At 45.0% G+C, this 71,094-nt stretch overlaps 4 protein-coding genes across 10 annotated transcripts in view; 1 reads left to right on the forward strand and 3 right to left on the reverse strand.

Moving 5' to 3' along the window:
- Window positions 1-2,499: 2,499 nt before the first annotated feature.
- Window positions 2,500-34,230, reverse strand: LOC117643258. Of its 4 annotated transcripts, XM_034382030.1 has the most exons (7): window positions 34,075-34,230; window positions 15,732-15,829; window positions 14,712-14,838; window positions 7,338-7,496; window positions 6,912-7,152; window positions 5,915-6,135; window positions 2,500-2,904 (listed from the first exon to the last, which is right to left on the reverse strand). In XM_034382030.1, exons 4-7 carry the CDS (start codon window positions 7,479-7,481, stop codon window positions 2,683-2,685), a joined length of 828 nt encoding a protein of 275 aa, XP_034237921.1. In that variant the 5' UTR covers window positions 7,482-7,496; window positions 14,712-14,838; window positions 15,732-15,829; window positions 34,075-34,230; the 3' UTR covers window positions 2,500-2,682. The 4 variants fall into 4 exon arrangements, with proteins under 4 accessions (XP_034237921.1, XP_034237918.1, XP_034237919.1 ...); XM_034382027.1 differs by lacking the exon at window positions 14,712-14,838; XM_034382028.1 differs by lacking the exons at window positions 14,712-14,838; window positions 34,075-34,230 and adding an exon at window positions 31,929-32,048.
- On the forward strand, window positions 17,822-19,018 carry LOC117643261. The gene is made up of 2 exons (XM_034382033.1): window positions 17,822-18,091; window positions 18,441-19,018. The coding sequence occupies exons 1-2, from the start codon at window positions 18,026-18,028 to the stop codon at window positions 18,747-18,749; spliced, it is 375 nt and encodes a 124-aa protein (XP_034237924.1). The 5' UTR covers window positions 17,822-18,025; the 3' UTR covers window positions 18,750-19,018.
- LOC117643257 lies at window positions 22,325-34,058 on the reverse strand. 4 transcript variants are annotated; one of them, XM_034382025.1, is made up of 12 exons: window positions 31,976-32,028; window positions 31,732-31,893; window positions 26,606-26,689; window positions 26,134-26,258; window positions 25,833-26,057; window positions 25,616-25,752; window positions 25,468-25,534; window positions 25,210-25,381; window positions 24,944-25,127; window positions 24,683-24,848; window positions 24,360-24,512; window positions 23,849-24,274 (listed from the first exon to the last, which is right to left on the reverse strand). In XM_034382025.1, the coding sequence occupies exons 3-9, from the start codon at window positions 26,664-26,666 to the stop codon at window positions 24,985-24,987; spliced, it is 930 nt and encodes a 309-aa protein (XP_034237916.1). In that variant the 5' UTR covers window positions 26,667-26,689; window positions 31,732-31,893; window positions 31,976-32,028; the 3' UTR covers window positions 23,849-24,274; window positions 24,360-24,512; window positions 24,683-24,848; window positions 24,944-24,984. The 4 variants fall into 4 exon arrangements, with proteins under 4 accessions (XP_034237913.1, XP_034237917.1, XP_034237914.1 ...); XM_034382026.1 differs by lacking the exons at window positions 31,732-31,893; window positions 31,976-32,028 and adding an exon at window positions 34,002-34,058 and having other exon boundaries at window positions 23,838-24,274; XM_034382023.1 differs by lacking the exon at window positions 31,976-32,028 and having other exon boundaries at window positions 23,838-24,274; window positions 31,732-31,918.
- Window positions 34,231-62,262: 28,032 nt separating the features above from the next.
- LOC117643349 (juvenile hormone esterase-like) overlaps window positions 62,263-71,094 on the reverse strand; it is a 17,487-nt gene continuing 8,655 nt past the window's right edge. Inside the window, exons 6-8 of the mRNA XM_034382193.1 lie at window positions 64,295-64,494; window positions 63,021-63,195; window positions 62,263-62,281 (exon numbers count right to left, since the gene is read on the reverse strand). Coding sequence (XP_034238084.1) covers window positions 62,277-62,281; window positions 63,021-63,195; window positions 64,295-64,494 — 380 coding nt within the window. The 3' untranslated portion in view covers window positions 62,263-62,276. The remainder of the gene's footprint in view (window positions 62,282-63,020; window positions 63,196-64,294; window positions 64,495-71,094) is intronic.

Here is a 71,094-nt window from a genome sequence, read left to right on the forward strand (position 1 = left end):
CAACCACGACAGCCCTTGCCATTGCTTCCGCGTGGAGGAGATTCCCGACGCGCGGGACGTGGCAAGAGAGGCCGCGGCGGCAGAGCACGCCGCCACAACCTACGACAGCTATGCTGCTGAGCAGCTAGCCCTTCATGCCGCCCAGGCATTGCAATTGCGACTGTTATTGCTGAGATTGATCCATGTTGTAACCGCTATCCTATCTGTCTAGTTTTCTAAATGTAAGGCCCTACCGTCTACTTGTTATTTTTGCTTATCGCTCACCTGGCCAATAAACCTTTACTTTACTTCTGCATTCACTTATCCTTATTTCCTCTCCTTTGACTCCACCTGCTCCGTCCCCGCTCCTCTGGGTTGGGCCTTGGGGTCCTCGCTGCGCCTCGTCCTCCCTCCCTGCTGTGGTGGACCTTCACCAGGGTTGCCACGCCGGATTTCCCTGACATTTCTAGGTTTTTCAGAGACAATTTTTGTCATTTTCCCTGACATTTTGGGCAATTTTTCAAGGGAGTTGTCGCGCTTGGAAAGGATATCCCATCTGGCGGATGGGCACTTTTTGACTTTTTGGCAAGAAAGTTGAGATTTTGACCTGTCTTCCACAAATTTCCCTGACATTTCCAGATTTTCCCGGTTCTCCCTGACACGGTTTCAGTTTCCCTGACAATTCCAGGTTTTCCCTGTTTTCCAGGTGCGTGGCAACCCTGTCCAGGCTGATTGGATTCTCCGTTGTCACACTCAAGCCATGCAACAAGATAACCAGCATTATACCATGTTCACTTCCTTAGTTCGCCTGCGATTTGTTCGCGTTCGGCGCTTAGCAGGGGTGCAGGCAGTCATGCAACAAGCATTCAAGCGTAAGCTGGAAGCCCTCAATCTAGTTAACTTATTTGCCGCACCCTCCCAGGAGAGATCGCGTGGAGATTCCGCCACGATCCTGGAAGGCTAGTCCTACCACGACCGCCTCTCCCGTGCTTGTTTCAAGTAGTCACAGAAAAAATTAAGTAAGTTCTCCCTTACGTTGTGTTCATAGGATGTATTGATACTTTTCTTGGCGGTGACCAAGTCAACTCATTCATTGCAGCACTCAACATTCCCAATGTTTGGGAGTCCCTGCGGAAGCGCCATAATAGATCTGTGGGGAAGGCTGTGGAGCAAGTAGCCAAGGAGTTGTGTGCAGAGGCGATTTCTCACGATGGCACATCAAAGCAATCAGTAAGAAAGTTTGTGTGCTGTCACGTGTCAGCGGGTGGATGGTGGACTGTGGTGTATGTGTCATTATTGTAGCAAGGACAAATTTGTTGGGTGAGCGATAGCGAAGCCTGTTACTCCATTGGGGTTGAAAAGTTTTTTCTGTCTGTCCGTCTGTCTGTGTGTGTGTGTGTGTCCGCACTACTCCTCCTGAACGGCTCAGCCGATCTCGGTGAGATTTTGCACACTTTTCGGGCATGTCCTTGGCTCGACACACGCGAAATTTTACTATCCTAGCTCAACTGGTTCAGTTTTTATAGCCGGAAAACACCTAAAAAACGGCGAAAAATCGAGTTTTCTGCAGGCAGATCACTTCTGTCTCGAAGAAGGGGGGTCTGGGGGGCGGAGCCCCGCAGCCCTGACAAGTTAGAAAGTTACAAGGGATCTAGAATGAAGGGGGGTCTGGGGGGCGGAGCCCCCCAGCATGCATCAAGTTAGAAGTAACCGACGATGGACAAGCCATTGCCTGCCGAAGGCAGGCTAGCGCCGCAGGCCAAGGTAGGTACGCCAGGCGCGGATTGGAGGAACAGGCAGCGAGACATCGCGAAGCCTGTTACGACAAGACGCGGTCTGGCGTAAACCTACCTTGTTAGTGTTAAACTTAGTTTTACCAGTGCCGATGCATACTTGGCTGAGTACACATCTACAGATGTATACTTGAGAGGTATGCATCTGTAGATGTGTACTCAGCCAAGTGTGCATCTGAAAATGTGTACTTGATACTGGGCATTTACATGGTGACAAGTGCACACCTTCTACTTGCCAAGTATGCACCTACAGATGCATACTTATCAGGTATGCATTTGTTCATGTGTACTCAGCTAGGTATGCATCTGAAGGTGTGTACTTTTAAGTATGCATGTGTAGATGTATACTGAGTACACTCTTCAGTTTGTAGAGTACCACGACCTTTCCAGCGAGAGGGGTCAGAAGAGGAGTCCAGGGGCCCGACCAATTGAGTTGTGGCAATCGGTGCCACGAACTCGTTTTTGGCGCTTATGCAGGGCCTCGGATGAAACGCAAATGTGGGTATTTGCCATCATGAAGCCTTTTTCAAATTCTTCAACACGGAGTGCTCTACTCATTGTTTCAACATAAGTTTCTGAGAGGGCTTGCCGAAGTCAAGCAGGGAGCGCCGCAGGCGAAGGTAGGTACGCCAGGAGTAGGTCGTAACAGGCGCAGCATCGCATCGCGAAGCCTGTTACGACGAGACACGGTGTGGCGTACACCCACCTTGTAGAAAGAAAGACGCAGTTTCTTTTTTGCACTGGATATGTAATTTCATATTTAGACCATATTTCCGCTCACAAGATATACGATAGCGGATCAAATACACTTCTGGAACCAATCTGCCGATGGCTGAAAACTTTTGTCCGTTTCGAACCACCATCACGAACTGCTGGGAACCCCAGTTCCAGCCGCCGGCCGTGGCTCTGGTCACGCCTTGTCGTACAGCACGCGGTTGAGGGCGGCGTGCAGCTCGAGGTGGAGCGGCTCGCCCTGCAGCACGGGCGCCGTGACCACCAGGTTGGGGCGCGCCTCGAGCCACACGGCCATCTCGGCCGGCCGGCGCTCCACCACGAAGACGTGCTCGCCGTCCGGCAGGCGGGGCGTCAACTGCGGCTGGCCGAAGGGGTCTCGGTAACTGGGCAGGTACGCCTGCGGAGGAAAGGGCGCTCTCTCAGTAAAAACTCTACGAAGAATCGCTTCGTGCACTGCGATAAAAGATGACGGTAAATCCTGTACTGATTACTCCAGACTTCACCGTACTTTTTTTAACAGGCAACACCGTCGTTTTTTTACAGGCAATACCGTACTTTTTTTACAGGCAACGCCGTACTTTTTTTACAGGGAATCCCGTACTTTTTTACCCGGCAGTCCCGTACTTTTAATACCTATCAAAAACTGCTATAATTTTTATTGTCGGTCGACCCTTGTTTTTCAATATCCTGATGTACGTAACTGCTGAAATCGGACTCCTGGACCCCCCTTCCGACCACTCGTTGAAAAGGTCTTGACGAGACCTATCGAAAGGTGCAATAAAATTTTTCAGTCGGTCGACCCCCTTTTTTCGAGATCCTGATGTGGACAATTCTTGGGAGCGGCCTTTGATGGGACCAGATCTGATCCTTCCTACGGCATGGACTGTACGAAAGAACGGTAACTCCTGTTAAAAAACTACGGAATATTTTGTAAAACAAGTACGGTAAAAACTGTAGACAGTACGGTGGATACTGGGTTTTGAAGTACGGTAAAGTTTGGCAAAAAAAATTATCCAGGATTTACCGTCATTTTTTCTCAGAGTGTAAAACGGAGAAAATGAAGGCATTGAAAAATCTTTCGAAGAAATGGCAAAATCCTTTGTAATGCAAGCATCTCTTCATGATAGAAGCAATTCCACAATGCCTTCAGTTTCTTTGTGGTTATGAATCAAATGCTTCGTAGCTTTCAAGAGTGCTGTCGAAAGCTTTCAAAGCTTGGGAAAATATTTCACAGTAGCAAGTTTCCTCCGGCTTTGCATTACGAACACTCCTGCTCACTTTTTTCTTCGCATCGCAAAGAAAAAGTTAGTGAGTTGCGAAGTCCAGAACGTTGCAAAGCATTTTCCGTTCAAGTTACAAAGTAATAATCCACAATGCGGAAAAAATATTTTGGGAGTTCGTAACAAAATGCCGGAGAATACTTCGCAAGGATGTCATGAAGCCACCATGCAATAGATTAACAAACAAAAAAAAATCCAATGCTGACGCATTGCACGGTGTTCCGGTTGTGGAAATCAATTTGAAGTCTGTCGTCTAAACGTTAACTACGTTAATTTTACCGTTATTTGCGTAACTTTGAATCCTACCGGTATTTTTACATCCTTAAACCTGGTTCAGTTAACACAATGACCATCTCAGTCCATCTCGCGATCTACAGTGCTAATGTTCGTCAAACGAAAATCATCTGCGTTCCGAAACCACCCCTGCCGAGTTTATAAAGTTTGTCAAACCAACCGTCGTGCTGGTTACAGAATTGAGGAAAACATCACAAGAGAATCACAACCTTTAAAAGCAAGCCAAACAATCCAACCTCAGCAACAATGGAGGGGCAGTTTCAATGCGCGACTACTCGTTTTCTCAGCCTCGCGATTTTCGAAAGGGCGCAGACGCCGAGAAAATTGTTGCCAACCCCCGAAAATTAATTTATTGCGTCTTTTCTGCTACGAACTTTTTACTGACAGACTTCAAAGATGTTCCAACGTTGGGACACCGTGCAATGCGTTAGCATTGGCATTTTCGAATTTCACGGCGTTTTGATTTCGTTTTATCAGCGACTTTAAATTTTGACAGTTGGTACGATGGTACCGTGTCGTTGCCATGGAGACTTTTTTTTCATGTTTTAACCATTTTCTCAGAACACAGATGATTTCTTGTCACTTTGATGAGGCAGGAGGTTCAGTTATGAGGAGTGGCACATTTTCTTTTTGAAACGTTTCTGAAAAATGTGAACGGATAAGGGTGCTTGATTGTTGCAAATTTATGTTTTAGTCGTTAACGTTAAATTCTCACGATAAATTTTCGAAATTTTCAGGAATTTTTATTTGATTATGATAACGAGTAATTTGGCGGGAACCATTTTTCGATTTGCGTTGGCGGAAGGAAAAGAATCTGAGCCGTCCAAAACAATAGGGGTCCTCCTTCGTCGGAACCCCTGAAAAAAGAGAGAGAGGGGGAGAGAGAGAGAGAGAGAGAGAATAGGAGAAACGTTAGGACGCATTCGTCGTAATAAACTCATTCTAACGAACGTGAATCGATTTCGCCACGTCGCAACTTTAAAAAACGTGGTTTTCACTGAAGGTACACTTTGACATACACGGTAAAAAAGATCAGGAAAATTCTGTGAACAACTTGTGATGATGTCCCGTAGCCCTCTTGTCAATATTCTCCGTATGACCTTACAGTATTCTCCGCCGCAGGACTTCACAGTATTCTCCGGAGGACCGTACAGTGTTCTCCGCAGGGCTCAATAGTCTTTCAGAAAACTGTTAGGTCCTACCGAGAAGACTGTACGGTCCCACCAGGGGGTGGCAACGGCGTAGGGAGCGCGTGACGCGATGCTCGCGCCGTCAGTGCAGAGGTTAAGCACTTGTTCGAGATTATGAAAACTAGACTGTGTTTTTCAAAACGCTTTGCACCGATGGAAAGGGCTTGAAATTTAGGGTGCATTAGGCTTATTGCTCTTCTCGAAACTCCCCTTTTACCTAATATTAAGGTGCAGTGAAAACAACGAAAAAAACCAGGAATCATAAAATGTAGGAAAAAGACTCGCATGCGCCATGTTTATGTAAATGATTCCGCGCCTGTGTTCGGTTGAATTGGAAGTATCGAGCAGTCTACTAGGCCTAATGCATCCCAAATTTTGTGCTCTTTTGATCTGTGCAAAGCGCGTTTTGCAATCAACGGCCTAGATCTTGCAATCGAAGCAAAATAAGTAACCCCTGCACCTCGCTCGCGCATGGCTTCACGCGCTTCCTAGGCCGTTGCCGCCCCCTGGTCCCACGGAGCATACTGACAAAAGGGCTACGGAGAATCTTCGCAAAAAGATTAACAGAATCCTTAGCTTCTTGCCATTGATGACGCCGACGGTTGGCCCAACGCTACCAAAGCCTCGAGCCAACTTAACTTACGCTGCTGACGACTTGGCCGTCCGGCCCCCTGGCCAAGTAGCCCCACGCGCGGCGGTCATCCGCGATGCCCGTTACGGCGACCGCGCTGCTCGCCTCGGCGGCGTCCTGGGGGCGCCGCATCACCAGCTGGAAGCCCAGGTCGGTACTCTGCACGTCCACGCCGACGCGCACCTTGCTGCCGGGGGGCAGCACCATGCCCTGGTGCCCGCAGACCCCTCCCGCTGGAAAAAACGACACGATGCTTCAGGGCTACTCTAGACACTGATGAGAGTGCATGGCATGCTCCCTCAAGGAGTCAACCACAAAGCACGCTCTTCCCAAGAGCATGCTTGCAAGCACACTCGCGGCAAGAGTGTGTGCTTGCAAGCATGCCAAATCGCGGATCCACAGGGTGGGGGGGGGGGGCAAAAGGACAATCGTCCCACCCCCACCCCTAGAAAGCCGCCTGAAAGGTAGGCAAAAAGCGCCACTTTGCCCTTGTAAGTAGGCAAAAAGTGCTACTTTGCCGCCCCGCCCCCTCAAAAAAGAAAGAAAGGGCACTGCGTCACACTAAAAAAGTTCCGCCAAGGCAAGCTTAGCAAAGCGGTCTTGCCGTGGACCGGCAGGGGAGGCCGGGCAGAGAGGGGGCAAGGAGGGAGGGGGTGGCTGTGAGGAGTGGGGACTGGCGCGGCGAGGCGGCGTGGCGGCGCAGGCGACGACGACTGACGACGACCGACGACGACGAACCACGACCGTGCAGTCCCCTCCGAGCGCGCTGAATGGATGGATGGGATGGGATGAGTGGGATCGGATGCAGAGCTAGAAGCGGTAGCAAGACCGCTTAAAAAGTACGAAACGTCCGTTTTTGTCCCATAAGAACTTACGTAACAAGGTGCAGAAAAATAGTACAGGTACAGGGAAGTTCCGTAGTAGGTCAGGTACAGACGGTCCGCCGGGCAAATTATTGACCAGACATGTTCCGTAATTTTTCCGAACTTTATTCTCGCAGTGTACTCACAGTTGTAGAACTTCGGGGAGATGGAGCCGATGAAGGTGGTGGTCCTGAGGCGGTCGCAGCCCTCCTGCACGCGCACCCTGGCCACGCGGTCGGGCCGCTCCTGCAGCCACAGCGCCATGTGGTCCGGCACGCCCCCAGCGGCCGGCCGCCGCTCCACCACGAACGTGTGCTCGCCGCCGGGGAACTCCTGCTCCGGGTAAGGCCCGCCGCCATCCTCGCTCGGCAGGTTGGGGTCGCTCGGCTGGAGCGGAGATCGAAGTCAAGTCTGACAGCCTCGAAGCAACGTCCGTTGTTAGGAGTTAACATGCGCACGGTAAAAACGGTTCCTGATTTTCCCGAGGAACTCCCTAGAAATCACTATTGGCTTCCTGGGACAACCAGGTTCCGTTTTAACCGTGTACGAGAAGGGTTTCAGTAAATGCTCACCGGTGCGTTGCCGTCCCAGAAGGCGCTCCAGCGGATTGTCTTGTCGGTGGGCGACAGTCGCCAAATCATGATGGAGGAACTCTTTCTGCTGTCAGTTGGACACGTCAGCTCAAAACCGAGGTGCGTGAAAAGGCGCGTCCCCATGACAGTGACGTTCACCTACAATGCAGTGAGAGCGCACAGAGAAACACGAAAGACGTAAGAGAATGTCGCTGGGGTCTGAGCCACCAAAATACAAAATAGTACAGTGCGCAGGCGCGTAATTGATCCAGGAAGCGGAAGAAGGGAGTAACTTGACTTATCCCCAAAATGAGTTTTTATTTTATTATTGTGCCTTAGAATGGTTTACATCATTACACCAAATTATTTGACTGAATTCCAAGCAGTTTAGGAGAAAATCCACTTGGAAAAAGGGTATAACTCAACTTAACCCCTTTTACAGTCCAAATTTCATTGGAAAATGGAGATAACTCAACCTTGGCCTACATGAGTCCGTTTGACAAACTGGGAAAAGGATATAACTCAACTTGTGTTTTTATGAATTTAGTGTAAAAAGAATCAACTCAACTTAACCCCCCCTAAATTTTAAATTTCAATTTGGAAAAAAGAGCTAAGTCCAAAAAATACACTAGAGTAACATACACTTTATGCAGACTATTGTTCCACTTGACTTGTCTCCAAATTCCTCTTTGTTTAGGAAATATAAGGTGAGCTGACTCTGTTTTCCATTTCAACGGAAAGTGATAAGTCGCAGAAATCCTCTACGGAGTGGCCTTACACTTTTGATTTTTTTTTCCAAAATTTTACTAATGCTTTTTGAAATTATTAACATGTGCAACATTCATTTGTTTTGTTTTAGTTTTCCCTGCTAACAGTTTTTTGTTTCTCCTGAAAAATGGCCAAAATTGAGTTATCCCCTTCTTCCGCTTCCTGGATCAATTGGAGGGGGGGTAAAGGAGCGACTGCGGGTGAATTTTCCGGTATTTTGCTTGATTCGGGAATTACATTTAGCAACCGCGTACGCGGCAAAACGGTTTAGGCGGGACACAGTTCATGAGTAAATATGACGTTTGCACAAAAAAAATTTCCAAGTGATAAAATGCTAATACGAGGCTGAGTGTGTAAGTTTTGGGCCGATTACTCGGAAACCAAATATGGTATCAATATGAGCAGGGTCTCAAAAGATGCAAAATTTTATCATCCTTTGATCGAGCATAAGGTGAGCCCAGTACAAGGGGGAAACAACTAGCCAAAAAAATGTACACTAAAAATTTAAATTTCAAAAAATTTAAAAAATTTCAAAAAATTTAGGAAATTTATAAAAAATTTACAAAATTCCAAGAAATTTAGACAAAAAATTACAAAAATTTCCGAGTAATTTGGTCTGATAACCAATATGAATTTTCAAAAAATTCAAAAAATGTAAAAAAATTTGAAAAATTTCAAAAATTTCAAAAAATTTTGAGAAAATTTCAAAACTTTGAAAAAAATTTCAAAAATTTTCGAAATTTTTGGGAAAGCTTCACAAATTTCTTTTAGTTTCTCTCATAAATTTAGAAAAATTTGCCAAAAATTTGCAAAAATTGACAAAAAATTTGGGGTATCCCCAACTGTCCACCAATCCAACTTCCCCCCAAGACAAACTATTCACCAATAAATCTGTCCCCCATTTAAAACGGATTATTTGACAATTTATCTAATTTTTGGTTCCTCCATTTAAAACTAAATAATATGAATGAAAAATGCAAAATAAATGAGCTGAGCTCACTACTTCCCATATAAGTTGCCCTAAATAATTTTTAAAAATTATCAAATAACTATAAATAATTTCTAAAAATTATTTTAAAAACGTGGGGGCAGAAATATACTGCCTTGACGTCACTGTGGACACTATGAAAAATTTCGACGGCTTAAAACCAGGTGACAGGCAGCCTCTAAGCTAGAGAGCCATCTAGGCTCTGTACTCTTGCTTGGCCAAAAGGTTCCGTCACTATGAAAAAGTGCGCAACCAGTCCCAGGCAGACCGCGCAGTCACGGTTGCGGTGAGCTTGGCGTACTCCAGGTTGTGAGGCCCTTGAGTCGTTCAAGCACGCCGAATAGGCCGCGCCGCAGGTAGCGTACGGTTGAGGCGTGCTTGGCGTCCTCCAGGTTGTGAGGCCTTTGAGTCACGCAAGCACGCCGCCTAGGCCGCGCCGCAGCCAGCGTGTCCTCCAGGCGCGCCGCCACCACCGTTGAGGCGTGCTCTTGTCCTCTGCCAGGATGTTCAGCCTTTGAGTCAGCACGCTGCCTTGGGTGGCTCCGGGCCGGGCACTGAAAGCGGTGGAAGGGTCGATTGTCGTCGCAGGGCCGTCACAAGGTCCCTGAAGAGCAGAAGACAGCGTGTCGGACTTCCCCGTGCCGGCTCCATCTCCGCTAGGGAGATCGGTCATGGTGCGACGCCGAGGGGGAAACGACTGAGAAATTTTGTGTACATCGAATAGGGATAACCCCAGATAACCCGCGGCTTACCTCCGGACTACATCGAAAAATTTCCAGGATAACTATTGGATTGCGCCAGATTACCCCGGAGTACCTCAGAATTTCCCCGGATTACTTCAAAATTTCTGGTTATCTGGATAACGGATTACCAATTTGCTGTACACCGGATAACTGAAGTCGTTTCCGCCTCGTGCGACGCAGGGGCGCGACCGAGGGCGCGACCACAATTCTCGGTACGATTTTCTGAGTTCAGCACCATCGCCACCCCGCCACCCTCGCGGCCTTGGCACCTGGCGGCCTCGGCCGAGATGCGCGCGACGACGCGCAGCAGCAGCCGGGGCCGGCTGCACCCGCTAGTGCCTATCGGCACTCGGTCTCTCTCGCACTCGCGGGACATTCCATGTGAGGGGGATGGAGTGACGACGGACGCACAGGGGGTGCAGGGTAGGGTGGTCCACTTTTTTAAAAAGTTTCAAAAATTGAGGAGCGCCGTCCAGATTCTGAAAGTAGGTGTAAAATCATGAATTTTGATACAAATATGATAAGATTTGGACCATTCTTAGGGGTCCATCAACGCGCCTGAACTTTAAGGAAAAGTTGAAAATGTAGCGGCATACTAAAATCGATGCTGTTTCGAGAGTCTTTATCCGATTTTCGATTGCAAAACGGCTATCTTTTCAAAAAAGTGCGCTCTACTTGATGATGTACATAAAATGACGATCCGACGCATTGCCTTTTTCCAGGGGCGTACAATCCCGTTTTTAGCCTCTAAATCCAACATGTTCTTGCGTTTTGAAGGTGTTTGAGTCGTCCGATCGGATTTTTTGGGTCACCATTCGACGCGCCTGATCAAAACCTTTCGAAAAATGTCTCAGGCGTCAAAATCGGTTGGTTTGCCTACTGTACAGGAGCAAAAAACCACTGGAATTCGCTTAAAAATTGCTTTTTCGGGATACGAAATATCCTGTTTAGCATTGGGTCGGATTTCTTGTGGTGCCATTTGACGTACCTGGTCAAAAACTTTCGATTACTGTTTCGAGCGCCTGAATCCAGAGGGTCGCGTATCCCACAGACGAATTTTTCGACATTCGACATTTTTTGCTTGTAGGGTCGGCAATCCCCCGGATTTGTACAGCCAGGACGGTAATTGGAAGTTTTTGACCAGGCGCGACAAATGGCACCACAAGAAATCCGACCCAATGCCAAACAGGATATTTCGTATCCCGAAAAAGCAATTTTTAAGCGAATTTCAGTGGTTTTTTGCTCCTGTACAGTAGGCAAACCAACCGATTTTGACGCCTGAGACATTTTTCGAAAGGTTTTGATCAGGCGCGTCGAATGGTGACCCAAAAAATCTGATCGGACGACTTAAACACCTTCAAAACGCAAGAACATGTTGGATTTAGAGGCTAAAAACGGGATTGTACGCCCCTGGAAAATAGGCAATGCGTCGGATCGTCATTTTATGTACATCATCAAGTAGAGCGCACTTTTCTGAAAAGATCGCCGTTTTGCAATCGAAAATCGGACAAAGACTCTCGTAACAGCATCGATTTTAGTATACCGCTACATTTTCAACTTTTCCTTAAAGTTCAGGCGCGTTGATGGACCCCTAAGAATGGTCCAAATCTTATCATATTTGTATCAAAATTCATGATTTTACACCTACTTTCAGAATCTGGACGGCGCTCCTCAATTTTTGAAACTTTTAAAAAAAGTGGACCACCCTAGTGCAGGGGTTCCCGACGAGTTGCAAGTTCTTTTGAAAACATTTATTGCTGAGTCTTCTTCCTTTTCCCCTGCTCACTGTTGAAGACCCAATAAAATATTCTATCTTTTCTGTTTTAAAATTCATGTTTCATTTTCATTTCTTCTAGTTGTGACACTCTTTCTGTACTACCCTAAAGGCAGGAACGTGGACTCACGTACGTACATCGAGGGGTCGACAACTCTCATATTACCTCGTACGCAGAGCTTATATTACCTCTATATTACCTTATATTACCGTATATTACCGTATATTACCCTGTATTACCGTATATTACCTCTATATTACCACTATATTACCACATATTTCTGTGATTTGCTTGTTTCTAACCTAAACTAACGTTAAACTTGCCGTACTGAACCTTGGTATCAAGGTGTTAAAGCTATTAGGCTTCTCCTTGCGACAGGAAGAAATTCGGATTTGATGTCCGTGTTCAATCTGACATGAAGCTACGCGCCATACTTTTGTCAGATAGGTTGCATCGGGTTGCATACCTTTTATCTGACAGGGGGCGCTGTCATGAAACGAGGGTAAGGTCTGCATAATACCAAAATTCTAGCCAGAACTCCTGATTTTAGCCTGAGTCAAGGATACTGTGTCACGTTCTCATCTTCTTTTATCATATATTACCGTTGTTTTATTTCCGTATATTACCTTATATTACCCTATATTACTTATATTACCGGTAATATATACTACCTCGTACACGGCTCGAGGTAGTTGTCGACCCCTCGACGTACATCCCATGGATGCATTTTTAATATCACAAAACATTCCAGTTTCGGTAGAAACTAGGCAATAAGAAAACACGCCTCAACAGTGGTGGCGTAGCGCATGGAGGACAGGCTAGGCTGGCTGCGGCGCGTCCGCGGCGGCGTGCTGCGCGACTGAAGGTTATGCATGCCGGCGGAGCCCAAGAACGCCGTCACCCAGGTGGTGAGGCTGAATTACGCACGAATGACAGGGGCGCTTGGAGGACACGCTGGCTGCGGCGCGGCCTAGGCGGCGTGCTTGCGTGACTCAAAGGCCCAACAACCTGGAGGACGCCAAGCACGCCTCAACCGTACGCTACCTGCGGCGCGGCCTATTCGGCGTGCTTGAACGACTCAAGGGCCTCACAACCTGGAGTACGCCAAGCTCACCGCAACCGTGACTGCGCGGTCTGCCTGGGACTGGTTGCGCACTTTTTCATAGTGACGGAACCTTTTGGCCAAGAGTAGAGAGCCTAGATGGCTCTCTAGCTTAGAGGCAGCCTGTCACCTGGTTTTAAGCATGCGAAATTTTTCATAGTGTCCACAATGACGTCAAGGCAGCATATTTCTGCCCCTATGTTTTTAAGATAATTTAAAAAAAAATATATAATTTTTTGATAATTTTTAAGAATTATTTAGGTCAACTTCTATCAAAACTTTACTCCTCTGACAGTATTTTCTATTTCTTTGCTTATAATTTATTAAAAATTAGGTGATACTATATATATTTTATATATAATATATGTTTTATAATTTTATCTTAGGGGGGACACAATAATAGGGATGGCTTTACTGTATCCCCGCACGCCTGAACCAAATTATTCTTAATCAATTTGCAAATTAAACATAAAATAATCATCAAAATTCCAAAATTATCTGAAATTACTCCAAAATATTGCTAATTAATTGAAATTTATCAGTATTATTTCAATTAAATTATTATTTTATCACATATGTTTGCAGTAAGGTGAGGCTTGTGGTTGACTGCTCCCAGGCGGGTGACAGCGTGCTATCAATTACCCAACTAAATCCGAATCTGCAGATCGTGATTGCGTCTGATATTTGAATTGGAACCGAGCCGTCAGACGAGAGGCATATACACCTGAAACTAAAAGGTCCAACCTATCCTAACCAAACCTAATGGATTTGTGACAGACCTTACCCTACTCGCGACAAATCATACTCTAACGCAACACTGAGAATCCAAACGCTATGTGTATAGCGTCAATTGGTGCAATGCAAAAGCATTGCACATGAAGTGCAATGCCTTCTTATTCCCATGCATTAGCTTAGGGCATTTTTGGGACGTATTGCACGTAAGGTGCAATATGGCTGTCGTATTGCACGTGTGGTGCGATATCTCAGCTGCATTGCACCATACGTGCTATACTCATAGCGTTTGGAATCTCAGTGAATATATCTTACTCTAACGTGGCAGATCTCACGCTACTCGTAAGAGATCATTCTCCAACGCAGCAGATCTTACGGTACTCGTTTCAGATCTTACTCTAAAGCGGCCGATCCTATGCTGCTCGTGACAGACCATCCTCTTAGGTGGCAGATCTTACTTCACATGACAAGTTCTTAGTCTTACGCGGCTGATCAGACGTTTCTCGTGACAGATCTTACTCTAACGCCGCAGATCCTACGCTACTCGAGACAGATCCTACTCTAACGGGGCAGATCTTGCACTCTCGTGACGAGTTCTTAAGTACTCTAGCGCAGCTGATATTACGCTACTCGTGCCAGATCATAGCCTGACCCAACAGATCTCCACCGCCAATCTCGCAATGTCAATTCACCCACCTGGAAGTAGTCCACTCAAAACATCACCTCACTCCAAACGTTTGAGATAAAATGATAATAAATTATTTACTTGTATTAATACTGATTAATTTCAATTAATTAGCAATATTTTGTAATAATCTCAGATAATTTTGTAATTTTGATGATTATTTTATGTTTAGTGAGAAAATTGATAAAGAATGATTTGGTTCAGGCGTGCGGGGATACAGTGAGCCACTCCCCAATAATACGGGGGACGGAAAAAATGGTGGACAGATATAGCCATCCCAAAAATTTCAACAATTTTCAACAATTTGTAAAAAATATCTCAAAAATTTGTGAAATTTACAAAAAATTCCAAAAATAATGAGAAATTTACATAATTTTGACAAATTTTGAAAAATTTCAAAAATTTTAAAAAATTTGAAAAATTTGAAAAAATTTCGAAAAATTTGGAAAATTTTGAAAAATTTTGGAAAGTGTACACAAAAATTTTGAGTTGTTTCCCCCTCGGCCCAGTAGGACGATTTCTTGTATAGGAAACATGGCAAAGACGGCGAGAAAACATGTGCTCTTATGATGAGTCCTCACCAGCGTCAGGGCAGGACTCGTAGTCGCCAACAGAGCTCATCTTATGCCCAATCGATGTTAGTATCTTTTATCTTTTCCGACCCCGGATCAGATGAGATGCATATATTTCATGCAATGCCTGTACACACTGTTAAAAAATGGTTGTACAGAAACAATCAGATGAGTGAAAATTTAGTCGTTCCAAAACATAGAATTTCATCATGAACCAAAGCGAAACAACTGTCGTTGACTCAAGTCAGCGACAATTTGTCGTTGAAGAACAATATTCTTTTTATCACCCTTAACGATACATTTTGTGTGGAAACAACATCTTTTGCAATTATCTGCTCAATTAAAGCGAATTATGAAAATTCATTTAATTTGTTCGCCAAGTCATAGTGAAATAACTATTGATAAAAAAAAGAACCAGGCCAAATAAATTTAGCGACAAAATTTCTCCATGAGTACTTGTCGCAGACATAACAAAATCTTTTTCGACTTACAATACTTGTCGTTGACTTACAACATTTGTTGTTGGTCAACGACTTGTTTTTGAAAGGGGACTGTAGATGTGACAAGTTAGTCGTTGTGAAATTATCCTTTAGTTCCTGTACGACTATGGTTTAACAAGCTATTCGTTCCACAACAAATCTTGTCGTTAAAAAAATTAGCGACAGATGTGTCGCTAAGTTACAACAAAATTTTTATCAGTGCACGTACACTCTAAATGTCTTACGAAGAAATTTCCCATAATACGAAGGAAATGGCGCAAGCATAGTACGGAGGTGCTTTTTCTTCGTATTACGAAGGTTTTTCTTTGAATCTTACAATGGAAAAGGTTAAAAGATTCGTGTACTACGAAGAAATATTGCTTCGTGCTTGCGCCGAATGAACTGTAACATACGGACAACATACGTCAAATTTCATTGTAAGACATTTAGAGTGAAGCTGTCCGCATTATTCAAGCGCACCATCTACCCTTGGTGACTTAAGGCATTGCGGCGTAACAGTGCGCTTCAGTTCCTAGGAGTGTGGGTATACCTTCACTCTTTCTCCCGGTGCCAGCGAGTCGCCCTGGCCACGTGTTCCGGCGGCCGCTGAACATTGTGAGGACATGGCACTTCCCGACTTATCGGGACCTGGAACAAATTAAAACATTGTTTTTTTTTTAATCTGTGTCATATTTTTGTTATGATCGGCATATTTCCCGTGGTGTTGATTGTTTTCTACCCTATCTATTGCCTGATTTTTGGCGCGTTAGAGGGGAATACTCCAAGGGCTGACCTTAGATTTTGGCCCAATTTACCGAAGAGTTTTCGTGAAAAGCGAATCGAAGATCCAGCAAAGGAAAGACACACTCTCGAATCAAAAACAGGAGGATAACGGAATTGCAAGATGCAACTCAAGGAGGTATGATTTTTGAAGAAAGCTGCACATTAGGGGGCAATACACTGGAAATGGCCAAAAACTGACTTGTGCGATTGCTTCCATACGCGTTGTGGAACGTTGTTGAAACTTTTTATGTGTCAAGACCTTACAAAAAGAAGCATTTTAAGCCTAGAATGGCGTCGATCGGACGTCAGGGAGCGGAGCAGCGCTCAATCAAATTTTCGTCAAAAGTCGAACTGGCGGGCGTCCCTCAGTCCGCAAAAATGAAGATATCTCGACCCCGTTTGCGCCAAAATGTAGGTAATTGAAGCGGCTATAGCGTGAACGAGGATTATGAACATAGAACAATCAAAAGTACAAAATTTTACGAAAGAACCTGTTTTGATCATTTTTGCAAAATCCTCAAAAAGTGTTTTTGGATGAAAGTTTGTACTTTGGGTTGCTCGATGTTCCTAATCCTAGTTCAAGCTATAGCCGCTTCAATTACCTACATTTAGGCGCAAACGGGGTCGAGATATCTTCATTTTTGCGGACTGAGGGACGCCCGCCAGTTCGACTTTTGACGAAAATTTGATTGGGCACTGCTCCGCTCCCGGACGTCCGATCGACGCCATTCTGGGCTTGAAATGCTTCTTATTGTAAGATCTTGACACATGTAAAGTTTGAATTACGCTTAACATCGCGTATGGAAGCAATCGCACAAGTCAGTTTTTGGCCATTTTCAGTGTATTGCCCCCTTAAATACACTTCTGATGAACATTAAGATGATAGAACAAATTATGACTAAATGAGGTAGGAAAAAGGGGGGGGGGGTCTACGAGCCCGCCTCCTCCGGCAGTTGCACTGTTAAAAATTGTTGTTTTAAAACAACAACACAATTACCAACCTCGACAACGCTGTTGTTTGTGAACAAGATTGCTTGTTTTAAAACGACGAATTCGTTGCTAATTATTTTTATGACTTATGCTGTTTCAAATCAATATTTTGCTGCGTACAAACAACCCGGACAATCTAAGAAGTGGTTACTGCGGGGTAACCGGGACTCTACTAGGTCTGTGACCTAATCGGCAATAAAAATTGATGCAAATAAGGCTGTCTACCGGTTTACAAACATCTTGTGGACGAACGACGCAACTCGTGAGTAAACAACGAAAGTCATTTGAAAACAACTTTGATCGCTAAGAAAATTAGCAACATATTTACTGCTAAATTACAACATAATTTTTTACAGTGTGGCCCGATCAGTATCTTCGAAAAAGGGGGTCGACCGACTGAAACATTTTATTGCCATTTTCGATAGGTCTACTCAGATACATTCTACTTGGAACCTTCACAACAAAACCTGGTCAGACTGTATACCTGCTGACATCACCTCACCTTATCTCGTAATTTTACAAGCAATTTATGCAACAATATTACCCAAAGATTTGCTGTAATTTTAGGAAACATTTCATAATCTTGTGACCTTGTAGAATTATCGTCACCTTTGAGATGCATTTCGTTCGTACCATCTCAAAAGTCGGTTTTCACAGACAAATTTCTTAAAATTTTGAAGATTTCTGTAATGAATAATTCATAAAACGGCCACTTAAAAAACATCATAAAATAACGAAACACTTTCGTAACCTGACAAAGAATTTGTAACAAAACTTTTCGTAAATTTACATTAATTTTTTACAGTGGCACGCGCGGCGGCCGTTTGGGGCTCGGCTCCCTGGCGGGGCCGGCTGGCTGTCTGAAGGCCGACTCCGTGACGGCGCTCTGTCTCACTCGCACCCACGGGAGGCCCCACGTGTGCGAGAGAGACGGAGAGGCAGGGCAGCGTTTCGGAATCAGGCCGCTGGCCGAGTATAAGTCACGCCGCTCGGCGTATCGACGCCACTCGAGAAACCGCCGCCCCCGAGGTGCGTGCAAACCTTCTCTTCTCTCCTCTTCCCCTCCGCCCAATGGCCGGCCGTCTGCTCCTGTGCGGCGCCTTGCTCGCCGTGCTCGCCGTGCCGGCGTCCACCTTGGTACGTGACGCCACGCTGCGCCAGACTTCGTAGAAGGTGGCGCACTGTGGGCCAGAAGAGCGGTGGAGGCGGCCAAAATTCCAGACGCGTTTTGAGCTCTAGAGTCACCAAATGGGTCTAGAACCGAACGTGTGACCCCACCAATGGACTCCTCGTTCGAAGAGCAATCCAGGTTCTAGACACATTTAGTGACTCTGGAGCTCAAAAAGGCGTCTGGAGTTTTGGCCGCCTCCTCCGGTCTTCTGGCTCTGGCCCACTGTGTGGCGGCTGGCCGCGCGCGGCTCAAATAGGGCTCAACACCCGGCACCTGCGACGTCCACTGTAAACGAGTACCGGTTTCGACTGACAGGTAGACGCGGGGCAGCCACTGTCCAATAGTACAGCGGAGCCCAAGGAGGCAACGCCGCCCCAGAAGGAGGGGCATCACTGGCACCTGCCGCACCCGCACCTGTCCCCGGCGGCACACGCCAAGCTGAAGAAGATCAAGGACTGCCTGAAGACGCAGCTCAAGGCGTTTCCGGGCGGCGCGGCCAAGGTGCTGGGCGTGTGTGTGCCCACCGTGACCATGGGGCCGCCGGCCTTCGGCTCGTGCGTGGCGGGCAAGGGCATCATGTCGGCCGCGCGCGCCACCAGCCACTTCGCCGCTTGTGTCGGCTGACGCGCCGCCAGGCCGCCTAGCAGCCGCCCGCCACACACTAAATGTTTTGGTACAAATTTTGTACGAGACATCACAGTTTATTGTGCACGAGAACTTTTCGTACAAATTTGTACAAAATTTTGCACAATTTTGTACAAAAATGTCGAAAAACGAGCAGTTTTTCGCACGAAAATTGTACGAAAATTTCGTGTGCACAAAAACCCATGATGTCTCGTACAAAATTGTACATAGCATTTAGTGTGCAGCTCCCCCCCCCCCCAAATACCAGCTCTACAGCATTAATCCCATTTCTGGTTCTTGATTTATTTATTTTTTTCGCGAGAATGTTTTGATGTATGTTGCTGCACGGGTCATTAAGCTCAACACAAAACAAATCGTTACTTAAATAATCTGACAATAAAAAAGTGAAAAATGAAATTGTGCATTGTTACCATTAAGTCGCGTGCACTCTTCGAAAAAGAAAAATTACATAGCTTCAAGAGTGGCAAAGAATATCGCTTCGACGTTTGAGACAGCGTTAGAGAACTCGCCTTTGTTTAGACAGGGGTGGGATGTTGGTGACCCAATTGAAATGATCTAGAGAAAACGACCGTATGCAGTTGACTGTCAGCTCAATCTCAGAGGTCGTCTTGGAATGGCCTGAAGGGTTGAGACGAGATGCCTGTCTTCTTATCGGTCTTGAAAACCCTCCGTGGACACCATGACTGGCGTGTTGCTGTAACCGTCCCTATCTCCGCTGCACTGGTAGCCAACGAATGTGACGTCACGGTCGTTTTCACGTGAAAACTGCGATGTTAGTGTGAGCGTGGCAAACGGTGAAAATTTAGTCAAACGAATGTGACACACCGCACCGCTTTGTGACATTACTTCGGGTGGGACACGCAATCAGCCGGCGAACCGTAACATTAAAACGAATGTGACACATGGAACCCCTGGAAGCATGTCGTGTCACACCCAAACGAATGTGACACCCATGTGCTGTCACATTCGTAATGCCCAATTTAGATTTAGATAGAAGATTTCCCCTTGCCCTTGGCTAATGCTCGGTACATGCAGCCACACAGGTAAGCGAAGCAGGATCGTGCGTGGTGACTTAATGTGTCAAAACGGTGCGACAAACCGTTTCTCGCCGAAATTTGGGCGGTAGATATCCTCACCCAAAATTTTGATCATGATCATGACTTTCAATTTCTGTGTAGACATGGCGGCGTGCTTTCACTCTCATTCTAGGAACGGGACATCACGTTGAAACGAACGTGACAAAAATATCACGTTCGTTTGAGCATTGTGGCACATTCGTTTGAATGTGAACAAGCTAATTTTTTGCCGATTCACATCCAAGCTAATGTGACAGTTCCGGGAATGAGTGTTCGCTTTATAGTGGGTCGTAGAGTCGTGCATCGTGGATGTTCTTCTGGCATCGTGCGCGAAGAATCGTGTACATTTAGCGAGACGGTGACATGCACTCGGTACATGGCACAACACTGTCACTGTTATCCAAGTTGCGACAATTTCAACACAAAAACGTGCGATGATATCAAACATTTGATTCCCACGAATCATTGCTCCCCAGATGCCGTGACTTTTGTATCACAAAAATTTTGAAATGATCGTCGCACATTCCTGCAAAGAAAATAGGAATTACTGCATAAATATGCAATGACGGCAACAAAAATTCTGCATTTTTAACAGTTTTTTGCAAGGACCATTGCAAAATTCTGCGATGCAGCAGCTCATCACAACTTTTCGCAATGATCATCACAGAAAAGAGCGATAAAATATGCATCACGCTGAAAGTGCAGTCTGCATCGCAAGTGGAATAACATTGGTTCGTGGAGGACTGGCGTTTCCCGGCGCGGCATTTTTAAGGTTCAGAGAAAAGCCCCGTACGGGCCGAGGCAGGGGGAGGGGGCTGTCTACGTCAATGATAGGCCCAGCATGTGTGGGTCGTCACTGTCATTCCACTTGCGATTCAGACCGCTCTTTCCGCGCAATACAAATTTCCTCTCACTTCACGCAAAAAAAAATTCGTGGGAGCTAAAAAATTAGCACCGGTGCGAACTAAAATAGTTGTATGCGCGCAGCTATTTTTTTAGCCATACAACTAAATTCTGTTAGCTGAGAAAAATTAGCAGTGATTCGAACAGGGACTAGCAAATACACAAAATTTATATTTGCTGTTTGTGCAAGAAGCTTTTAGCTACACTGAGAATGCAGTTATTAATTTGGCTAAATATTTTAGGCACACTGATACTCCACCATAACTGCAGAACTAAAATTTTATCTGTCTTGCTCTTTTATTTTATCTGTGTTGCAAAAGCAGTTTTCTTCCCCACTCATTGGGGCACGTTTAGTACTTTCCGAGAGCAAACTTTGATTCACTGCTATTTGTTTGTTGGAGTAGGAGAAATTACAGGAAAATGTTTTGAATTGAATAATTTATTTAACACTATTTAACAATTAACATTTTAACAATTAACATTTTAACAATTAACATTTTAACAACATTATTTAACATTTAACAACAAGTCTCATTATACAATGTAACAGTCTCATTATACAATGTAACGAGATGAAATATACATCTCCCCTTCACTAAAGTTACCATTGAAATTTTGCGAATGGGTCAACTCCTGAACTGACACACATTTATACAAGAACTCTTTATGTGAGATCACATAGGCATGAAAATGGTCAGAGAATTCCCTTGTATCATAGGCATGGACAAGAAATCTGAACTCTTCCTCAATATTAACCACAATGTAACATATTTTACCAAAAAGGGGTAAACCCCCATCATCCTTGGAACCAAGAGAAATGTAAGAGCCAACTTTGTACTCAGTACCTTTGTATATAACAAAAGGGGTACTCATGCAATTGTTCACAAAAGGCAAACATGGAATAAAATTTAAAAAGTCTGAACTTTTATCGAGCACATCACAGTGTTTCAAAGGGCCAAACTCACAGTCCGAGGAAGACAAAACATTTGACTTGGTGACTTGAGTGATTTGCTCTCTTAAAGATAAAGTCTTCATAACATTTTTCCTTGACCTTGTGGCCTGAGCTGCCACTGTTTGAGACCTATTTTTGGACTCGTAACGCATGCACCAAACATGCACTAAAGGGCCTATTAATTTCATAATTCTACTGAAGTGCACAAGATTATGATGTTTGGGTTTAAGAGTGTCACGAAACAACACAAAATACAAATCATTGTGCTCTTTTACAAGACTGTCTAACAGATCACGAAGAGAAGGAGTCACAACAGGGCACAAAACTATATCTAAAATCCTGCGAAGCAAAAGATACTAGAAATACCACACAGGGTCATTCTTTGGAACACAGTGCCCCATCATAACAGAAAAATTTCTGACAAAAGTAAGCATTTCTTTAGCAGACATTTTAAAATGCAACTCTTTCAAGTTTTCCACTCTAATACTAGTAGGCTTGTTTTCACCTTTGAAGCAGCCATAGTCATGAGAGCCTATATGAAAATTTAAGTCATCAAGTGAGAAGTATTTTTTACGAATTAAGCTCTGAATTATGTGTGCCATATCATAGTGGCACACACCCTGCAACAAATCATGCATAATGTCAACACAAGGGTTTTATGTCACATGAAAACCAGGAAGACTATTCCACACTGAATTTTTCACAACTCCAGTGGCAGAAACATCATTAGTTAAAACATCCACTGAATAATTGTTCACATTTCTCAACAATGAAGGGTCTTCCTCTGAAGCAAAATGAAGAGCATCTCGATGAATTTTACAAAACCGACATGAATGGTTCGCTGTGAAACATGAAACAAAATCAAACATGGAGTTAACTCCAAGATTATCACCAAGAATTAAACCAAGGCGAAAATATACAGTTTGTGATATGCCATCAACACAAATAGTTATCCCATTTTCTTGCAAATCCTCTAATTCTTCAATAACTTTCTGAAATATAATATCATTTGAGAACAATTCCCTGTCTTGAGACTTGAACAATAAAACAACAAAAATATTATCAACTAGTGACCTCATTTTTGGAGGCAACACTGGAATAGAACAGTACACCCCACCTAATTTGCCGGATTCTGCATGAGGGCCCAAACTATTATTAACATTATAGTCATCATAAAACTTGAAAAGTGGTATTTGGATCCCAGGCTTGTCTTTTACTTTAGATTTCCAAAACTCAGATTGGATAAAGTTAGAAATGCAGTCAACTGGTTCTGATTCTAAAGAGGCCATATATTCTATCATAGCATTAAAAACACCAGGTGATTCTAGACAAGCTTTAAGTGAACTAGCCAATGGAATATAAGACATTTTGACGGAAACAGGAGTCACTTTAGAAGCAGATAGATCCTCAGCATCACCTATGACAAGATCCTCGGGCTCCACCCAGGTAGGAGCACTCCGAAAATGTTTTAGCCTTAAATAATCAGAGGACAGGTTTCGAAAAGGGTGTTCAATCATAGTTAGGCACTTCTCAACATAAGCAGATGTCTCAATGGGCACACTAGCAGCACTCAGTTGAGACCTAATTACACTTTTCACATTTGATACGTTACTAGAAACAAGTTCAGTAACTTCGGTTACTATCTTCTGCACAGAATTTCTAGGAATACTCTTGTTAGAGTAAATTTCTTTCAAAAACTTATCTGAGCTTTCTTTCATTGTATCTTTCAAGGAATCAAAAGACGGAACATCAGTACTAGTTGGATTCATATCACAACAATCTACAATGCTTAAGTTATCTAAATTTTCTTGACTAGAAAAACTTGTACTTGCATTACTGGAATCATTCTGAGAATCTACATCAACACTCAGTTTACAACGTTTCTGAGGTGGCTCCTCAGAAATAATCTTTGAACCACTAACACTGATAGGAACATTATGAGATCGAATCAAGTGTTCTCTGTAAGTTTTCCAGTTTAAAAACTCTCTGAAACAATTGGCTTCAAAGCAAGAATAGTCACGAAAGCCATGAGACACATGAATTTGATGCTTTAATTGCAAATGAAGATCTAGCCGTTGAATAGAGTGAGTTTCAGTTTTGCACACTGGACAAACAGCCATTTTGGAAAGTAGCAAACAATATAATTTTCAAAAACGAAAAACTAAACCTTTACCAAAACAAACGAAGAAAACCATACATAGAATCACTGGCACATAACAGGAAAACTACTGAAGATTTACATTAAATCTTGCAAGAAGACTAATAGTAGAAGCAGTAGCACTGAGCTTGTCATAAGAAGTGTAAATGTCATACACAAAAGTTTGGAGCAACATCCATAGGGGCCTACTTTCAATAGAATATTTCACCCCTAAAGCAAATATTGTCTTGAAACAAATATCAAGAGCTTCAAGTGGTGAACTCATCAAGTAGAAAAAGTCATTGACACAGATATATGATGCTGTGATACTTTCTTGATCTTGTCCAACTAATACAACAAATGGCTGCCTTGTTTGTTTAATATCCAAAAATTTTCGATCACGTCTGTTGACCGTTTCATGAAGCTCTGCAACATTCTGTTTGAAAAACAAACAACAGCCAAACGTTAGAAATGAATCAAACATAACACTAATAATACAAACCTAAATAAAATGTACCTACATCAATGTGAGTGATGAACCCATCCTGGACTTCCTTGCGATTGGGCCTCCACCCCTTAATTTCCTCTGCTGTGTCTTTTCTTTTCTTCTTGCTCACAGTGTGAACAGGTACAAGGTAGGAAAGAGTCATTAAAATGACTGTGGTAGACACTACCTGCAATTAAAATAAAAGCGACATTGTATGAGAGAAGTTTTAAAACATAATTTCATTTTATAAAAACTTCATTAAAAGAACTAAGAGTATTACTAGTCAATTTACAATGGAAAATAAGGAACAAATGTCAAAGAAACACAAGGAGGAAAAAGTTGTTCAGTAAAACATACCTCCAGATTTTACAGTCAGTTCCTGCTGCTTGAGGATTGATTTCAGCTCACGAGGACAAGGGCGCACTGTTTTCAACTCTTCAAAAACTTTGGTCAAGAAAGCCTCCACATTGTCAAAGAGTTTAGTGGATTTGTCTTCATACAAATGTGCAAAGTCAGCTTGGATCTAAAATAACAGACATTCAATTAAAAAATTAAGAGATATACAGTTAAGGTATTTAATTTTCTTTGACAAAGGCGGTATTGGTTTAAATAACTTACCAGCAAATGCCCAGTGGGTTGACGCAAACACTTGAAAGAATCTAGGTACTCTGTAACATCATAACGTCGCGTCGGTGATCTCTCATGGACTTCCTAGCCTTTGCAGTGGATTGCCATTTCTCAGTTACAGAGCACCAGGGTTCTAAATGACTCTTAAGCCAATGAATATCTTCTGCAACATTATCTGAAAATTTTAAAAAAAATTATAGACAAATTACAATTTGAATGACAGCTCAAAATAATACACAAATATTTAGACAACTTACCAGATAAAGGTTCCACATCATCAATGTTTTCTTCATCCTCATCATCATCACATTCATCATTCATGTCAGAAATCTCCCTTCTTGTACCATAGTAAGCAGCTAAAAGTGGACCATTCGGGACAATAGTCTGGTTGCCAACTTTTTGCCTTGGTGTATACCAAAGGGACTGCAACTAAAAAAATAACAAGCTAGAAACTTAAAACAGTACTGGATACTTATAATGCAGACCACGACAAAAAACTTTTAAATAAAACTTACAGCAGGATCCTTGGGAAATATAATAGACAGCTGCTCAGCCCACTCCTTAAATTCTGAAGGCAAGATCCTGCATAACAAGACGAATAATTAGCAGAAACCAAAACCAAGCAATAAAGTATACACACAATGGTAACAAACAAACACTCACTTCAGGTCGTCATCGTCACCAACATGTAGGTTAACAATAAAGTCACTGATCCGTCTTCTTTCTCTAAGTCTCAGTCCACGCTTCAAGCGAAGCAACTCACGACCATATTTGGTTTTCTTGACAACCCCTCGGAGAGCCTATAAAAATGAAGTTAATGGAAAGGTTAAAAGAGTTCACAAGCATTTGGTGCACTTACACTTAAAGTTGAAATACTCACTTCAGTAGTGCTTGATGCTGGAGTAGGATTAGGCCTACAAATTTGAATGGTCTGAGATGTCGAAGGGATTGGCTCAGAATTCAAAGGCAATAGGACAGAATTGTTCTGGAAGGTCTGAGAAGTCGATGGGGTTGACTCCAAATCCAAAATAACAGAATCGCTCTGGAAGGTCATAGAAGTCGAAGGGTTTCCATTGATAACAAAGGGCAAAGTGACCAGATTGTTCTGAAAGAGAAAAGAAACAGTATTAGTCAAATAAGTAAGGCGCATAGAATAATGTTAAATTTGAAAAAATACATACATTGTTTGACTGCTGAAGAAGCTTGAGATGATGTTTAAAAACTAGCCTATCTCCAAAGGCAGGGATCAGAGCGTTAACATCATCTTCTGCCAGCAAACAAAGCGCTTCTTTTCTCACTCCCTTGTCTGGAAACAAAAAAAAATGCAATCGTTCAATGCAAAAGCTATGTAAACCGAATATTTCCCATTGTATGGCCCATTGAAATCAATAAATCAGCTGTAATCCAAGACTTATAACCCTCATGATCACATGGGTGAAAGAGGTTATGTTACCATAAAGTCACTGTGAGAGTCGGTAAGCAGTTCCATGACAAAGACGACATGGACTATTCTACAACGCGACATAAATGCTTTCCACGCGTTATGAAAAACCGGGATTTATGGTTAGATTACACGTTTCTAAAAGGTATGGAACCTGTTGGCATGGGCAAAACTCACCGTGCCTAAACGTCGGAAGGGGAAAAGCGACTTACCTCTGAACTCGTCTTGGAGGTGGCCAAGCCCCCACTCCTGGAGCTTGGCCGAGACTGCCATGGCGAGTGGTCGGCCGCGAAATCCTACCAAATGAGCTATTAAACATATCACAATAATTTCGAGACATTTCGTCGTCACGAATGGTCGCGATCTGCGAATAAGAACCGCGGGGGATATTGCAGTACAGCCACAACAACCAATCCAAACTACATCACAAATCACGAAAATAATTATTGACATCCCCTTCTCAGACTTCGTTGCGGCTATCTCTAAGAGAATGGAGAGAGAAAGAGATCGAGCACAGCTAAAATAAATGTGCAAACTCGTAAACCTCTCGAGCTCCGGTCCTAGCGTTATTTGCAGTAGAGCGGACGGATTTTAGCGGCACTCGATTAGCACCACTGAGGCGGAAATAGCTGAATCCGGCAACACATTCGCCATTTCAAAACGCGGTTATTTTTCAAACACTCAGCTAACGGAGTAGCCGCGCGCAGCTAGAGTTGCTAGCTACGGGACCACTTTTTTAGCTGTGCAGCTAATTCTTTGCTGTTAAAAAAATTAGCTTGGGTCTGATTTATATTTTTTTGCGTGTTATTTGTGATGATCATTTCAAAAAGGTGTGGTGAGCTAGCACTTTTCTTCATGCTTGTTTGGAAAGACGATTTTGCGTTTGAAAGGCGGGTTAAGATCAAGCTGGTCAGTTCTATAAAGATTTTTTAATTTTTGTAAATGTAGCAATTTTAGAGAAGTGTTACAAGTCTCCCTCGGTACTCGAAACACGTCTTGTTGAGATCCAAATGATTGTACTATCTTTCGAACCTATTATTTCAACATTCTAAATGTTGCATTGGTTTTGAGGCGAACCCATCATTCATCGGACAATACTGACCTTTATATAAAATGGTAACTGCACGGGGTAACTTCAGACACCAAATTTCATTGAATATGACGGAAGTTGAGTGGCGTAACTTGACACAGGCACCTCCTTGCACTACAGGTTGGTTTGAAGTGACTGACCTATCTCTTCCAAGATCAAAACCAAGCCACATTTGATCGGGAATCACTTTTTCAGACATTGTAGAGGGTCCCGAATTGATATGCAGCCTAAAGTTGGAGTGTTCCTCAACTACGCACGCACCAGATGAGGCGGGGCAATTGAATAACCTTTCCAACGAGCTAAATGTCATTGAAATCGGACAACTTTTAGCCCAAGAACGGTTAAAATAGTTAAGGGATTTTGAATAAATTTTAAAAATTGACTAACACTATTTACCTTGGATTTGTGTACGTAGAAATAAAAAAATGTCTTAACAGGGTTGGATGTGAAATGAGAGACTCGCTGCACTTTGTTGACAGGGTTGGATGTGACATGGGAGTTGTTGACAGGGTTGGATGTGACATGGGAGAATCGTTGCGCTTTGAAGTGCCGTTATCCCTCAAATTACAAAATTTAACTTCGTTCAAAAAATCTTAATTGGCTGAGCGATAGCGAAGCCTGCTACTCCAGTGCGGTTGAAAAGTTTTTTCTGTCTGTCTGTCTGTTTGTGTGTGTGTGTGTACACTACTCCTCCTGAACGGCTCGGCCGATCTGGCTGAGATTTTGCAGGTTTATTAGGTATGTTCTTGGCTGGCACACGCGAAATTTCACAATCCTACCTCACGTGGTTCAGTTTTTATAGCCGAAAAACACCTAAAAAACGGCGAAAAATCGAGTTTCCTGCAGGCAGATCACTTCTGTCTTGAAGAAAGGGGGGGCTGGGGGCTGGCCCCCGGCCTCGAGAAGCTAAAAAGTACAAGGGTCAAAATCGTGATATCTGTTGATGAAACAACTCTGTCTAGAATGCAGGGGGGTCTGGGGGGCCGAGCCCCCCAGTATGCAACAAGTCAGAAGTCGCCGACGATGGACAAGCCAATGCCTGCCAAAGGCAGGCTAGCGCCGCAGGCCAAGGTAGGTACGCCAGGCGCGGATTGGAGGAACAGGCCGCGAGACATCGCGAAGCCTGTTACGACAAGACGCGGTCTGGCGTAAACCTACCTTGTATATAAGGTTCAAAAATCTTCTAATATATTCCACAAGTAATCCTTTTCATTGAAAATCAGATAAATGTCTCAGAAAATCAGTGTGGACCGGCAAAAACCTCACTTCCGTTTAAAAGCAAAGTAAACCATAGGTGTGTCTCAAGTTACCCCATATGACGGGGTAACTTGAGACAACTTTAGAGGCCCATGACTCTCATTTTAGTTGACCCCCAAAAAATTCATGAGTTCCAAACCGATTGTAATCATGTGAAATTAAACATAGTTAGGTTTCGGTTTGGTGAGAGAAGTTTTGTAGACACACGGTCCAAAAAACGTGAAATATTGTCTGAAGTTCTCCCGGTTTGAGGTATCGCAAAATTTTGCTATGATCATTGCAAAAAACTGTTATGACTGCAGATTTTGTCTTGTCATAATCGCAGTTTTTTTGCAATAATTCCGATTTTCATTGCAGAAAGTTGCGATAATCATTGCAGAATATTGTGCGACACGATTAAACTTATGTTAGCTTGCAGCATTGCAATTTTCCGAGTCAAAACAAGGCAATTTACCAAAATATGTGTGCCTACTAATTATTTCAAGTTATTTACGCACTTTCATGATTTGATTTACTATGAAAATTAAAAATACGGTTGGCATAAGAGTTCAATTTGTCCCACGCTTGGAAGTGTGGGACTCGGATTGTCCCACGCTTGCAAGTGTGGGACTCGGATTGTCCCACGCTTGCAAGTGTGGGACTCGGATTGTCCCACGCTTGCAAGTGTGGGACTCGGATTGTCCCACGCTTACAAGCGTGGGACTCGGATTGTCCCACGCTTACAAGCGTTGGGCAGCCCCAGTCCCACGCTATCTGCATGCCTGTCCCACACTTGGATTTGCAGTGTGAGGAAAACAAAACACGCAATCCATTCTCACTTTCATTTTTCGTATTTTTCTCTGTTGACACTCCGGAAGGAATTCAATCATTCAAGAGTGTTAAAACACTATCTCAGAACCTATTTGAGAACCTCTGTGCTCTTTAGTTTGTTTTATTAGCAGAAGTGCAGGGATCCTTAACTTACCTCATAAGGGCATCATAACGTTATCGTAAGAGTTAAAGTTATTAACCTTAACTTCTGACATCTTTTCAAAAAGGTTAAGTTATTTTTTTGTGTTTCGAATTTGTGTGGAGATACTTTTGGAAGTACTTCCAAAAGTCCGTACCCATAACCTTTAGCGAACGTTGTCTTATGTTACGTTATGAAAGCAGTGTTAGTTAAATGTTAGGTTAAGTTAAGGATCCCTGCAGAAGTGCCATCCCCTCTTGTAGACGGCTTGTAAGCTCGGCAGCAGGAATAAGAAATTAGTCAGCCACGCGGCTACTAACCTAACTACGCTAATAACCAAGTTCAAAGGATGTTTCGAATATTTCAAACGATGATGTTAAACTGATATGAACTCCCCCTTGAGGATGTTTAGGAGACATCAGGTGCGAAATTAGGACACTATTCGTGCGGTAGTTGCTGAGAAACGTGAGTGAGCTGAGTACGGACAGACAGACAGACTCACGACCGGTCACTTTTTAATGCTCCCAAACACGGCATAGACTTCGCTATCGCTGAGTCAATAATTCGCCGTGCCTTTCAATGAATCATGCGTAATACGACCGCCTGTACGTATTGCATGGGCGGGTGCTACGAAGGAATGACCGCTCAAAATATGTCCCACGAAGTTTTGGCCCTTTCTTTCCATCCCATACCTAAAAGTCACTTATAAAATGTCCGTTATCTAAACGTCCTCGAATTTCAATGGCCTTCGTGATTAAGTCCGCTCCCTTTCGGCCTCGGCCGCGGACGTTCAGTTCTGTGGCATTACAACAAAGTGACTTAAGTGCACTTACGACAAAAACGAGTTAGTAGCACGGTTGTAATCCTCTCATTGATGCGGACCTTTTCCAATATTCACAGTTGCATTTTTCTAGGAGATAATGACAAGTGAAATCTGACGTAAGTCAATTTCATTCAGAAGTCAATTTGCCAAAAAGTCGTAAGTGCACTTACGACACATTTTTTGAAATCATGTCGTAAAAAATGTGTCTTAAGTACACTTGCGTCGCAGATTTTTTCACAACTGGGCAGAACTTCGAGTGCGATTATGTCATATAAGCAATGATTTGAACTGTCTAAACTTTAATATATAGAAGGGGTCACAACGGAGCAAAATATAACTTTAAAAGTGACGTAAGTGCACTTACGTCACTTTGTTGGATTAAAACTCTCAAATCATGTAACGTAAGTCCAGCGAAGTGGAAAACTAATCATTATTTTAACTTTCTCTTAAGATAAAAGTATTTTTTAAGTGCCATTAGCAATTCTCCTATCATCGATGAAGGTTTTAGCCTATTGCTTGATTTTTAAAAGTGTTTTTTTTACGTCTCCTGAAATACTGATGATTTTGACTTACGTCACTTTGCTGTATTGCCACAGAGTTAACAAGAGATGAGGTCATGTCAACAGTCTGATGATTTAGGATTAAGTAACAGACAAAGTTCTTCCACTGACCGGAACTGGTTGGGTTTCTTAACTGACATGTCGGATGCGGCACACTGGTGACAAGAGCATACACACTACACTGAGATTCCAAACGCTATGAGTATAGCACGTATGGTGCAATGCAGCTGAGATATCGCACCATACGTGCAATGCGATAGCCATATTGCACCTTACGTGCAATGCATCCCGAAAAGGCCCTATGCTAATGCATGGGAATGGGGAGGCATTGCACTTCATGTGCAATGCTTTTGCATAGCACCAATTGACGCTATACTCATAGCGTTTGGAATCTCAGTGTACGCTAACCTAACCTAACTTTTTACTGACATATGTTGTCATGTTAAGTTTTACATCATTTCATGTGTTATAGAGGGTGCTAATAATGAAAATAGAATCCATTTCGACTTCCGACCCAGGTCCGAGTCCTAATGGGACAAAGGTTAGCCAGAATTTTAACAGTGTCGAACGAAAAATGTCATGCAGTTTGACCAACGAACAAACCTTGTCGCCTCGTACTTAAAAGGGAAAGGGGGGGGGGTCTGAGAGGTGGAGCTCACCAGCACAAAAGTTGGATCAGAATGCTGCTTTGATGTGCGATCAGGGTTCTTTGAGTGGCGATCTGTGGCGAGAGAGTCTGCCGAAAGCAGGCCAGCGCCGCAGGCCAAGGTAGGTGTAAATGCCAGGCGTGGATTGTCGGAACTCGCGCAGCATCGCGAAGCCTGTTAGGGCAAGCCACTGTCTGGTGTACACCTACCTTGTTAATATTACGAAACGCGCCGTAACCCCACTCGCGAGACGAACCGAAAGCCGCGGCGTGCGTGCCTGACCTGGCGAAGCTTCGGCACCAGCTGACGGCAGGTGAAGGCGATAACCCATATCTCAGTGATAGTAGGATAACGGAACGCCTTATCGCCCTTGAGCTGGCAATGTGTTAGGAAGCAATTTTTAGAGATAGAGCATGACTTTTCCTTGCTGCCGGACAAGTGTAAGTTTAGGAGCACACTTAATGAATGCAGTTGTGGAGCATTGGAGACATGCGAAATTCAACCTTCAATAACAAGGTACCGTCAACGGGGGTAACTTGGGACACTTTTTCACGTTTTTTGAACGCCAGAGGCAAGATTCTCAACCCACACCAATGGATCCCAACTATGTTACAGATTAACCCTTTCCCCATAATTTCATGCTTGTCTGGTTCGTTTGCCTCGATTATATCGTTTCCCAGCGGTCTCGAAAGAGTGTCCCAAGTTACCCCATGACCGGGGGTAACTTGGGACAGTAGGTAATTACCTACATTTCTATGCATCTATTGATGTGAATGTATATAATGAATTTAAGTCACATCATGTAGACCAAGAATTCAGGCCTAGGAACTATTGTAGGACCGATATTGGACTATATCTAGGGTTCTCCGTGGAACTCTTTTTTCTACTGGTGTTATCGAAGCATTTTCTGAAAATTTCAAAATATGGATTACCAGAAGACAAAACTGCAGAGCAAGGCATCTCTCTCCATCATCAGCGTAATATCCGAAGTTAAAGTCAGGTCAGGGACCGGGTCAGTCAACTCCTAGAAGGCTAGGACTGCTGGAAACATGAGGAAAAGACTGTCCCAAGTTACCCCGCAAAATTTCGATTTTTGATAAATTGAGGTCTGGACCGAAGATGGGAAAACTATAACCAATGCCCTTTTGCGAACGTTATTGTCTGTGTATGATCTAACAACCCAGCGAGACTAATTAGCCAAATCTGCATTTCACTCCTTGCACTAGGGTCAACTTGTCAATGATTGACATATTTTGTCAAAAGCCCTATAATGCAGTTTCCTGTTTCTGAAATACTAAAAGTGATGTCATGCACCTCTTCCATTTTTTCGCGCGTGCCCTGAGGCCTCTGAATCAAAACCCTGCCGCGGGTTTGACGCTAGGAACCCCCGTCGCTGAATGGCAGCACCAACAAGTGGTACAGGGCAGACTGTCCCAAGTTACCTCGGTGTCCCAAGTTACCCCCGTTGACGGTAGGTTTACGCCAGACCGCGTCTTGTCGTAACAGGCTTCGCGATGTCTCGCGGCCTGTTCCTCCAATCCGCGCCTGGCGTACCTACCTTGGCCTGCGGCGCTAGCCTGCCTTCGGCAGACATTGGCTTGTCCATCGTCGGTTACTTCTTACGTGATGCATGCTGAGGGGCTTCGCCCCCCAGACTCCCCTTCATTCTAGAAAGAGTTGCTTCATCTACAGATAACACAATCTGGACCCTTGTCACTTTTTAACTTGTCGGGGCTGGGGGGCTCCGCCCCCCAGACCTCCCTTTCTTCAAGGCAGAGGTGATCTGCCTGCAGAAAATTCGATTTTTCGCCGTTTTTTAGGTGTTTTTCGGCTGTAAAAACTGAACCAGTTGAGCTAGGATAGTGAAATTTGCGTGTGCCGAGCCAAGAACATACCTAATAAGCCTGCAAAATCTCAGCCAGATCGGCCGAGCCGTTCAGGAGGAGTAGTGTACACACACACACAGACACACAGACAGACAGGAAAAACTTTTCAACCCCACTGGAGTAACAGGCTTCGCTATCGCTCAGCCAACAATGCACGGAGTATAGCGAATATTCGGGTCACAGGTTTGGCCTCCTTGCAGGATTCGCAGTACTTTTTCGACAGACTATCACCTTCGAATTATCTCAAGCAAATCGAAATGTGTAAGGTATTGGCGGTCTAGAACGTGGATCGTGGGGGGGCCCTCAGACGGAAAAGTCCGACACTTTCGGTCTGAATTTTCAGAACTTTTATTAACAGTGGGGACAACTGCACTGCAACGCAGGGTGAGTTCTAACCTGAAAATGCAGTGCGGGCCGATTCAATTCTTTCTGGCAGTGTGGTGCCGCGGCCCGGACGTGGCTATCTTACCTCCCGCTGAGGTCGCGGCCGTGACCGCGGCGACGAGCAGAGCCGTGGCGAGCAGCGATGACGTCATTGGAGCGACGTGGTGGTCCGCGCTGCTCTGTGGTCCCAGCCTCACTGACGCGGATCTGCGCGGGGACGCGGTCGGGACCGCTTCAAGGCACGCTCCGGCCCGGCCAGGCGAGGAGTAGCTCATTTCAGCTGAGTGTGTGGATTCGGGTTTTCGTGGTTTGCATGGCGGCGTGCGTGGAGTCGCGTAGCGGGCAGCCCACACTAGCATCACTCGAAGGGTGAATCACCGGTGTACTTATGTGTACAAATTGGCCCGTTCTCTGTGTACCCACATATCAAAAAGTGTACTTAAAGGAAAATTTTTAAGTATGATTTGGTTTTGCGAAGTGTCTGAAACACCGAATCAAACCTTTAAAGGTTTAAAAATGTGAAATTTATGTGTTTAAGAAAGCGAACTCGCCCGTACTCGTGTAGTCATGTGTACACTGCCAATCCAAATGTGAGAAAGTCTCACACGATGTCTCACGCTTACAAGTGTGAGACACGGAATGTCCCACACTTGCAAGCGTGAGACACGGTCTGTCTTACACTTACGAGCGTGGATCCTGTGGCATTAAGGCAGTAAGAGTGGGACAAAGCGTGCCTCACACTTGTAAGTGTGAGACAAATGATGTCTCACACTTGCAAGCGCGGGACAAACGTGGCTCACACTTTGTAAGCGTGAGACACCGCGGTTCGCACTAAATAGTGTGAGACTGTCTCACACTTGGATTGGCAGTGTATACTTATGCAAGTAATTTGTGCAACCATGATACGTACTTTTCTTTTTTTAAAGACTTAGTAAATATTAAATAATGTACTAATAATTTTATTTTGTACATACTTTTACAAAGAAAACTGGTCTTACTTACTTAGAAAATACTAAGTACTATTGCTGTTTATACGAAAACGTGGAATGAGGAAAAAAGTCAGTAAGCTGAGAGTGAAACGCACCACAATTTCCATTTTGCAATGATGACTACTGAAAATGTGTATCTAAATTTTGCAATAAAGCGTCACTTTTATGCGAGAGTGCCTACAAAGAAAATTCCATGAAAAGTAACAGCATAAAAAAGGTGACAAAATACAACAGAAGGTTGTTTTATCGATAAAATGAGGGAGTGGTTATTGCGAAAGAAAATGCAATGACTAAATAATTTGCCGGGGGGGGGGGGTAAATCGTGGGAATCGCAAACTTGGTTTCATCGCCAAAAAATGGAGTAAATTATCACAAAATGTATGACAGTGGAGGTGTACGCCGCCAAACCGTGCGGCTTTGACGTAAAATCCTTCGCGACGCTGCGCCAGTTCCGACAATCCATCCATGCCTGGCATTTACTACTTCTCTGGCCTGCGTCACTGACCTGCCTGCGGCAGGCTCCGCAGCCGCGGACACCGGCACTCAAATCGACGTGATCGCTAGTCGAAACAACATTCGGTTTATACCAAAACTTCTAAACCGACTTCTAAACCGCATAGAAGATGCAATTTTGGAGCTAGTTTTTCGCTACAGCTTGAATTGTTCATATTTGCACCAAGTGCACATCTTTCTACTGCTACTTTAAAGTCTAAACAAAGTGCCATGCCCCATGCCAATAGTTTTAGTTCCAGAGTGTTCATTGGCCGTACTATTGCTCTTAAAGAACAACTAAGTTTCTGTTTCTGGTTAGAAAGTAAGAAAGGCTTAGATATTGAATTTTAAGCTGCCCCTCTGGGCATATAGACGCTTCTCATATTGATGGTTCATACTTGAAAGTATTCTACCCATGTCTCCACGAAGATGAATCTAGAGGTGTCTGCTCCGTTGTGCCATAGGCAGAATATCATGGCATGCTGCATCATAGTCTTCGTAGCAATGGATTCTGACCATCTGTTTCCTACTTTTGCTCGAATTAAAAGAATAGTTTTAAGTGCTAAGTTTTATTTTTCTTTTGTCTTGAAAGTTTCTGAAACTACAAACTACAATGCTGTGAACTGTTTATCTGACTAAAATGTGTACCCTTTATTATGTACCTTCTATTTAACTGCATGTGAAATGTCAATTTTACTGTAACACTGTTCTTGTAATTTTAGTGAGTGCTATCTTAGAATAAAAGTACATAGATTTTAATTCTGCAATTTTTTTTATTCTTCATTGGCTGAGCGATAGCGAACACTGCACAAAAAATGTCCTGTCAATGCCGTTAATTTATGACCAATGTTTGCTGTTAAGCAATTCACGGCGTTTGCTGTGAACTAGTTCACGGCGTTCACCGTGATCTCGATCACAGTGTTCACTGTGATCTGTAACAGTAAACGCATTGAATTGGAGCCTGATTTGCAGTACTTCGGTGCTCAGCGGCGTCAAACTCACAGTGTTTACGTAGCTGAGACGAAAATATTTCGAAGTCCCAGAAGGGTCATTCCATATAAGATTTACACGGATCTGGGCGACCATTGACGATTTCGACCAAATTTGGCACGAAGGTAGCGCTAGGGGTCAGGAACATGCCCATAAATTTTTAGGTCGATATCTCAAGTGGTTTGGTCAGAATCGGCATTTTAATTTTTTACTCTTAAAAAATTTGTAATTTCTTCAAAATGGCTCTAAAAGGCCATTTTTTGTCGGATTTTCATGCGGTAAAGCTATTCTGACGTAAAATGCGACGAGGAATCCGAATCTGCCCTCAGATTTGGTCTAGCGTGATTACCGGTGGAGTTAATTGCGAAAAACATGAAAATGAAGCCTTATTTCACGAGCCTGTCTACCCTAGTAGAAAATCCAAATCTGCACTTCCGAACAGGCTAAATTGTAGTTCATTTCATGGGCTTTCCATATCCGTATTTAAAAAAATAGTGGGTGTAGCCCTCCCTTAGGAGCTGTAGGCCGCAATAAACAAGTGTGCACTCAAATTTTGACTAAATAAAATACACATTTTTGAGCTTTGAAGCTCAGGGGTTTGAGCTACACTCGTGCCGCTTATACCATTCAAAAGGGAATTTTGAGACAAATCCAACGGTACCAATATGAGCCCGATCGGGTAAGTGGATCCCAAACTGCGCCCAAATGCCGCTAAAATTCAAAATTTGCACTAGATGTTTTTCCAATTAAGAAAGTAAGTAAACGGCAGCATTTTAACTTGTCAAATGTGTACTCATTTACTCAAAATTTCATAAGCTTTCGATTGGTATATAGAAAAAGTTGGGTTTCGTCCTCTAAACACAAGATTTCTCATTTTTACTGAAGCTATGCACGCGAATCGGCTCAGACGCCCCGTGCAGGTAGGCAGCCCATCCGGCGCGCAGCCTTTCCGTCTGTTTGGGGTTGTTTGGCTGTACCCGCCCCATCCCTCGCCGGACCCCGCCCCACTCGCCCCTCTCCGGACCCCACTCCGCCCAACCCCCTCACCCCACCCCGCCCAACCCCCTCACCCCGCCCCACCCCCACCCCGCCACCGCACTCCGCACCTTCAACTCACTTCGGCGTTTAGGCTTCCGCGTCCATCTCCCAGCCGACAGTCTCTTGGAGTGTCTAGCTTTGTTGTTGCTTGTCGATATTGTTTTCAACAACATATAAAAATTTCAACTAGCGTACCTCGTCTGGAGACCAGCAGCAGGCAGTACCGTCATGGATCGAGGTATGTGTCTTTTTTTACACCTCTACTCCTAGGTTATGGTGTCTTTGTTGTTGTTTTGTCTCAGTGATTTTCTTTGCTTTTTTGGGCTCTTTCCATCTCATTGAATTTTAATAAGCTCTCTTTGGTCTTAAGGGGGGACCCTGGTGAAAAAATAGCGAAAATTCCAAAAAATAGTATTTTCAAAGTTCATAGATAAAAATGTGTATAGAAGGTTTCAGATTCAACAGGTTGAACACCTTTAAGCTAAGTGGGTAGTTTCTTTATCATTTGGAAGGAAATAACATTGAGATCAGTTGTCGTTGGCTTCTATGCTCAACTTCACAGCTTTGCTCAGTCGAGGAAAAATTTTGTCGTAGAAAGACTTTCTGCGTTCCTGGTTGACACCTACATGAGTCGTCTTGCATGAACTCTATTCATTGATGACTTGTCGACAAATTTTAGTGACGGAATCTTGATATCAGCCGTACTGTTTTTTAAACACACCTAAAAGCTTGAAAAAGGAGATTCTGTCACTAAAATTTGTCGACAAGTCATCAATGAACAGAGTTCATGCAAGACGACTCATGCAGGTGTCAACCAGGAACGCAGAAAGTCTTTCTACGACAAAATTTTTTCTCGACTGAGCAAAGCTGTGAAGTTGAGCATAGAAGCCAACGACAACTGATCTCAATGTTATTTCCTTCCAAATGATAAAGAAACTACCCACTTAGCTTAAAGGTGTTCAACCTGTTGAATCTGAAACCTTCTATACACATTTTTATCTATGAACTTTGAAAATACTATTTTTTGGAATTTTGGCTATTTTTTCACCAGCGTCCCCCCTTAAGACCAAAGAGAGCTTATTAAAATTCAATGAGATGGAAAAAGCCCAAAAAAGCAAAGAAAATCACTGAGACAAAACAACAACAAAGACACCATAACCTAGGAGTAGAGGTGTAAACAGACACATACCTCGATCCATGACGGTACTGCCTGCTGCTGGTCTCCAGACGAGGTACGCTAGTTGAAATTTTTATATGTTGTTGAAAACAATATCGACAAGCAACAACAAAGCTAGACACTCCAAGAGACTGCCGGCCGGGAGATGGACGCGGAAGCCTAAACGCCGAAGTGAGTTGAGAACGATTCTCACGTTTCGGGGTAGTTTTGGCGTCTCTGATTTGCCGAAAGTGAGAAATATCCAATTAAGTTTTTCTGATTATTGGGGTCCTGGATGATACTAGAGTTATGGCAATGGTATTTATAGTAAAGACCTTGTACTACCTTCCTAAAAACATGAGCCATAAGGTATTCCCATACGTTTTAGTGGGTGTTTTGATCACGGAAATTACGTTATCACGGAGGTTACAAAGTGTGAAAATCGGCTTTAACGGCTGACTCGGGCTTGCTGAGGCTTAAAAGTCGTTCCAGGGTCAAATGATACTCTAAGCCCGACATTTAAGTGGAAAATTTTTTCACCTAGTGCTGCTGCAACATTGGGTAAAGGGTGCCACGGAAGTTACAGGTAATTGTTGATACACGCCATTTTATAATACTCTAGCCCGCTTTGAGACCGTGTACAGCATCTTAGATTTCCGTGACCCATGCAATTATATCCCAGGGACTCCACTTTGATGGCTTGTGTCATGGAAAGTTAAAAGTTTGGCTTGGGGAGAAGTCCAGAGCTGCCTTTTCGAAATTTGTGTAGTTAAATTGAATATACGGTGGACATTTTTCGTTGCAGCATAAGTACCTTTGAAAGAAGTCTGGCGTATTGGTCTTCGGTTGAAATTAGCTCGAGACATGCCAAGCTTCGAATCCCCATCGACAGTTGGCAGCATTTTCGAACCACACGGCCACACTGGGGGCGGAAAGTTCGAGTATGTTCTCTTTGGACAATCACGGAAGTTACATTTGGGGTATCCCAAACGCTGCGTAGACCAATCCAACGAACGTGAACTTTTCGAAATGTGTGCGTTTAGTGGGCAATGGCCCTCCCTAACATCAGAAACAAACCCCATGTCTATATCTGCGCTCGTTTGGGCACAGTAGTCAGAAGAAACGAAACTACCCCGAAACGTGAGAATCGCTCTTGAAGGTGCGGAGTGCGGTGGCGGGGTGGGGGTGGAGTCGTGGCGGGGTAGGGCGGGGTGGGGTGGGGTGAGGGGGTTGGGCGGGGTGGGGTGAGGGGGTAGGGCGGGGTGGGGTGAGGGGGTTGGGCGGGGTGGGGTCCGGAGAGGGGCGAGTGGGGCGGGGTCCGGCGAGGGATGGGGCGGGTACAGCCAAACAACCCCAAACAGACGGAAAGCCTGCGCGCCGGATGGGCTGCCTACCTGCACGGGGCGTCTGAGCCGATTCGCGTGCATAGCTTCAGTATAATTGAGAAATCTTGTGTTTAGAGGACGAAACCCAACTTTTTCTATATACCAATCGAAAGCTTATGAAATTTTGAGTAAATGAGTACACATTTGACAAGTTAAAATGCTGCCGTTTACTTACTTTCTTAATTGGAAAAACATCTAGTGCAAATTTTGAATTTTAGCGGCATTTGGGCGCAGTTTGGGATCCACTAACCCGATCGGGCTCATATTGAAACCGTTGGATTTGTCTCAAAATTCCCTTTTGAATGGTATAAGCGGCACGAGTGTAGCTCAAACCCCTGAGCTTCAAAGCTCAAAAATGTGTATTTTATTTAGTCAAAATTTGAGTGCACACTTGTTTATTGCGGCCTACAGCTCCTAAGGGAGGGCTACACCCACTATTTTTTTAAATACGGATATGGAAAGCCCATGAAATGAACTACAATTTAGCCTGTTCGGAAGTGCAGATTTGGATTTTCTACTAGGGTAGACAGGCTCGTGAAATAAGGCTTCATTTTCATGTTTTTCGCAATTAACTCCACCGGTAATCACGCTAGACCAAATCTGAGGGCAGATTCGGATTCCTCGTCGCATTTTACGTCAGAATAGCTTTACCGCATGAAAATCCGACAAAAAATGGCCTTTTAGAGCCATTTTGAAGAAATTACAAATTTTTTAAGGGTAAAAAATTAAAATGCCGATTCTGACCAAACCACTTGAGATATCGACCTAAAAATTTATGGGCATGTTCCTGACCCCTAGGGCTACCTTCGTGCCAAATTTGGTCGAAATCGTCAATGGTCGCCCAGATCCGTGTAAATCTTATATGGAATGACCCAGAAGTCTCACTTTTGCTTGACAGATGCCTGAAGCGACCGACAAACCACGCACTGGTCTCCCGGCCGACCGGGTTTGACAAACCCGAGCTTCCGTGTGCTTCGGCTGGAAGGCTGGTCGGTCCACACTGTTAAAAAAAGTGCTGTAAATTAACAGCACTTATGCTGTTAAGTTTGATAGCAGCACGACTTGTTTTATTACAAGCATGTTGGAGCCCTCGGTGCTGTTTTCTGACAGTTCGATTGTAATAAAACAATACTTCTTTGGAGTCTTCGACGATGTCTTCCCAACATTTGTGTTGATTTCATCGTGCTGTTATTACACAAGACACTTGTAACCTGACAACAAGATATGTTTTAAGATTGCAAAAGGCTGTTTCTAAACATGAAACCTGTTCAACGACAACACAACTATTTTGAATGACGATTACATTGTTGTTACTTGACTAGGAAATTGTTATGAAACGAAAGTGCTGTTTCTGGATGGGTTTCCCGTTCAGACACAAAACAATACTGTTGTTTTATAACAGCATTACTGTAGGTGATTGTGTTGTAATATTACAGTGGATTTTTAACGGTGCAGGTGAACTCGATCCGGCTCTGGTTAGACGAAACCACCCTGGCGTGCAGGTCGTGTCTTATGCCCTCCCGGCCTACAACATCATGACGGCGGAGGTCCGGCTGGGGGAGACGCCTTTCAAGGTGGTGACGACCTACATTCCGACGGACTCAAATCTTCGGCAGAGGAATTCCCTCGCCTCGCTGTCGGCGGTGCTCCCCACTGACAAGTTTGTCATTTGCCTAGGGGATTTCAATGGGCATATCGGCAGGGATGAGGCGGCGCTCAGGCAAGCCGACCGCGAGCAGAGGGGCCCACGCATCCTGGGGGACAAGCTAACCCATGAGGTCAGCAACCCTGCGGGGGCGGCCCTAGTCACGTTGGCCACGCTCCACGGGCTGCCGGTGCACACCACCATGAGTCATGCTAGGGGCTGCGAGACGACCTGGCAGTCTGGGGACAGGAGCTCGCAGATATACCACATTCTGACCAACTTCCCCAAAGTGGGGGTAAGTTGGTACTCACCACTCTGAAGCACCACCCACACCCAACACCCCCAACCGGCAGGCGGCGAAGGCCAGGGTACGGGTCGCGCTTAGGAGATCGAGGAGGGAGCCCGGGGACGCGCACGCTCAGTTCCTGCTGGACCAGGCCGACGCACAGTAACAAAAGATTCGCTGTTTTGGTGGTCGTTCTATATCCAATCTCACCGAAACGGGTACCCCCACAAACCCGGCGACAGTCCGTCACCAAAACGGTGACCTGCGTCACCAGGTGGTGTTCCGCCAGAGAGGTTAGGATGACCACAACAACTGTTTTTGAGCTGTCTGTGCATATTTGTGCGTGCCCGCCGGCAATGTTACGCTTTGATGAGTCACGCGAATGATTACTGACAGCCCCTGACTTGTTTTGTGTCCTATTTCACATTAATACGACGATTAAAAGTCGCTGGCGGGAGGGTGACTGCAGTGCCGTTCTGGTGAGGTGGCTGCTCCGGAACGGACTGAGCGCCACCGAAACTAGACCGAGCGTCGCCGAAACGAACAGAGGGCCGCCAGAACAGTTTGAGGGTGTCGCTGTTCTTGTAATATTCTCGATTTGGCGCCCAGACGTCACCGAATCGGCGAATCTTTTTTTACTGTGCGAGACCCTTGCAACGGCCAAAGCACGCCACAGGAGGGCCAAGGAGGATCAGCTCCTGGCGGCTATAGAGGCGACCTGATCATGAACTCAGTCTTATTGAAGTTGACTTCGAGTCCCATCTCCGTATTAACTCCCTCTGGAGCTCGATCAGATCCCAGAAGTTAGCAGCGAGCGCCAGCAGGTCGACCGCGTAAGCAAGGACGAGTGCCGGGAGCAAAAGTGGCCTAACGTTCTCAGGCCCCTCGACTCCTGCGACCGCTCGTCACCCGGCTGCTGACGCCCCGGAAGGCACCAAGAGAGGCAGGGGCCCATCCTGAGCCACCTCCGAGTCCGGATCAGGGGCGTAAACAAGAGGCGCGGACATCGCGAAGCCTGTTACGACAAGACGCGGTCTGGCGTAAACCTACCTTGTTTTAAGGATCATTGGTGCCTTGGTCACTAGGAATATGCAGTGTTTAATGTGGCTTGGTTACTAGGAATATGCAGTGTTTAACGTGGTAAAGCAAGTCCCCTTTACTTCTGAACAATATAAACCCGGTGGCGAGTGGCTTGGCTGTATAGCTCGGTCATCAGTTTCATTCGCTCGGGATACAGGTCTCGCTTGACCGTCATCTCGTCGCCGATTTCGAGATACTCGTCTCTTCCCTGAGACCAGCGTGGCCACAGAACTGGGGTCTGTTCCGTCAAGTTAGGCGTCGGGTTGCTGAAACAAAACTGCAGGCTTAATTCTTTTTATTCCTTCTATATTTAACCTCCTACTCCCTTACTTCAATTACCTCCCAATTCCTTAAAATTCTCAACAAACTTAAGTGTGTACGATGCATGCTTCAGGTTGAAGCAAAAGTTTTCATGTCCGTAATTTACAGATAATATCGTTGTAACATACGGATTCCCAAATCTTTGATTTACGAACGAAAACAACTGTATTACAAACAAAATTCGACCCGTAATATGGCTGCACAAAACTATCCGTAACCTACAAACACGGTATCCGTAAGGACTTATGCGTGCATGCATGATCGTGCATTCACTGATACATCGTGCAAAGTCCGCAAGTGCTAAGTGTGAGGAATATGGCAACTGTCGCTCACCGATGGTAGCAAAAGTTCGTGATGAGTGCAAGCATCCGTTCCATTCCAGTTCGCCAACGTTTGCCAAGGACTTTCGTCTCTCCCAGAGCTTGTGGGTGGAACACATATCCAATGTCGTCGGCATGACCAGGCACTGACGGTAGAAAAAGAAAACGAAAGTGGAAAATGCTAGCATTGGGTGATGTATACTGGGGATTATTGGCTGTGCGATAGCGAAGCCTGTGGGGTTAAAAAACTTTTTCTGTCTGAGTGCGTGTGAGCTCGCGTGTGTGCGTGCATTACTCCTCCTGAACGGCTCGGGCGATCTGGCTGAGATTTTGCAGAATTATTAGGTATGTCCTTGGCACGCCACACTCAATAATGCATCTTACTATCTCAATCCATGTGGTCATTACAGCCAGAAAAAAACTTTAAAAACGTCAAAAACAACCTTTTTCTGACATTTGTTGTCACGTTAGTTTTACATCATTTCTTATGTTCTGGAGGGTGCTGGTAATAAAAATACCGCAAACCAGGGTAACTTGAGACAGCAAGGGTAACTTGAGACACTTCTGCTTTTCCACCTTTTTTGAGCTGCCACCTGGCTCGGCACATTCGGAGGTCAAAACTGCCCTAGCACTTTTCTTCATACTTGTTTGGAAAGACGATTAAGCGTTTGAATGGCGGGTTAGGACCAAGCTGGTCAGTTCTATAACGATTTTTCAATTTTAGTAAATTTACCAATATTAGAGAAGTGTTACAAGTCTCCCTTGGTACTCGAAACACGTCTCGCTTGGACCCAAATGACTATAGTATCTTTCAACCCCATTATTTCAACATTCTAAATGCAGCTTTGGTTTTGAGGGAAACCCATCCGAGGGGTGAATCACTAGTGTACTCATGTGTACAAATTTGCCCGTACTCAGTGTACTCACAAGTTTAACAAGGGTGAAATTCTGTACTTTTTCGCTTGATTTGGCGTTGAGTGTCGTTTAAAACGCTAAATAAAGCCTTTAAACGTTTACAAATGCGAAATTTGTGAGCAAAGTAAGGTGTACTCACCCGTACTCATGTACTCATGTGTACACCAGAACGCTGAGTCATTCACCCCTCGAACCCATCATTCATCGGGTAATACTGAATTTTATAGAAAATGGTAACTGTGCGGGGTAACTTGAGACACCAAATTTCATGGAATTTGACGGAAGCTGAGTGGCGTAACTTGACACTGGCACATCCATGTACTACAGGGTGATTTAAAGTAACGGACCTCTCCGTTCTAAGATCAAAACAAAGCCGCATTGGATCGGGAATCACTTTTTTAGACAGTGTAGAGGGTCCCAAGTGGATATGCAGCTTAAAGTTGGAGTGTTTTCCCAACTACTCACGGACCAGATGAGACATGATAAATCTTAAAGTCTCAAAAGATGGGGAATTTAATTACCTTTCCAACGAGCTAAATGCGGCTAAATGTCATTGAAATCGGACAACTTATAGCCCCAGAACCGTCGATTTTTTTTTGAAGAAAACTAACTGTAAAAATAGTTAAGGGATTTTGAGTAAATTTTAAAAATTGACTAAGACTATATACCTTTGCAGGAATGGACTTGTACGTAGAAATAACGAAAAATGTCTTAAGTGGGTAGTACACTTCGCAGGGTCCAAAAATCGCATTTATGGGACGTCTATTTGCGGACAGGGGAAGTGAGACACATCAAAATTAATGATAGGTCGTTATTATATTACTATTGAAGATCACAATTGTCAATTTTAAAGGTCCTCCGAGGTAGCTGCAGCGACTTTGGCCAATTTCCCCAAATCACTGCAACAAATACATAGTCCGTTGGTTTGCGTGATTGGGATCGAACGGTGCGACCTAGGGGGTCCAAACTCGGTATGGACCATCAGTACACATGTAATTCTGGTGTGAACTACGGAAAAAAAAGTTTGGAAAAAATTTAGTGTCCCAAACTACACTGTAAAAAAGTACGAAAAAAGTCCCTTTTTTCGCCCGAATTCGGCCCCGAAAAAGGTAGTTATAACTATAGTTTTTGTTTAGTCGTATTTTCCGTAGTTCACACCAAAATGACGTGTTTTTGCCGTGTCCCTGCAAAATTTCATCGAAATCGGTTGAAAATTGCGCCTGGAATCGCGCAAACCGGTTTGAAAAATGGTGTTTCGAGATAATCGCGTTTTAAGTTTTTAGTGGGGGAAAGTTCCCCCACTCCGCCACTTCCCGAGCGCGCGCACCGGTGAGCGCGCGCGGCTTTAAAAATGGGATTTCGGCCGCGCCCCGACCCAGCTCCGGTCGGAACTTATAATGTAAGGTACTAGGGACCCTAAAATGCCAAAAAAAAAATAAAAAAATCGATTTTTTGAAAGTCGCGAAGTGTACTACCCCCTTAACAGGTGTCAGGGTTGGATGTGAAATGAGAGAATCGCTGTACTTAGTTGACAGGGTTGGATGTAAAAATAGGAGAATCGTTGCGCTTCTGAAGTGCCGTTATCCCTCAAATTACTAAATGTAACATTGATGAAAAAAACTTAACATAAGGATCAAAAATCTTCTAATATATTCGACAAGTACTTTTCATTGAAAAAAAGTTGAATGTCTCAGAAAATCAGTATGGACTGGCAAAATCCCCACTTCCGTGAAAAAGCAAAGTGAAAACTAGGAGTGTCTCAAGTTACCCCAAATGACGGGGTAACTTGAGACAACTTTAGAGGCCCATTTCTCTCATTTTAGGTGACCCCCCAAACACTTCATGGGGTCCAAACCAAATGTTAGCATGTGAAATTAAACATAGTTGGGATTCGGATTGGTGAGAGAAGTATTGTGGACACACCGACGCCTCCTGGCAATAAGGCTCTATCTTTTCCGTACGTCTCTAAAAGGCTCTATCTTTTTCGTACGTCTCTAAAAGGCTCTATCTTTTCCGCACGTCTCTAAAAGGCTCTATCTTTTTCGTACGCCTAAAAGGTTCTATCTTATTCAGGATTTGATTAGTTATTATAACTCTGTTTTGGGATATTACAACCTTTTGATGGTTGAGAGTGAAAGCACATACCGTTATGAACCGAAATAAACCATCATGTTGATAACTAATCAAATCTTTAACTCTCAATATCTCAAAAGACTGCCTGAAAAGATAGAACCTTTTGGGCGTACGAAAAAGATAGAGCCTTTTAGAGACGTGCGAAAAAGATAGAGCCTTTTAGAGACGTACGAAAAAGATAGAGCCTTTTAGAGACGTACGGAAAAGATAGAGCCTTATTGCCGGGAGGCGTCGACACGGTCCAAAAAACGTGAAATATTGTCTTAAGTTACCCCGGTTTACGGTACTCCCCTTAAGCGGTTGGGCCGATCCCGCTGATATTTGGCAGGGTCATTATTTATGTCCTTGGGTCGGCACACACTAAAATTCTGCTTTCTACAGAGAATGTAAACTAGTTGCAGGCATTTCTGGGTAAGCTGGCATTCAATCAACGGTTTGAGGAGAAAAGATATACGGTTGTGGCCCCACTATCAACTCGTTAAGCTAATGGGTGCCCAAAAGGCTTTCTTATAACGAGCTTCTTTTGCTCTGAAGCATCCCTTAGTGCTTTCTAAATATGCATTTTAAGAAAGGATGACACGCATTTAATTTTCTACCCTATTTTCTTTTTTTTACAGATATCATTCGTCAGATGGAGGCTAACAAGCACTGTGTCCTGGTTCTGGAAAGTCAGGGAATGCGGCGGAAGAAATCCAGGCACCTAGTCCACGCCAGCAAGAAAGGGGAAGGGGAGGTAAAATTTGACTCTGACATCGCTCACCTGAAGGCGAACTTCAAGAACCGTTTTCCCCTCCCAGATTTCTTAGACCAAGTGACTTTCAGCATCCGCAGAGAGCTGGAAGTCCTCAGGATCTGGGACGACAACACACTCTTTAAGGTTAGTTTATGTATGTTGTATTAGTCCCGGAAGTCCTAGCTGTTGGCAAAGCACTGACCAAAACTGATTGTTACAGGAGGAGTCTGATCGTCAGCAATGCAAATGAGTTCAATATAGTAAAGACAAGTGCCGTACGTTCGCTTCGCTCGCCTGTTTGCGGAATCAACCTCTAAAACTCATAAACCGCTTTTTCAGATGATGACAATGACCCCGACACCACCTCTCTTGCGACACGTGAGATCTGTAAGTAAAAGCTAGCAAAACCCATGTAGGTACCCCTGAGCAACCCCCTTTCCCTTTTACACAACTTCTTTTCTTTCTCCACACTCTTACACAATAACCAAATTGACTTCGTGACTCCCTGGATTTCTTGAACTCGTATTTTTGGTGGTTATTATCACTAGATTGAGGTAGGGAGCTAAATTTTGGTGTGTGGCGAGCCAAGAACGTACCTAATGACCGTACAAAATCTTAGCCGAATCAGCCTAGCCGTTCCGGCGCACTGTGAAAATTTGTTGTCACTTTATGACAAAAACGTGGATGGTATTTATATCACCTTCCAATGATTGCAATCTCATCACAAATTGACGATATTTTCATCAAAGCTCCTATACTTATTGTATGGGCTTGACAACAATGTCATCAATTGTTTTGATGACATCCTTGTAAGGAAAATTAGCCTTGACATTGTTTTCAAGTGACGGCTCAAATGTTCATAGTGCGGAGTAGTGTTGACAGACAGACCAAACTTTTTAACCCCACTGCAGTAACGAGCTTCATTATCGCTAAGCCAACAAAATGAAATACTCAGTACACCAGACGACCAGAAACGCCAGACGGACAAAGTCTTCAGAGATGGGGGCTGGTACACCTTCTTTTCCGTTCAGCATAATTACTTTGTAATCCTATACTGGCTTGTTCCTGTCTTGATGAAATTTGAACTTGACCGATGTATGATGTGTGGGTTCCCCAGACCATATAGAGTATTTCATACCGATCCGAGTTGGAGGCGTGTCAAAATTGCTCAATACTAGGTAGGTGTGCGCCATGTTTAAGGGCTTGTCCGTACCAGGCTTCGCGATGCTGCGACAGTTCCGACAACGCACACCTGGCGTTAACACCTACCTTCACTGGAAGCCAACGAATGTGACGTTATATTCGTTCGAATGTGAATTTTGTCACATTCGTTTGAATGTTGATCCACGTTCAAACGAATGTGACACCCTTCTTTAACGGCCGAGTCACGTTCAAACGAATGTGACTAAATTTACACTCCAACAAATATGACGTCACATTCGTTGGCTACCAGTGTTGGCCTGCGGGGCTGGCCTGCCTTCAGGAGACTCTCTCGCCGCACATCGCCATTCAAAGTGACACCTGATAACAAGTCAAAGCAGCATTCGGTTCCAACTTTGATGCTGGGCGCTCCGCCCGCCAGACCCCCTTTCAAGTACGGGGCGACGACGTTGGTGAAACTGCATGACACTTTAGGTTTGGCACCCCTAAAATTCTGGCAAACTTTTGTCCCATTAGGACTCGAACCTGGGTCGGAGGTCGAAATGGATTCTATTTTCATTGTCAGCACCCTCCAAAACAGATGAAATGATGTAGTAAAACTTAACATGACAACATATGTCAGTACAAGGTAGGTGTACGCCATACCGTGTCTTGTCACAAAATCTCAGCCGGATCGCCCGAGCCGTTCAGGAGGAGTAGTTTGGACAGACCGACGGACAAACTAACATAAAAAGTTTTTTGACCTCACCCGAGAAACGGGCATCGCTATCGCTGAGCTAGCCAATTATTGAGTTTTAACATTAAAATGGCTCAAACGTTACAAGTACATCCATGGCGTCCGCGTCCGTGTCTCTTCTGTCATAATCTCTCACATTTCACATTTGACGGTATCGCCAGAAAGGAAGAAAACACGTTGAAGGCGTCCAGTACCAGATGATAGCGGTACACCGGGACATGTCGAGCGTGCCAAGCGGTGCTGATTTGAATACCGTGCAAAATGGATTCGTCTCCAAATATCTGCAACAGAGAGACTCTAATCACCAGGGAGTGGAACCAAGCCTTCAAAACGCGTAAAAAGAATTGCAACGTGAAGTTTTGTTGTCTTACAAATATTTTTGACAAGAAGTTAAAGTTGGTTAAAATACACTACGTGCACTCAGCACGTTACTGACATTTTCCTCATTAATTACGTATAGAGTATTCTAGTCGTCGCCGGTCGAAGAACAAGACAGTGGCGAAGCGGAAAAAGGGGATAAGTCGACTTATCCCGAAATGGGGTTTTCACGACCATCCGAAAGAGCGTGATCTTGCGCATCGTTTGCAATAGTCTGTTTGATTCTAGTGATTATAGTTTGGGCTCACAAGCCAATTGAAAAAGGGGATAAGTGGAGTTATCTTGTAGAGCAATAACCCCACTTGGAGGTATGTCGACTTAACAGCATGGATTGAGAGGCCCTGTAGTTAAGTCGACTTATCTCGTTTTTCCGCACTGACTGCATGGAGACAAGTCGACTTAACTCCTTTGGACGACATAAAAAGCGGCAAAGGGGGATAAGTCGAATGACACAACCTCAGGAAAGTAAAAAAAGCACGTCCCTGTACCAAATTTGATACTTTTACTAAGCTTTTTAGATTCCTACGTCATGCAGATCATTATAGAACGATTCATTTCGTCAAAATGTTGACGTTTTTGTAGATATAGCAAGATTCTGACTTATCTCGTTTGGACGCGGCTGTCCAAACGAGACAAGTCTACTTGTCTCATTGCACATTCACACCCTCCACGAGTTAAATCGACTTATCTCTCAGTACCTGAGAGCACTTGGCGCTATGTTTACTTATCCTCTGCATACTTAAGCGCTGTGCGGGTTAAGTCAATTTAACTCTTTCGAGCTAAACTCCCTAGAACAATGTCGACTTGTTATCTATCGTTGGCACAGACGGACGCTCCTGTCATGCAAGAGAGAGACGTCGTTTTCCGATTCTGGCTCTGAGTCCAAGGGACCGGCTTCGATTCCCGGCAGAAACAGGTTTTTCTTTTCGTTGTTAACATTCATCTGTGGCCTTGCAAACTTTATTCCGTGCAACAATGAGGCGTACCGAACGATTTGGTGGCGATTGCTAATGGCAATTGCCGAAGCAAGCTGGTCGGTGGCTAAACCGTTCCCGCGGTTCGATTCGGGTTCGGTCGATGCAAGACTCATGCTCATACCAACGAATTCATTCCTAGGAAGAAGTAAGGAAAATAGTTTTGATTCTTGAAAATGGCCGATCAGGTATCTTGTAGAACGAAAACGGAGGTTTAGAGTTTGAAAGTAGCGTAAAGAGGACACGTTCGTTTTTTTAATTTTAATGGCGGTTCGGTGGTTTCAACCGACTCGGCTAGCTGTGTCTCTGCCCCTGCTCATAGAGCTCATTTAGAAAATTGCATTTTGTTTGTCAGCAAATTCGACTTAAAAAAAAATAAAAACTAAAAAACAATCACCGGTGGATGTGGCCTCTGCAGTCCCTACCGAGCCCCGTGTTAGGGGCGTTCTACTTTACCCATACAGTAAAAACGGAACCTGATTTTCCCAGGAACTCTCTGGAAATCGCTTATGTCTTCACCATAGGCTTCCTGGGAAAACCAGGTTCCGTTGTTACCGTGCAGCAGCCAGGCGCGGACGGAACGCGACACCAGGGGGTGGCAACAGCCTAGTGCGCGCGTGAAGCTATGCGCGCCGCTCGGGCCGGCAAGGAGCGGCCGGGCGGCTGGGCCGCGCGGCCGAACCAAATTAAACAGAACTTTGTCAAAACTGCATCGAACTGAGTAAACGAGGTCATTTTTAGATTCTACGCAAAATTTCCTATCCGTGAGTGACAATGGAATGGACTTTTGGATATGTGAAACAGTTCTAAAATCAATTTGAAAACCAAATTTACGGCACCAGACAGCCGACTTGAAGTTTCCCTTTCACTAAAAAAGCTATTTCCGTTCGTTTTAGGTCCATACATACAGCGAGCCGATTGTTGGCCACTATTTTCCGGGTTGCGTGGTACACTTGGAACGTCAATACGACTTCTGTAGGAGAAATGCCGATCCAAAAACTAATTTCCATTTTTGGTCCAAAATTGTATTTTGCAACTTTGGAGGTTAAAAGCACAGTTTGAAATAGGTTTCTCAGCATTGTCAACCTCACTAAGCAACCCAGAATTCAATTCTCTATCGCCCTGCTGTGTTGGATTTGCAAAAGGAGGTCAAACTTCTAATTGAAACGAAAAGGCCCGAAGCGCTGCAAAACCGCCAAAACAGTTCAAGTATTTTGTGGAGCTTAATGTGTGAAAACTATTTCTCAGATTGTAAATCCAACCACGCCACCTTGTAGGCCAGTCAATTCTACAGCTCCATTGTAAGTTTCATCGCAATCGGAGACCAAAAGTGAAGGCGGCAGAATATATTTTAAAGTTAGCTGCAAAAATCTGCCGCAGCGATTTCTCATACTTGCGCCCGCTCGACCAATCAACCAAACTGATGGGATTTACAATTATTATAGCTGTCTTTACTCTTGGTCTCCGATTGCGATGAAACTTACAATGGAGCTGTAGAATTGACTGGCCTACAAGGCGGTGTGGTTGGATTTACAATCTGAGAAATAGTTTTCACACATTAAGCTCCACAAAATACTTGAACTGTTTTGGCGGTTTTGCAGCGCTTCGGGCCTTTTCGTTTCAATTAGAAGTTTGACCTCCTTTTGCAAATCCAACACAGCAGGGCGATAGAGAATTGAATTCTGGGTTGCTTAGTGAGGTTGACAATGCTGAGAAACCTATTTCAAACTGTGCTTTTAACCTCCAAAGTTGCAAAATACAATTTTGGACCAAAAATGGAAATTAGTTTTTGGATCGGCATTTCTGCTACAGAAGTCGTATTGGCGTTCCAAGTGTACCACGCAACCCGGAAAATAGTGGCCAACAATCGGCTCGCTGTATGTATGGACCTAAAACGAACGGAAATAGCTTTTTTAGTGAAAGGGAAACTTCAAGTCGGCTGTCTGGTGCCGTAAATTTGGTTTTCAAATTGATTTTAGAACTGTTTCACATATCCAAAAGTCAATTCCATTGTCACTCACGGATAGGAAATTTTGCGTAGAATCTAAAAATGACCTCGTTTACTCAGTTCGATGCAGTTTTGACAAAGTTCTGTTTAATTTGGTTCGGCCGCGCGGCCCAGGCCGCCCGGCCGCTCCTTGCCGGCCCGAGCGGCGCGCATAGCTTCACGCGCGCACTAGGCTGTTGCCACCCCCTGTAGTCCTGGCGGTACGTGAAAAAAAACGCAAAAAGGTATAGAAGTGTGAAACTTGGTACACTTGTTCCTAAGACCATTTTAAAGGATTTGACCCGTTGCTCTTTTCGATTTTTGCATTTGGGTTCAATTTTTGAACATTTTTAACAAAATGGCGGCCAATATTCAAAATTTTTGATAATGGTCCTATTTTCACCATCCTGGGCTCGTTTCCGAACATTTTGAGGATGCTGAGGCGAATGCCGAGGTTTTCGAACCCCTCCGACTAACGGGTATTCCCCAAATCAGCCATTTTTCAAAATGGCGGCTATTTTCGCTTTCTAGCGTATTTACACTAATGCACCCGTGTTTGGTGTCGTTTCCGACCAATTTTGGGTCGCTAAATACATTTCTGCACTCAAAATTTCTGTTAGGTGGTTTTGAACGGATGATAAGATACCAGGTTATAGTCAGTTTCGGTCAAAAATTGAATAGGTGCGTCATGGGTGTCGTTTCCGGCTAAAATGAGGTCGCTGAACACGTTTCTGAACCCGCGCGCACGTTTTGACATCATGTTAAGAGTAAAGGGTTGATCGAGGACAAGAAATATGCAGAATTTGGTTCAAAAGTTAAATGTGAGTGTGATGGTTGATATAGTAGGGTAATTTGAGGTCGTTGAACTAACTCTGCTGACAGTTGTTTTAAAATTGTTTAATCACTGGTAGCTAACGAATGTACCGTCACGTTCGTTTTTACATGAAAACGGTGATGTTAGTTTGAGCGTGGCAGACGGTGAATTTACCATTTCTTCGGGTGTGACACGCTATCAGCAGGTGAGGTGAACTATCAAATTTATAAACGAATGTGACATGCCCGATTTGTCACGTCACACTTTTAAAAAGAGCCGTACATTTCAAGGGAAAGGGTACGGCTAGACCGTACCTCACGGTGTACAGAAGAACTGTACCTAAAAACCGTGCTTCCCATCATGATAAGGGTTAAGGGTTGAACAAGGACAAGAAATATACAGCATTTTGGTTCAAAAGTTGTTTGATGTGTGAGTGCACTCTCATTCCAGGAACGTGACATCACGTCGAAACGAACGTGACTAAATGTCACGCTCGTTTGAGCATTGTGTCACATTCGTTGTGAGTGCACTCTCATTCCAGGAACGTGACATCACGTTGAAACGAACGTGACAAAATGTCACGCTCGTTTGAGCATTGTGTCACATTCGTTTGTGTGTGAATTTGCCAAAAATCAGCTTGTTCACATTCAAACGAACGTGACATTTTGTCACGTTCGTTTTAACGTGATGTCACGTCCCTGGAATGAGAGTGTGATGACTGTTGCAGGGTAATTTGAGGTCGTTGACCATGTCTGCGTCTCAAATAAATGTTCTCGCTAGAATGAATTTACGTTCTCGGTTCAAAAACCGCATATATCAGAAGGGATGAAAATGCCTAAATCTCTGCAGTCGAAAGTTGGTCTTAAATGTTTATTAATGGTTGTGTCGTCCATGTGATGGAATTATTGTCAGTTAACTGCAAATCCAAAGGCAATACTTTTGGTACCTTTTTTGGCGATACCATTGGGTATCGCCAACAAACGGCCTTACGGAAGAGTATTGCCTTCGAAACGGCGATACACAAAAGTATCGCCAAAATTTGGCGATACTTCGGAGTATTGCCACGATTTGGCATTAAACATTGAACAAATCAAGGGGACAAGGCCTTAGTTCAATGCCGCGGTTTTGGCGATACCCAAAAGTATCGCCAAATTTTGGCGATACTTCTGTGTATCGCCGTTCTGAGGGCAATACTTTTCCGTTATGCCGTTTGTTGGCGATACTCAATTGTATCACCAAAAAATGTACTTAAATATCGCCTTTGCATTTGCAGTGATTCCAATACAAACTGAATAAAGGAAGAAACAAAGGATCTCCTTTGCACAAATGAATTACTCTACAAATCCAAAAGCGTACATTGTACGCTCTACCTGGAGCGTGCCTGCAAGCACGCTCTCGCTACCGCATGCCTGCTATGCGTGCACTTACTAGTGCATACATGCCATGTACACGCTTCCTGATGCAGACAACTCCCTATCCCATATGCACTAGATGTATGATTCATTTAGCGTGTACATGGCATCATGTATGCACCAGTAAGTGCATGCTTGGCAGGCATGCGCTAGCTAGAGCGTGCTTGCAGGCATACTCCAGGTAGAGCATACAATGTACGCTTTTGGATTTGTAGAGTACATATATCTCTGCAGTGTGTCTACTTCTGTTTAAGTGGCTTGCTCTGCTCAAAGCAAGAAAGGCATTGTTGAGTTCAGTACTGCTCTCCCTTTCCCAGGTCTCATATGATCTGGGTTTCCCGACGGATGCAAAGAATGATTCTGAGTTGTGTGGTAACCCGGGGGATGCTAACCGTAAATGCTTATTGGTAACGGTTACTGTAAAAAGTCACTGTTACTTTCCTTGTTCTTACATTCCGACTGTGAGCACCACATTGCAGAACGAGAAGAGGAACGTTATGATACTGATGCCTTTAGTTTTATCGGTACATTTGTTGTTCACATTAATGTTTCTTTTTTAGATTTCGTTCACTGGCACTCTACAAACTCAAAGTGACGACATAGTACACTGCACCGCTGGAGCCAACCTGGCATGGACACTCCACCTGGAGTCAACCTGGCATGTACACTGTTGCTGACGTCCCCTACCATTTGCATGTAAGGCAGAGCAACAGTGTGCTTGCAGGTACACGAATGTGACATATGTTATCCATTCCAACACGTTGTGGCACATCCAAAGGAATATGACCGCCTAAGTACTGCCACGTTCGTTTGAATGTGACTCCACGGTAAAGACGGTTCCTGGTTTTCCCGGGAACCCGCGGAAAATCGCCTATGTCTTCGCCATAGGGCTCCTGGGAAAACCCGGTACCGTTTTACTGTGTCGCCAATGTTGTCAGGTTATGGGGTGTCGCGTTCGGTTTACACTGCAGAAAAAATCCCCGGGAAAAGGTACACGCAGTCTGGCAGACGATTTGCCTGGTACCACCGAACGTCAGCCTCACCCTCAGGCTTTTGGGATACGGAGTACTTACGGTTTTTCATAACATGGGCTCTTATGGGAAGCACGGTTTTTAGGTACAGTTCTTTTGTACCGTGAGCTACGGTCTAGTAGCCGTACCCTATCCCTTGAAATGTACGGCTCTTTTTAAAAGAGTGACGTGACAAATCGGGCATGTCACATTCGTTTATAAATTTGATAGTTCACCTCACCTGCTGATAGCGTGTCACACCCGAAGAAATGGTAAATTCACCGTCTGTCACGCTCGAACTAACATCGCCGTTTTCATGTGAAAACGAACGTGACGGTACATTCGTTAGCTACCAGTGATTGAACATGTTAATACAACTGTCAGCAGAGTTAGTTCAACGACCTCAAATTACCCTACTATAACAACCATCACTCACACATTCAACTTTTGAACCAAACTCTTCATATTTCTTGTCCTTGTTCAACCCTTTACTCTTAACATGATGTCTAAACGTGCGCGCGGGTTCAGAAACGTGTTCAGCGACCTCATTTTAGCCGGAAACGACACCCATGACGCACCTATTCAATTTTTGACCGAAACTGACTATAACCTGGTATCTTATCATCCGTTCAAAACCACCTAACAGAAATTTTGAGTGCAGAAATGTATTTAGCGACCCAAAATTGGTCGGAAACGACACCAAACACGGGTGCATTAGTGTAAATACGCTAGAAAGCGAAAATAGCCGCCATTTTGAAAAAAACGGCTGATTTAGGGAATACCCGTTGGTCGGAGGGGTTCGAAAACCTCGGCATTCGCCTCAGCATCCTCGAAATATTCGGAAACGACCCCAGGATGGTGAAAATAGGACCATTATCAAAAATCTTGAATATTGGCCGCCATTTTGTTAAAAATATTCAAAAATTGAACCCAAATGCAAAAATCGAAAAGAGCAACGGGTCAAATCCTTTAAAATGGTCTTAGGAACAAGTGTACAAAGTTTCACACTTCTATACCTTTATGCGGTTTTTTTCTGGGTTGGGACGTGTACCGCCTAGACTACTACCGCGACAGAACGCTGCGCCGAGTCCCCCCGCCCCAGTACCGGCAACAACTTTTTAAAGAGTACTATATTTCTATTTTTAAATGTGATTGGCCATCTGCGCAGCCTTGTGGTGTAAGAAGGAAATTGATACTAAACACAAGGCTTGCGTGCCCCAGAAAATACACATACTTCTAAGTCAGTTGATTGAATGCATATGTCTGCAGGTTACACTGCCATCCCTGTAGTAAGTTTACTTGCCACGGATTTGGCAAGCCGTTTTGAATGCCAAAAATTGGTAAGCTTGGCCCGGAAATACTCCCCAGCTTGCCAAAATTTGGCAAGCTTCGCCCGGAATTACTCCCCAGCTTGCCAAAATTTGGCAAGCTTATGACGAGTGCCGACCAAAGCTTGCCAAATTTTGGCATTCAAAACGGCTTGCCAAATTTGTGGCAAGCAACCTTACCACTGGCTTTGCAGTGTCTTTGCAATATCTAAATATAAAGCATGTTCAATAATGCATTATGTTAGACAATTTAATTTTAAACAAGCTAGGACCCGCCCTTCCGTCGAACCGAGTTGCCAGCTCCGCTTCGCTGCGCCGGCAACTCGGTTCGACAGGGGGCCGGCCCAGCTTGGCCTGCCGGCGGCCTTTTCTCGGGCCTTCGGCCCTCGCATCAGACCCAACTTGGCCAGTCGAAGGCCCGGGCCTTCGGCCCGCTCGCATCACACACCCCGTGAGCGGGTAAAGCACAGTTATCGATGTACCATCGTGACTTAGGCCCGCCCTTCTATTCACAATATGCAATAGTCCTTACACTTTTTAGCAGATGACACCGTTGCTAAAGCAAAAGCAAGCTATACAATTGCAATGAAGGTGTCAGCTTGCTTTTACTCTCGAGATAGTTTTAAGGCGGGGCGGGACCGTGCGTGCGTCTGTGAGTGAAGCCGGCGTGCGTGAAGCCGGCCTGGGCCGGCAAAGGGCATGGCCTGGGGCCGCCCCCCCCCCCCCCCCTTCTACCTCCCCGCCGCCAGCGCTGGGCGCAGGGCGCGGCGTGCTGCGTGCCTAGGCAAGGCTCGGCCGGCTCGGCTCGGCTCTCAAGCAGGGGCCTAGCGTGGCCTGCTCAGCTCGTACCGCCTTCGGAGCTAGGTCGGCTTCGCTCGGCCGATACCGATGCAGGATGCAGCGCGACCCCGCCGCCGGCGACGCCGCATGCCGCTGGAGGCGAGGGGAGCGGGGGCCTCGCACGCACTGAACAACAACAGTGTCGCCGGCTGGCCCGAAGGAGCGCGTTGCGTGTGTGGAGTACACAGACAAGATGGGAAGAAGCACGTGAAGCGGCAATCACTGCCCAAAGCTATGGCCCCCAGGAAGCTGACCGAAGAACAACGAGAGCGTAAACGTCAAAGGGCCCGGCAGCTATGAAGTGATAAACAAGCATATTAAAATAAACATTCTCATTAGAATGTCATCTGCTTCCACGTTAGCGTTAGCGTTTTTTACTCCAACTGTCCTTAGAATATGCCCATTACATTTGTCTCTTCGCCCTCATTCCGAAAATACCCATATTTGCCATGCTACTGCAACTCCTTGCAATAGAGGCACAGCAGGAGCGCAAAACGAGTCCGTCGCACTTTTCCCCATAACTCATGAAGCCGGGCTCCTGGACCCCCCTTCCGACCCCTCGTTGAAGAGGTCTTGCCAAGACCTATCCAAAACTTAAGTAAAAATTTTCAGTCGGTCGACCCCCTTTTTTCAAGATCCTGATGTGACTAATAGACGAAGTCGGGCTCCTGGACCCCCTTTCCGACCCCTCGTTGAAAAGGTCTTGCTGAGACCAATCGAAATCTGCAATAAATTTTTTTAGTCGGTCGACCCCCTTTTTTGAAGATCCTGATCTGGCAAACTCGTAAAAGCGGCCGATGGGGTCGGGACCAGGTCCATTCATCTTGTCTTGTCGCCCCGATTCCAAAAATACCCCTATGTGCCCTGCTAGCACCAATAATGGCGGAAATCCCCCTCCCGCTCATGTAAACCATGATGCACCTGCAGCAGCCCTTGTGCGACCCGGACGGGATTTGCACCACCGGATTATTTGTTTGGACGGTACTCCTGAAGTACCCTCCAAATCTGGTTACTCTAGCTCAACTCCTTCCTTGAACACAGACGCCAACAACAACAACAACAACAACAACTACAACAACAACAACAACACACAGACACAAAGGCAAATGCATAGGCCCTCCCCCTATTTTTTGAATAGAAGGGCGGGCCAAAAATGTGTCACGTTAAGCTTGTTTTTTCCTTCTTTTTGGCAGGTGAACTGTCACTCTTTCGCATTGCAGTACTTATGATTATTTTAATAAACACACGGTAATCTTTGACTAAAATTGAGGAGCATTGTTTTCCTCTAACGAATTGCTTCTAGTTCCTCGTACCCAAAACACACGCGACTTATCTCCTAATCTTTTAAACAATTTTATTTGCTAAAGGGGACAAATCGACACAACCCCAACGGGGAAAAACACCCGAGAGATAAGTCAACTTAGCTCATAGAGTGCATGAGTGTACAAGGGACAAGTCGACATGTCCCTAAAAACCTTAAGCTTCAGAGAGTTAAGTCGACTTAACTCTTTCAGCGCGTGAATGCGCAGTGGATAAGTCGACGTAGCTCCAAGTGCTCTCAGGTCCGGAAAGATAAGTCGAAATAACTCGTAGGGTGCGTGAGTGGGCAGTGGGACAAGTCGACTTGTCTCGTTTTGACAGGCGCGACCAAACGAGATAAGTCAGAGTCTTGACATATCTACAAAACCATTAACGCTTTGTTAAAATGACTTTTTCTATGTTGATCAGCATTGCAAAGCGAACAAGATGGCGCACCCGAAGTATAGAATATTATACGGGAACATGTTTTTCGCCTCTCCTGAAAAATCGTGTTTTTCGACTTATCCCCTTTTTCCGCTTCTCAAGAAGAACAAAGCCGGAACTGGCCCCGGCAAGATAACCCTCTCAGACTTATATGAGTGGACTAGTTCCCGAGGTTTCTGTGGCGTATCTCCTTCATAAGCCTTTTCGTTTGTTTCAAACACTTTAAGACTCAGGAAATAAAAATATTTGTCGACATTTCTCGTTGGAACCGGGTTTGACACCTACTCCGTTTCTTCCTGGCTTCCGGTTTTGTTCTTCTTCTTGTTCTTCGATCGGCGACAACTAAAATGCTCTATTCGTATAGACAGCAATAATACTTAGTATTTTTAAGTAAGTATGACTAATTTCCTTTGTAACATTATGCACCAAACAAAATTCTCAGTACATTATTTAATATTTCCTAAATACTTCTTTAAGGAAGGAAAAGTACGTATTATGGTTGCACAAATTATTTGCATAAGTACTGATAAAATGATCAAAAAGTCAATAGCGTGCTGAGAGCGTGTAGCATTGATTCCTTAAGTTAAGGGCTCCTTGTTTCTGAGTTTTGGACGATTACGTCAGCTTCAGTTAAACTTTTTATTTCTCCTCACGTCATTGAAAAAAGCTATCTATTCTTCAGATTCAGTCAATCAAATCTTCAACACCTGACTCAAAATTAACACGTTGCTACTTTTGGAAATTTCAGACTTGTACAGGCTGTAAAATCTTGTTTTGCAAGGCTCGTTTTCATTTTTCTTCAAATTTGAGAGATATTGCCGCTTAGATGGTTCATACGAGAACACGAGAAAGACACACTGTGGCAAAAACCTACGGAAAATTCTGTAAGCAGCTTGTGGGAATTCTCCGTAGCCCCCTTATCAATATTCTCCGTAGGCTCTTACAGTATTTTCCGTAGGACCGCACAGTATTCTCCGTAGGACCTTAACTGATCTCCGTAGGACTAAACAGTCTTCCAGGTCCTACGGAGAAGACTGTGCGGACTTACAGAGAATACTGTACGGCCCTACGGAGAATATTGATAAGAGGGCTACGGAAAATCCTGGCAATAAAATTAACAGAATTTTCCGTACCTTTTTGCCACAGTGCAAGGAAGGTATTTGAGAAAGGGCACCTCCTCTTTTTTCCGTGTCGACAGTGATGTTGATTGACTGAACACGAAAGATGCATACTGTTTACCTCTCTCTCTGCTTCAAGAAGAATTCGGAAGAAACGACTAAAAGTTGACGTGAGCTACCACAATAGAAAACTAGGTAGGTTCGCCTCCCTTACGGTGCGTTTCATGAACTACGACTCCTAACCACTGCGAGAAAAGATCACGGTCAATCCTGCACTGATTACTCGAGACTTCACCATATACTTCTTACAGGGAATCCCGTACTTTTAATACCTATCAAAAACTGCTATAATTTTGTTCAGTCGGCTGACTCTCTTTTTCCAAGTTCCTAATGTACACATCTGCTGAAGTCGGACTCCACGACCCCCTTCCGACCACTCGTTGTAAAGGTCTTGACGAGACCTATCGAAAGGTGCAATAAAATTTTTCAGTCGGTCGACCCCTTTTTATCAAGATCCTGAGTTGGACAATTCTTTGAAACAGCCTTTCTTGGGCCAGATCTGGTCCTTCCTACGGCATGGACTGTACGGAAGAACGGTAACTACTGTTAAAAGACCAAGCGCGGATCGGGGGAGGGGGAGAGCAAAAGAACAATTGCCCCCCCCCTTGACCCCTAGATAGCCGCCTGAAAGGTAGGCAAAAAGCAACAATTTGCCCCTGTAAGTAGGCAAAAAGTGCTACTTTGCCCCCCCCCCCTTGGGCCGACTCTGGATCCGCCACTGTAAAAGACTAGGGAATATTTTGCAAAACAAGTACGGTAAAAACTGTAGACTGTACGGTGGATACTGGTCTTTGAAGTACGGTAAAGTTTGGCAAAAAAAGGTATCCAGGATTTACCGTCATTTTTTCTCAGAGTGACGGAGGCATTTTATACAAGGAAAGAAGCAAAGTGTTCAATCATATCGTTTACAGAGTCGTATCGTTCGGGTATCGCCCTGCCCGCGGGAGTCAGTGGGTTCCTTCTTACATACTTCCACGATTTGAGGCAGCGTCTGGCGGCTCACCGGCCGGCCCTGCAGGTACACGTCCCGGATTCGCTGCCCTGCCCGGCGTCGCCCCGCGTCGCCGAGGAGTTGGTTCAACTGGGCGGGCACTAGGCGCCGAGAGAATTGCTGCAGCGCGTCGTCCAGCGCCGACTCGGTGTTCACTGCGCACCTTCAAGGTGTGAAGCTTCATTCCAGGTGGCATGGACGAGGGGGTGACCACTTCACGACATCGTGTAGGCTACTCCGGGCTACTCGGTATTAAGCTGCACGGGGATATTGCACGAGTATTTTGACAAAAGCTTGACACACTGCAAACCTAACTGTCTACTAAGTACACACTTACAAATGCATGCTTGCAAGTACACACTTACAAACGCATGCTTGCAAGTACACACTTGCAAACGCATGCTTGCCGCCGTATAACTCCATGCGTCAAGCATGCGTTTGTGTGAAAGCATGCATTTGTAAGTGTGTACTTGGCCAAGCATGCGTTTGTAAGTGTGTACTTGCAAGCATGCTTTTGTAAGTGTGTACTTAGTAGACAGCTAGGTTTGCAGTGCAGATTTAAAGAGCGTTGTCAAAAGACGCAGTAAAATAAATTTAAAAAAAGTTCCGCCAAGGCAAGCTTAGCAAAGCGGTCTTGCCGTGGCCCGGCAGGCCAGGCCGGGCAGAGAGGGGGCAAGGAGGGAGGGGGTGGCTATGAGGAGTGGGGACTGGCGCGGCGGCGCGGCGTGGCGGCGCAGGACGACGACGAACGACGACGACGGAACCAACACGACCATGCAGTCCCCTCCGAGTGCGCTGAATGGATGGGATGGATGGGATGGATGGGATGAGTGGGATCGGATGCAGAGCTAGAAGCGGTAGCAAGACCGCTCAAAAAAGATTGTTTGAAGCATAATGGCGTTACTTTTTACGTCTATTGACGGCTGTACAAGGGCAGGGACCTGCTGCACTGAATTGAAAAATGAGACATTTTACAGGAAAACTGACGAAACGTACGGCCAAAGAAGAGGGTGCCCTCGTGCAAGTTGCTTCCGATGATCATGGGGACTTTCGTGTAGCGGCCGGCAACAAGGAGGTCGTTGGGATCCTCTGCGAGGAACGCTGGTTCCCCACTGTTGGCTGGCTCGACAATGGCACGACAGGGGAGGGTTGGCACCAACGGCTTTATCTCCTACAAAAGTCAGTGACTTACCCAATGAAATGTAAAGCTTGACTGATACTTCCGTACAAGAATCTACCCAGTTAACAATGCGGCAGGGCTATTATATCGGCCCCTCTAAAGAAAACCAATTAACTTGTCAGGGCGCAACATTACCACTCTGCACGGTAGAAAGTTAGGTAAATTTCTCAAAGAATTGCTTCGTATTCCGAAGCAAAATCCATCGTTATTCCAAGCATTTCTTCGTAATACAAAGCAAGCTTTGTACACTCATTCCAAGTACGTGACATCACGTTGAAACGCACGTGACAAAATGTCACGTTCGTTTGACCATTGTGCCACGTTCGTTTGAATGTGAACAAGCTAAATTTTTGCCATTTCACACCCAATCAAATGTGACACAATGCTACAAAGAAGTGACACGTATCGAAACGATGCGCCTTCGTGCGTTTATACACATCTTGAGCGGATAGCATCCTGCAAGGTCGAGGCCATTAAGATGTCCTTCCGCACAATGCACTCGCCTTCACTCCATGACGGGCCATGCCCAACTAATGGTGCGTTCAATGGACTCATCTTTGAGGCCCAGGTGAGCTTGACCCATTGAAGGAATCACTGTTGTCACCCTGATCTGAAGCGCATTTACGTGGTTAGGGCCTAAAGCCCATGCTGCAAGTGTGATGAAATAGTACGCCTAAGGTGTACCGTTTTCTTTGACGTACTGTTTCGGAAAACCCAAAATCGCAGTCTGGGAATCCATCTTAAATCGCACGGCCAGACCCCAACGTTTTTGCTCTTGCACCGACGGAATCAACCGGTTAACGTCGGGCGCTACACACTGCAAACCTAACTGTCTACTAAGTACACACTTATAAATGCATGCTTGCAAGTACACACTTACAAACGCATGCTTGGCCAAGTACACACTTACAAATGCATGCCTGCAAGTACACACTTGCAAACGCATGCTTGACGCCGTACAACTCCATGCGTCAAGCATGCGTTTGTAAGTGTGTACTTGCAAGCATGCATTTGTAAGTGTGTCCTTAGTAGACAGTTAGGTTTGCAGTGCAGGAAACTCAGAACACGCTGACCCTTCAGACATGCTTACATCCTCAGTGGCAATTTCCAAGAAGCCACCAGCTAGAACCAACGCCGGAATGGTCCTCAAAAAGTTGACCATATGAGAGGGACTTGCGGTGGAGGGGCCACCAAACAGCTTGGTAGTTCGTCGCATCATGTCCCACGGCTTCCCCTGGTACACTCCCGACTGGCTCGTACTACTGGACATTATCGCACCACTGAAGAGACCTGATGACGATCATAAGGACAGAATGTCGTCTCAATTTGACTGCAGTCCGTTGTTTGGTGTGTTTTGATGCACTATCCAAAGGTACCACGACCTTCACCGTTGAAACTTTTCTAAGATTTTTCGAAGAAATTTTGAAGGAATTGCACTCAAAAAACCTTGCAAAGTATTCTCCGGCATTGTATTGCAAACTCTCTTACAAACTACTTTCTTTGCTTTGCGAAGTATTTCTTTGCAACTTGCGAAGAAAATGCTCCGAAACGTTACAAACCAATGCTTCGCAACGCTACAAATTTTTTTCTTCGCAACTTACGAACCATTTCTTTGCAATGCGAAGAAAAAAGGTTCGCAAGGGAGTTTGTAATACAATGCCGGAGAATACTTTGTACTGCAAAGTTCTTTTCTTTGCAAGCTTTTCTGAGTGTACCAAGGAGTATCGGCCAAACGTTACTGGAACTAAAGATGTGCGAACATGTCCGCATTCGAACAAACAATGGACGGTTCGTTCGAACCTGAACTCACGGTGTTCGGCCCCGAACTGTTCGATATAATGAACAAATAATGTTCGTGCACGAACACAAGGACCCTTTAAGCATTAATTTAACAGGTTCGTGCGATCGGATCTGAACAAAAATCTTGTTCGTTCGGTTAGTTCGAGAAAACTTTAAAATTGTTAGTTTAGTTCATTCGAATAGACGGCTTTCGAAGTGTTCGTTGAAATTCGATCTTGGCTGTTCGCACATCTCTAACTTGAACAGGGGTCTTTGTTATTTGGGGAGTGTCAAATTTTAAAAAATTGGCATTGCATTTGTAGGAGCAACATTTGGGATAATGAAAGAAGGAGGTGTTAAGGTATAACAAGGTAGGTTTACGCCAGACCGCGTCTTGTCGTAACAGGCTTCGCGATGTCTCGCTGCCTGTTCCTCCAATCCACGCCTGGCGTACCTACCTTGGCCTGCGGCGCTAGCCTGCCTGCGGCAGGCAATGGCTTGTACGTGGTCGGTTATTTTTTAACTTGTTGAATGCTGGGGGGCTCCGCCCCCCAGACCCCCCTGCATTTTAAATAGAGTTGTTTTATCTACAGATAACACGATCTTGACCCTTGTCACTTTTTAACTTGTCGAGGCTGGGGGGCCCGCCCCCCAGACCCCCCTTTCTCCAAGACAGAAGTGGTCTATCTGCAGAAATCTTTATTTTTCGCCGTTTTTTAGGTGTTTTTCGCCTATAAAAACTGAACCAGTTGAGCTAGGATGGTGAAATTTCGCGTGTGCCGAGCCAAGGACATACCCAAGAAGTGTGCAAAATCTCACCGAGATCGGCCGAGCCGTTCAGGAGGAGTAGTGCGGACAGACACACAGACAGACAGACAGGAAAAACTTTTCAACCGCACCCGAGTAACAGGCTTCGCTATCGCTCAGCCAAAAACGCCATTTAATAAATTAATTTAAGCGTACATGTACAATTGCTACAAGCATCCATTTATTTATTGTTTGTTTGTAAGGCCAATTCTGTTTCTACGCTCGGCTGTGCGCTGAATGAACTCATTCATTACATCATCCAAGTCAATATGGGAACACAGGGCACTGTGCACAAATAAGAGCAGCAAATGGGTAAGTCTCTTCTGGCTCATAGTGCTTCTCAGGTAATTTTTTTATATACTTCCGAGCACTAAATGACCGCTCACATGTGCAAGTTGTAGCGGGTAGTCATCAGTAAAATTACAAGTAGCTCTACTTGCTCCAGCATTTTTCGGATGACATGGCAGTTTTCTCAGGAAATCGGCCTATTCTTAGACAGTTTTGACACTGCTTGGCACTGCCAGCAACGTGCGCCAGTGGCTCAGTCTGTTACAAGAAGGCAGCATTTGACGTTCGTTGCGCGCAAAGCCCTCGCTTCGTTCGGGCTAAAAATTCGGGTGCTAAGCGCCCCCTTGTCACCCCACTTCCAACGCCACTGTCATATTTGTCTCCGTTACCCCCTCAAAGAGAATCCTGGCCATAGTATTTTGACCCAAATTTCGGTAAGGAAACCTTCCTCACCCAAATTGGGCGAGGACCCAAATTTGGATGATTGGCTGAGCGATAGCGAAGCCTGTTACTCCAGTGGGGTTGAAAAATTTTTCCTGTCTGTCTGTCTGTGTGTGTGTGTGTCTGTCCGCACTACTCCTCCTGAACGGCTCGGCCGATCTCGGTGAGATTTGGCACACTTTTTGGGTATGTCCTTGGCTCGGCACACGCGAAATTTCACCAACCTAGCCCAACTGGTTCGGTTTTTATAGCCGAAAAACACTGAAAAAACGGCGAAAAATCGAGTTTTGTGTTGGCAGATTGCTTCTGTCTTGAAGAAAGGGGGGTCTGGGGGGCGGAGCCTCCCAGTCCGGACAAGTAAAAAAGTTACAAGGATCAAGATCGAGTTATTGGCTGAGCGATAGCGAAGCCCGTTACTCGGGTGGGTTTGAAAAGTTTTGTATGTCTGTCTGTGTGTTTGTCTGTCTGTCAGCACTGCTCCTCCTGAACGGCTCGGCCGATCTGGCTGAGATTTTGCACACTTTTTTGGTATGTCCTTGGCTCGGCACACGCGAGATTTCACTATCCTAGCTCAATTAGTTCAGTTTTTATAGCCGAAAAACACCTAAAAACGGCGAAAAATAGTGTTTTCTGCAGGCAAATGCCTTCTGCCTTGAAGAAAGGGGGGTCTGGGAGGCGGAGCCCCCCAGCCCCGTCAAGTTGAAAAGTAACGACGGTCAAGATCGTTTTATCTGTAGATGAAGCAACTCTATCTGGAATGAAGGGGGGTCTGGGGGGCGGAATTTAGAAGTTACCGACGATGGGCAAGCCATGGCCTGCCGAAGGCAGGCTAGCGCCGCAGGCCAAGGTAGGTGCAAACGCCAGGCGTGGATTGTCGAAACTGGCGCAGCATCGCGAAGCCTGTTACGACAAGACACGGTCTGGCGTACACCTACCTTGTAAAGAATTCCTCGCCCAAAATTTTGGTCATGATCATGACTCTTTCATTCTCAGTGTGAACTGGGAGAATTGAAATAGCTGGTTCTTAAGTGCCTTACATTAACATTTTGAAGTGGAAGGGAGACTGGGGCGATTTGTAACAGATTCCGGAATTCTCGATACAAGGTAGGTGTACGCCAGAACGTGTCTTGTCGTAACAGGCTTCGCGATGGTGCGCCAGTTTCTACAATCCACGCCTGGCGTATACACCTACCTTGGCCTGCAGCGCTAGCCTGCCTACGGCAGGTTATGCTTTCCTAGACAGACTGTAGAAATGGGCGTGATTCCCTCAGAAATAAACATTTGCTCATCAAAAGCTACGATAATTGAACTTAACTGTGGGTCGGGGATCCGAATGAGATCTCTTTTCGTCATCAGCAGCCTCCAAATCATAGGAAACGACTCGAAACTTGACAAAAAGCTGAAAGTACCTATAAAGTTGTCATTTTTCTGCCGTTTTTGAAGTGTTTTATTGACCAGTATGACCGAATGGATTGAGATAGAAAGCTTCATTTTGGTGTGTGGCGAGCTAAGAACATGCCTTATGACCCTGCTAAATCTCAGCTAGATCGGCCGAGCCGTTCAGGAGTAGTAATGCACACACACAAACAGACAGCCAGACAAAACTTTTCTACCGCACTGGAGTAACGGGCTTCGCTATCGCTCAGCCTATAAATTCATTCAACTAGATGTGTGCTTCAGAAGCGCAGAGCTCATTTTTTCACTTTTTACACAATGTTTAACACTGTGATAAATGGCATAGTAATTTTTAAATACCTAATGTCAACGATGTCAAAAATTAACAATGTCATTGGCTGCAAGAAAAGGAGGATCTCGTAACTTTTTGAAGTGATTGTTGATTAAAACTGCAGCAAGCACATGCTTTGGATAAAATATCATTTCCTTGTCAAGAGCTGACTCAATTTAGTTACCCAACTTGGGTCAGAAACCAACAAGTTTACAATTTTAGAATGTGGAAAGGAGTCAGCATAATAGTGCAAAATCTGAGTGTCTGTGTGAATAATTCATCTGTATGTATTAGCATATGAAGCACGGTGAAACCAATGCCTGGAAATTTCCAGATATTTTTTCCCGTTTCCAGACATTGTCTGGAAATGGCCGTTTATTTCCAGACATTTTCTGGAAATGTCTACTTTTTCCAGATAATATCTGGAAATGGTCAAATCCCAGATATATATCTGAAAAAAAACGGCATTTCCAGATACTATCTGGAAATAGAATTTTCCAGATAATATCTGGAAATTTCCCAGATAATGTCTGGAAACAAAGGCCTTGACGCCGAGGTCCACGGATTTGCGACCTGGGGGTCCCCGATGGTGTCCTCGAGGTCCCCAGGACACGGGGAGTCCAACGCCGAGGTCGCCGACGCTCTAGGACAAGCGGTTCCGGAGATACGAGGACGTACCACAAGGAGTCCGTCAAAGCAACTTTTTAGTTGGAGGCCAAAATCATCATCGGGCTCTGGCTGCGTTCCACTTGGGTGTCCGGGACTTTTGACTTCAGCATCGTGTTAAGGTAGTGCTAGACTACCAGGAACCCGTCAGCGGTCGTCGTCGGACCTCCGGTGCGCCCAGGATGCCGACGAACGTGGGTGCTGTGCCGCCACACGGTTCAACACCGTTGTCGCCACCACCAAGGTGGTCCCCGATGGTGTCCTCGAAGTCCCCAGGACACGGGGAGTCCAACGCCGAGGTCGCCGACGCTCTAGGACTAGCGGTTCCGGAGATACGAGGATGTACCACAAGGAGTCCGTCAAAGCAACTTTTTAGTTGGAGGCCAAAATCATCATCGGCCTCTGGCTGCGTTCCACTTGGTTGTCCGGGACTTTTGACTTCAGCATCGTGTTAAGGTGGTGCTAGACTACCACGAACCCGTCAGGGGTCGCCGTCGGACCACCGGCGCGCCGTGGCGTGCCGGGCGGCGTCGGTGCCAACGGCGTCAGCCCACGTCGTCCAAGCTCGCGGTTGCGACAAAGAACCCGGCGGCAGCGGCCGCGGCGGCGGCGACGATCGTTCAGGCACCCGGCACGCCACGCCACGGCGCTCCAGCGTGCCTCACGTTCGTCGGCATCCTGGGCGCACCGGTGGTCCGACGGCGACCCCTGACGGGTTCGTGGTAGTCTAGCACCACCTTAACACGATGCTGAAGTCAAAAGTCCCGGACACCCAAGTGGAACGCAGCCAGAGGCCGATGATGATTTTGGCCTCCAACGAAAAAGTTGCTTTGGCGGACTCTTTGTGGTACATCCTCGTATCTCCGGAACCGCTAGTCATAGAGCGTCGGCGACCTCGGCGTTAGACTCCCCGTGTCCTGGGGACCTCAAGGACACCATCGGGGACCACCTTGGTGGTGGCGACAACGGTGTTGAACCGTGTGGCGGCACAGCACCCACGTTCGTCGGCATCCTGGGCGCACCGGAGGTCCGACGACGACCGCTGACGGGTTCCTGGTAGTCTAGCACCACCTTAACACGATGCTGAAGTCAAAAGTCCCGGACACCCAAGTGGAACGCAGCCAGAGCCCGATGATGATTTTGGCCTCCAACTAAAAAGTTGCTTTGACGGACTCCTTGTGGTACGTCCTCGTATCTCCGGAACCGCTTGTCCTAGAGCGTCGGCGACCTCGGCGTTGGACTCCCCGTGTCCTGTGGACCTCGAGGACACCATCGGGGACCCCCAGGTCGCAAATCCGTGGACCTCGGCGTCAAGGCCTTTGTTTCCAGACAATATCTGGGAAATTTCCAGATATTATCTGGAAAATTCTGTTTCCAGATATTATCTGGAAAATTCTATTTCCAGATATTATCTGGAAAATTCTATTTCCAGATATTATCTGGAAAATTCTATTTCCAGATATTATCTGGAAATGCCGTTTTTTTCCAGATATATATCTGGGATTTGACCATTTCCAGATATTATCTGGAAAAAGTAGACATTTCCAGACAATGTCTGGAAAAAAACGGCCATTTCCACAATGGGAAAAAAATATCTGGAAATTTCCAGACATCGGTTTTACCGTGAGCAGAATGACAACTATCCTAGGTTGAAATATATTCATGTGTAAAATAGACTTGTAATAAAAATACCCCTATCATACCAAAATGAAGTCATGAAAATTTATTTGCCAGTGCCCGTAACAATGTAACTGTTCAACATAGATATCACAATAATGACAGAATTCTGTGTAGACTACAATTTAACTATCCGGACCACCGAGGGACGTCCCATGTTCAGCGTTAAAAATTTTGGTTTAAAACTTGAACGCAAGCGTGTTGGCTTGACCTCAATGTGCCACTGCCGACCATCCTTACCCCTTTACCTTCCCCTTCGGGCAATGAAATCTTGTTGCCCTTGGGGAGAGTCGAACCTCGGATCTTCGTGTTGTGAAGCAGCGCACTTAACCGCTGTGCCATGCTGCGCTCATGCATCATGACGTGCAGTGTCTCGACTTCATGATACGTCGCGCCCACCGTAAGGGAGGGTGGGGCACCATGACCACCCCCCTCGCTATCGGGAACTACTTTGCCGACGGCAACCGGTCGACCGGACTTTCGAGAGAATAGAATTCTAACTGTTT

The sequence above is a fragment of the Thrips palmi genome, unplaced genomic scaffold, assembly GCF_012932325.1.
Source record: "Thrips palmi isolate BJ-2018 unplaced genomic scaffold, TpBJ-2018v1 HiC_scaffold_17, whole genome shotgun sequence".
Lineage (NCBI taxonomy): Eukaryota > Metazoa > Arthropoda > Insecta > Thysanoptera > Thripidae > Thrips > Thrips palmi.

What these genes read in the sequence shown, in the direction of transcription:
- LOC117643261 (XM_034382033.1), top strand. Translation starts at nt 18,026, where the DNA reads ATGGCCGGCCGTCTGCTCCTGTGCGGCGCCTTGCTCGCCGTGCTCGCC. An exon ending in CCGTGCCGGCGTCCACCTTG is followed by an intron (nt 18,092 to 18,440) that starts GTACGTGACGCC and finishes TTCGACTGACAG; the next exon opens with GTAGACGCGGGGCAGCCACT.
- LOC117643257 (XM_034382022.1), bottom strand. Translation starts at nt 23,821, where the DNA reads ATGGCTGTTTGTCCAGTGTGCAAAACTGAAACTCACTCTATTCAACGG.
- LOC117643258 (XM_034382027.1), bottom strand. Translation starts at nt 34,141, where the DNA reads ATGACGTCATCGCTGCTCGCCACGGCTCTGCTCGTCGCCGCGGTCACG. An exon ending in CACCGGGAGAAAGAGTGAAG is followed by an intron (nt 7,497 to 15,731) that starts GTATACCCACAC and finishes ACTGCATTGTAG; the next exon opens with GTGAACGTCACTGTCATGGG. An exon ending in TCTGGGACGGCAACGCACCG is followed by an intron (nt 7,153 to 7,337) that starts GTGAGCATTTAC and finishes TCTCCGCTCCAG; the next exon opens with CCGAGCGACCCCAACCTGCC.